Source organism: Halichoerus grypus, chromosome 3 (assembly GCF_964656455.1).
Source record: "Halichoerus grypus chromosome 3, mHalGry1.hap1.1, whole genome shotgun sequence".
NCBI lineage: Eukaryota > Metazoa > Chordata > Mammalia > Carnivora > Phocidae > Halichoerus > Halichoerus grypus.
This window is the reverse complement of record NC_135714.1, coordinates 58167274-58221469: the sequence shown is the minus strand read 5'-3', so window position 1 is coordinate 58221469 and position 54196 is coordinate 58167274. Positions and strand designations below refer to the sequence as shown.

Here is a 54196-nt window from a genome sequence, read left to right as displayed (position 1 = left end):
ATTTAACCTACAAAAGCAGCAATTTCAGATTACTCACACTAATAGCACTTGCCACTTGCCAAGAAGTGTTTTAAGCTTTACATATATCAGCTGATTTAGTGTTTATTATAGTCCCACGAAGAAATGACCCTTTCAACCCAATTTTATAGATGAAGAAGAAAACAAGCCATGGAGAAGATAAGAGATTTGCTAAGGTCTTTAGTAGAAGAGCTAGGTAGGATTTGAATCACGCTCCAGAATCCACCATTTTAACCGCTATCATCTATGACCTCACTCTCAACTACACTCTCTCAGTCGCAGTGGACAGGTGACAATCTACTTCAGTGGACAGTTGTGGGAGTTGCAGGAGTAACACGTGCCAAAGGTGGCACTTTACATGTAACACGTGTGATAAATTTTAGCTCTTGTTGTAATTAAACTACAGTATGCCCCCAGCCACCATTGTATCCCTATCTTCCACTAGGTCTTACTGCCCACAACTACTTACCTCTTGTCTTAAAACCAGCCAAACTGAATCACTCACCATTCCTCGAAATACCTCACACCCCACCACATCTCTATCTGTTTAAACCCTGCCCAGTTTCTAGTCCTTGGCCATGGTCACTCCCTCCGTGACTTTTCCTGGTCTCTGTGACAATGTGTGATCTTAGACTCCTGGGCATCACATTATCAGTCAGCTCTGCTCTTGTGACACTGGGAGTTTGAAATCTGCCTTTTGTTATAATTCCTTATGTGATTGTGTCTTGTATAAATTCATTAGTTATCTGATTTTAGTATATTCATGTTATGCTCTATAGCACCTAGCAGTGTATGGAATACATAGGAACTTAAACGTTTCTTTGGATCTAATTTGCTAATGTATATGAACATGTTGAAATCACTGGAGTGAGGAAAAACTCTTTAAAATCAAGTGAAGTGGGGGCACCTGGGTGGCTCTGTCAGGTAAGCATCTCACTTTGGCTCAGGTCATGATCTCAGTGTCCTGGGATTGAACCCTGTGTCAGGATTCACCCTTAGCGGGGAGTCAGCTTGTCCCTTTCCCTCTCTCCCCCATCCCTCCTCCCACTTGTGTGTGTGTATGCTTTCTCTCTCAAATAAAATAAAATAAATAAATAAATAAATAAATAAAGTGTACTATAATGAGGATTAAATTTTTTTTATAATCAAAATAACTCACTTATTTAGTAAGCACTAAAATATTACTGCTTAGTTTTTGTTATACACAAAAACAATCTGGAAAAATAAAAGTCCAAATGATTAAGTTCATTATGTCATTTATGCCAAGATTTCTGGGGAGAAGACTACTGTTACAAATCATCACTGAAAGCTCAAATTAATAAATATCAGGGTCCCTGGGTTCCATTGTCAGCATCATATATATAGGGTAAAAATAAAAGGTGAAGAGATGGGAAAAATGGGTTAAGGAGGTCAGAGGTCAATTTAAAAATTTAGAGAAGAGAGCACACATACCAAAAATATATAATATATATATAACATATATATTATATATATACATACGTATATATTTTATATACATATATATTAGAGAAAAGAGATATGAGAGAGAGAATGAGATGGACAGGAAAGAAGGAGAAACTGCATGAACATGTGAGGAATTCTTCCAAGGCTGAGGCTTTAATTGCAGAGTCAATGGTTAAGGGAGACAACTGTTCACGGAAAGAATCAGCTATTGTCGCCTCAACACTGTGAAGAGAAAACCGCGAACAATTTGCAACGAGTGCTTCAGGGAGATTTCTCTGGCATTGAGTCTCCAGACAATGATGTTCCCTGACATGACAAAGGAGCACTAATGCCCTAGTGAAGAGCCCAGTTTCTGGAGCTGAATGGTCTAGATTGGAATCCTGGTTCCAAACCACCAGTGAATACCTGGGCAAGTTACTTAACCTCTCTGCACTCAGTGTCTTGGTCTGTAGAATGGGAAGGTTAATAATAGTACATGCCTCATTAGCTTGTGATGAGGACCAAATGAGTTTTTCCCAGGTAAAAACTTACAACACTAGCACCATGCTAGTTAGCACGGCAGCCGGCGACACAAACGAGCCGGAAGTTAAGTCTAACTATGTGTCTTTGGGACACAGGCTGTTGCAAAAGGAGACTTATCTAGCACGTAGGAGACTATGTACGGCCCACAGGACCTATTCCTCACCTCAGTCCTGACCTTGTGGAGCTTTGCTAGTAACTCAAAGACTCTTGGCAAACAGAATGTTAAATATTTTCTTGATTTCATAATGCGCTCAATGCCATAGGCACAAGGCAAAGTCCTGATTAGTTCGAGTCTAACTGATGGCGAAAGAAAGAGGCAAAAAGAAGGAAAGACATGTTTTCACCAAGCTCCACCCGAAGGTAAACTTTATGAAGATAGGGATTTTGTTCTGTTCTGTTTGGTCACCGATATGTCACGAGCTCCTAGAACCGTGCCTCGTACACAGCAGATACCCACTAAAAATCTGCTCAATGAATGAATGTTATGAGTGGTTCCAAGTACCTTCCCAGTTCCACACCTTCAGAAAAAAAAAAAAAAAGTCAAGGCAATTATAAAGGTAACTTATTATAGAGCACATTCCATTTAGTTCAATGATCATTTCCAGCAGTGGTATAGACAGAAACTTCAAAGCTGCACTTGGGTCTTTTTCATTTTGGAAACCCAGCAGCCAGTTCCCAGCGAGATGTGACAGCCCATTGCATCTACCTGAGGTTTTGAAAGATCCCCTTGATTTCATATTTCTGGTGCTGCTCCTGAGAAGCTGAAAGCTTCTGGGAGAAAGGAAGAATGGAAGCTGGTTGTATAAGGGTTACGAGAAGTAGATTTCTCTGCTAAGTAGGAAAGGAGAGATTTGGTGTAGCCTGGCGAGGATCCTTGAGTAACATTGTGAGTGGCTGAAAAATGATGTTGTTGATTTGTATTTTGGATATTAGACATGAGTTTCATTACCCATGAAAAATAAAAGGCAGATCTCAGCAAAGACTCTATTTTCTGGAATCATTTGCCTCCCAAGAGAGACTGGCACTTTTCAATCAGTTTGGACCCCTAGAAAGAAAAAGCAAATAAGTACATCTGTAAGAAAAAGAGAAACAAAACAAAACAAAGCATCTGAACATCTATGGTCCCCAAATAGAAAATCTTTAAGACTTACCTGTTACATGCCTGAGAGGGGCTCTAATGTGCCCACAGCTCAAGGTCTTAGACTTTCTCATGGCCTAGTCTCTGAGCTTAAGGACTTAACTAACTGCAATGCCTCTCCCACTCTCAGGACCCCAGATTTGGAATAAATAAAAATTTGCTGTTTCCTCACAAAAATATGAGACTCTTTAGCTGCAGGGTAAAAACATAATCAACATCAGCCTCTCATTGCATTTTAAAACTTCCCTAGGTGAATCCCATGCTAAAGCATTATATAACCAGGTATAAGAACTCAAGAGGAACAAAATCACCAACATTGATCAGAGTATCTCTACTGCCTTCATACATACTGGTATTGACCTCTATGCTAAGTCCAGAAGTTTTCCCCAATTTTTACCCGTATAGTCTTTATTCAAATAAAAGTCATTTGTGGAAGCCCAGAGAAATCAATAAAAGTTAACTCGCCTTTAGTGAAGTGGGAATGGGACCCCTAGAACTCCACTGCTAAGATTAGTGCATGCGTGCGCGTGCGCGCACACACACACACACAATCGTAGGTGATAGATGATTTGCACGTCTAAGAGTTCCTAGCACCCTGTGGGACATGGTTAGAAGTCGGTTAATTTAGTCCTTCTTCGTACCCTCAGACCACACCTAAATCATCTAGAGACTGGAATCTATTTGTTTTTAAAAAGAGCACCCCAGTTTAAGGTATCTTTGTTGTTGTTGTTTTTTAGATTTTATTTATTCATTTGAGAGAGAGAGAGAGACAGAGAGAGCATGAGCAGGGGAGAGAGGCAGAGGCAGGGGGAGAAGCAGACTTCCCTCTGAGCTGGGAGCCCAATGTGGGGGTCGATCCTAGGACCCCGGGATCACGACCTGAGCTCAAGGCAGACGCCTAACCATCTGAGCCACCCAGGTGCCTGGTATCCTTGTTTCTATGGCAACCCATGACTTTTTAAATCCTTCTTCGTGGGAAATTTTCCCATAAACTTAACCTCAAGACCCTCATATTTAATCTTGTTCATTGGCTCTGAACCTAACAATAGTGGGGTAAGTCTTATTTCTCCGTATCTGTCCTTCCAGACTTTATTTATTTCATAGCTCCTCAGTAAATTTCTAATTTGTAATGAAACTAAATGTTGGGGTGGGGGGGCGTTTCTGGTAAAGGTAAGGTAGAAGAAAGGCATCTGAGAAACTACTATAATAATGAGAAATGTCCTGCATGAAATAAGGGATGATAACGTTACATCTTGAGGCAAAGTCCAAGGAAGATTTTGAAATATAAAACATGGACTCATGATGTAATGCAGGGAAAAGACAGAGGAAATATTTTCCTTACACTGACATCAAATTAGTCACTCTGATTTCCTATCATCCTGGACATGTTGGTAGACTGCTATCATGTCACCTAAGACTTTGGAAAAAACATCACCAATTTCTCCATATCCCTGTGACATGCTTTTCAATCCTGTTACCGTTCTAGATACTCTCGGACATAACAATTTGCCAGTGTCCTTTTAAAATGTATTGTCTCTCATCTCTTCCAATATCCCAGTGCAATCATGATAAAAATATTATTTAAAAAAGAAGAAAGCCTTATTGATGCTAAAAAGAAAAAAATCAACATAAGAGATATTGATGAACTGTTGAGGAAAAAAAAAAAGAAAGTCATCAGTATGATATTGACCAATATTTCAAAGTACAAAAATAGGAGCTCAGAATAATAAAATGATGATATGTCACAGCAGTAAAAGACCAGAAAGTCACTGATTTCTGGGTTGCTTTTGGTTCTTGTCTGCTGCCCAGCCTGTTTTTCTAACTTCCTAAAGATTCCTGTAGCCACCACCATGCTTTCAATAAACTAATCTTTACTTAGCCAGAATTTGATCCTATTATTTACACCTAAAGAACTCCCATTGACATATCAGTAAAAATACTGTTCAAATAATAGACAAAATAATATTTTAAAATGCAAGCACCCAGAAAGTTTATCTGCCAGGTGCCCATTCTGACATAACACAGACCGACATACATATGCACCTATATGTTAAGAATGTAGCCCAGCAAACCATAATATAATCCAAGAAAAAACCATAAAATAGTATTTTAGAAATAGTCCAAGTTACCCAGGACAGCCATGAATCAATCCTAGAAATAACTAGATCCAATTGAAAGATTAAGTCAGAAGACTTTTTGAAATATACTTTTAAGAACGACAGAATATTCTCTTACAAAAACTATATTATTGAGAACCTGAAGCATTGTAGTGGTGTGATGAAAGTAGGTGCTTTTTATTTGCCAACATAGAAAAAGAAAGACAATTAGTAACTCTCAAAAACAGAAGGATATAGTAGGGAATCATAGTCCAAATGTGCAAAACTAATAAAAGTGGCATGATTTTCTGCAGCTTAGGTAAGAAAATAGATTTCGTTTAATCTCTACACCTTTTAACAGGGTAAGTCATTCCATTGGTCAATCCATTCATGGTACTCATGTAAATTATATTCCAAGTAAACACACAATTAAATATACTATTTAATGGTTTCCAGTTTTTAGCATCCACTTATGAACAAAGCATATGAACCTTATATTTAATATGCAGATAAATAAACCCAGACAATGTAGAAGTAATAGTATATACAGCTTTAAAAAGAAAAGCTGGCAAGGAAGTCAAAGGAAGTTTAGACACGTTAACTATTTTTGGAGAATCATTAGATGCTGACTGGTATTAAAGGGCCAAGAAATAAAATATAACCAATAAAAGAACTAGAAATACTTTTAAATAAATTGAGAAAGCATCTATGGATAAGGTTCTTGAAGTTAGCATAAGTACACTAAATTCATTATATGATGTTAATATTTTAAGAAACTATTACAGTGATGATGGTAATCACTGGAACTAAAAGTGCAAACTTAAAATTGGTTACCTTTTGGGAATGGGAAAAGCACCCTGCTCTTCTGCTTGAACTTTTACTGTGTTCATGTATTACCTACATAATTTTTCAAAGTGTGCATAATGTAGTATAAGAAACTGAACATGGTAACCGGGAATGATCTGATCCACATAGGTTGGGATTATCATGTTGCTTCATCTGATCCTTGTTTTTCTTTGGAAACACATCCAAGATTGCGGTAGCTCTGATAGTAGACCCATCAAATTGTTAAGCACAGACGCCTTAACTGGCAGATCTTTCCACATGAACCTATGTCAAGTCACATCTAACAGTAGAACCTTGCTTTTTTTCCATTGTTAAATTTCATGTATTATTTTCAAAGCATTATTTCAACCTGCCCACATTTCTGCTAATTCATGTTTACTTTCTTCTATATTATATTCTGTTGGTTGATAGAGAAATATCTCAGGCTATCATTATCATTCCCCACTGACCTGGCAGAAAGAATTTCTGTGAGTCGAATTTTCTTGTTGAACCTGCTGCTGTCTACAATTCGTGTTATTATTTCATGGAATGTGAGATGCCTTTTCTTTGAATGATCCAAATTCACCCTGTGTAGCTGAATTTCTTATTTTTTTCTTATATATATATTTCAGTTGTACTCTTGCCAACATTCCAACATTGACTTTGGTCCACCCTTTTTCTCCAAAGAATTTGGCTTGCTTCTTAAAATATGTCTTCCATCTTGTCTAAAAATGCTTTATCTTCCCAATAGCCATAGCTAGTAAGACAGTCTTCAAACCTGTCCACTTTCTCTTTTAACAGGCAGAACAGGTTCACATAATCGACTATTATAATCTCAGAAAAGAAAACAAAGAAAATGCCTGTAGGTCCTTGGAGCGGTTAGTCTTTCCTAGCTAACTTGGAACATACATAGACTGCCAGCTGGCTGAGTCTCTTCACTTCTGGGGTCTTGGTTCCATGGGGGTTCCTGGAGTATCTAGGTATTATTCCTTTGCACTATAGTCAAATCTAGAACCCTTTATTAAACATAGAAGTACAAAGACACGAATTCTTGACAATAAAATTCTAAAACAGTTTGATAATCTATTCCCACATTTTTTGCTAAGCCTGTTCATACACCATAAAGTTATTTTTTAAATATTCCAGTCTTATCTTTATATTTAATATCCCCAAATTCTTTCCCTTTCTTTCATAAATATGTTATTTTCCAATCGTTTCGTTATTTCTGCTACTGTCTTGGTGCCAGCTTCTTACTGAGAGTTGGGCATATGAAATATGGGGAGGGAAGGGGGAACAGTGTCTGATTAGCCGCTTGCACCTTAGCAGAGTGATTCTGAAAGTGGTCCCCAAACCAGCAGCATCAGCAGCACCTGGGAACTTGTTAGAAATGCAGATTAGCAGACCCCTCCCCAGAACTACTGAATCAGACACCCTGTGGGTGGAAAATGCTGATTTTGTTTTAGTAAGCTGTGGAATTGATTCTGATGCACACTAACATTTCAGAATCACTGCCTTAGGATAATCAGCCAAGGGTAAACTTGACCAAACTTTAGAGATAGTGCATAATTACAGATAATAAGCATTTTTATCTGAAGAAGTAATTCTGGCAAATTTTAATGAACATGATATATTCTTCAGATAGCTTCTATTTTCTCCTTTAATTTGGAGGAGAAATCCTAAAAGAAAGTAGAGAGGGGAGGGGAGAGAAGGGGAAAATAGTTGGGCTTTCCAACCATTAAGTTAAAGATTGCTGTTAGGCAAAAAGTGTGGAGAAAAACACACAGAAATCTTCCTATCATGCTATTCACCAATAATAGTTTGAGCAAATAATATTCTGATGCAGGAGCAAGAATACTTCAAGAAAACTCGCTTGGGAAATCGCAGGCACAGGCCCTTCTTCAAAGTGTTGATCTGTGTGGCTATGGGGTTGTTACTCAGGGGGAAACATGTTTTCTGAATGCTTTACAAAAAGCAAAAAGGCTTTAAAATAAATAAATAGACTCTAGCATAGGTGATTACTTTGATTTTGTGTATCAGCGAGTCTGGAAGTCAGTAAACTTTTTCTGTGAACAGCCTGCTAGTCAATAGCTGGGGCTTTGCAGTTCATAGTCTCTGTCACAGTTGTGTCTCAGTCTGCAATTTCTTAATTCAGCCGTTGTAGACAGAAAGCAGCCGTAGACAATACATAAATAGATGGGCACAACTGTGCGTCAATACAACCTTATTTATATAAACAGGAAGTGGAGTCGATTAGCCAAAGGGCTGTAGTTTGCCTGCCCTTGACTAGACCATAGACATATGATTTTTAACATAGACACATGTACAGTTTAGCTGAATAGGTAGAAAAGAGCCACTGAAGGTAATTAAGGATTCATGAAAATTGGTACCTGCGAAAACATCTCCCTGGGCCACTGCTAAACTTAACCCTGATCCAAACCATCCCTAGTCTGTTTGCACTATAAAGGCTGCTTTATTTTTTTTACCTACAGTCTTGCATTCCTCTACTCAGATACTATAATCTACTATTTCTGAGTTTCTGTTCCTCAATTCATGCCCCTGGCACAGCAGTTTGTCCTAGGTCCCCTCCATGAATTTTTTTTTTTTTGAAGATTTTATTTATTTATTTGACAGAGAGAGACACAGCGAGAGAGGGAACACAAGCAGGGGAAGTGGGAGAGGGAGAAGCAGGCCTCCCGCCTAGCAGGGAGCCCAATGTGGGGATCATGACCTGAGCTGAAGGCAGACGCTTAACGACTGAGCCACCCAGGCACCCCCCTCCGTGAATTTACATGAATTTTCTGTGCCACATCCTACCATGATATTCTTAGAAATTTAACTCCTACTTAAAATGAAAATCATTTACTTGTTAACTGTATGCAATTAGATGAATTCCAGAAAACAGTCTGCTGGGAGTCAGTTTGGTGGGTGTGCACAGATACTCTGTTCTGTCATTGTTCTCTCCTCTCTATTCTTCAACCCCTATTCTGATGATCTTCTGGCCACTGAGAAAATGAAACCCTTTCCACTGATTCCTTAGTTAAGCCCCAAACTACATTTGGTGACTATTCCTGACTGTGTCCCAGAAATTTCTAGAACAAAACTACAGTTTGCCCAGACAGATTTTTAAACTGCTATTTCTCTAAAATTTTATGACATTGCAAGGACACCATTTCTCTACAATTACCCAAGTCTTCAGTCCATCGTCCCTCCTCGCACCCCGAATCCTAAACATCTCCACTCCACCTGGTGTCATGACTCTGGTATTCATCTCTGTCTGTGTCCAACCCTGCTAGTTTCCTCAAGTAAACATAAATATTAACATATCCTAAAGCCGAATATAATCGATTACACCAATCCATCTAGACTGTGATTTTCTCCACATTCACTCACAATTGGAATGGAGAACATATTTTTTTTTTTTTTAACTTCAGTAAATCCTAAGCATGCTAAGAGAATAGACAAGGAGACAGAGATACCTCTTTTCGGAAACACATTTCACTCGTCTCTGCTTGGCAGCACTTCTCCACCAGGTGGGTGAAATCTGCAATCATTGATTGGAACTGCATCTCTGTTGCATATGGTTTCTGCTTCACAAGGTTGCTGAGGAGCCTGAATCAGAAAGGAGTGGCAAAAATACAAGTACACCCTGAGTTCTAGAAGATCAGCTTGCACACCTGCCTTACTGATTTAAAGCTAGACGCCACCCACTCCTCTTCGTCGCCCCCACTCTGATGCTTAGAAGCCCTGAAAATGCCATGCTGTGTTCACAGATTTCACACTGCCCATCTCCATCTTCGTGTTTTACCCAACATACTCTCCTTCCAGGACATCTCTTTTACATAATTCATACATTAAATTTAATTATTTTTATATAATTATTACTAGGGTAAAGATTTTTGTTTTCTATTTTCATTGCATTGGATGGTAAATAGATGATATAGTAAATTAAATCGTTTTTCCTAGAATATTTTGTTATGAACATTTATTCTGAACAACTAACTTCCAAATAAATATTACAAGTGTAACACACCTGAAGTTGAGGGTCTTTCATATGTAATTAATGATAAGCCAATAAACCAATTTCAAACTATAATGGTTTGATAATCATCTCCCATTTTCTTCACCAAAGAGTTTCCCCCACAACTGCAGTTTCAACCACTTTGAATATTCAGAAGTGTAACCTGGTTTCTGTCTCTCTAGTTAATAAAATAGTATTCCAAATCTTCCAGTGTTACCTTTTCCCTCTTTCTCTCTCTCCCTCTCTCTCTTTTTTTTTTACTGTTTTAGACCAAGACAGATTTAACCACAGAGAAAATATGGCATGAGGGGTAGGAAAAATGCACTTTAATCAGTATTTTACTGTTTAACCAAAAACCCTTGCTTATTCTTCGTTTTCAAATTCAAATTGATAATACCCTGTGGCCTTATTTGTGCCTTGAATGGGTATAAAAGAAAATATCTCAAAGCTCTAAGTAGCTATTTCTCTGATAATTTAAGCCAGGGGTCCAGTAAACAATTGCAGATAGTAATTATTTTAGGCTTAGAAGTATAATGTTATAAATATATCACATCACAAGACAGAAAACTCCAAAGCCCCAGTTGCCTGGGGTGGGCTGCTCACTCGGCAGGGGGCCGGCACAGTCTGTGTCCCGCTGTCCTCAGTGGGGGAAGACGGAGGGGAGGGACCAGCCGGTGAGGGGGGAGGTGCCCGCTGTGGTCAGTTTCACCCTCTGCCCCACACACGCCCTCCTCTTCTCCCAGCTGTCTCAGTGTGGGCAGCTGACCCAAGCGACTCGCTGAGCCATTTGACTCCTGGACTAAGAGGCCGCCACCTTTCGCTGCCCAGCAGTGACCAACAGCAACGTCCCCAGCATACAGGTGGCACCAGCTCAGGCACTGTGCAGCAGTGAGCATGGTCACCCGCAGGGAAGGCAGGCACCGGGAGCAAAGTGGAGGACATGGCTAAAGCAAACTTGGCCCTCTGCAGCTCTCAAGACCAGTGCAGTCGAGCAGTGCCCTCGGGACCTACAAAAACAGCCGCACCCAGAGCCCATAGCATGCCGATCCCATTAAACAACAGAACAAGACATCCAGCTTAACATGGTAGCCCACTGGACATGCCTCTTTGAACTTGCCATTTCGACTCCACCCTCTCCCACCGCCCCCAACCCTCACACCCCCACCCTGCCTTGAGAATAGACAAGCTAAAACAACAGCAGGACTAAAAATATTAGGAAAGCACAAGCTAATGATTTTTTTTTTTTAAGATTTTATTTATTTATTTGTCAGAGAGAGAGCACAAACAGGGGAAGTGGCAGGCAGAGGGAGAAGCAGGTTTCCTGCCAGGAGCCTGCCAAGCAAGGAGCCCAATGTGGGACTTGATCCCAGGACACTGGGATCATGACCTGATCCGAAGGCAGATGCTTAACCAAATGAACCACCCAGGCACCCCGATAATGATTTCTTTTCAGCAACTACCTCAAAAGGAGGCTGGTTTGAGGAACACATAATCATTGCCCCTCAGCTGGCAGACAGAGCTGAAAGAAGCTAAAAGATTTTAACTACTCCCACATTTGCCTCTAATTCTAAGTCCTAGGAATCTAGGGGGGAAATCAGATATGGGAACAAAGACTTAATGTACAAAAATGCTCATTGTCACAATGTATACTGGTTAGAAATTGAAAACAATTTTCATGGCCAGCAGTAAAGAATGGTTAAATTCATTATAGTACCCAGATGGTGGAATAGTACCGTGCCATTAAAATGTGGTTTTGAAGATTAATTAGTGACCAAAATGCATACATTATAATTTTTTAAAACTTTATCAAAAATAGTGGCAACAGCCAACATATTTACTATGATCCAGGCAATGTGCTGAGAATTTATATTATCCCATGTAATACTGTCAGTTACCTCTTTTTTTTTTTTTAAAGATTTTATTTATTTATTTGACAGAGACAGAGGTAGCGAGAGCAGGAACACAAGCAGCGGGAGTGGGAGAGGGAGAGGCAGGCTTCCCCCCGAGGAGGGAGCCCGATGTGGGACTCGATCCCAGGACCCAGGGATCATGACCTGAGCCGAAGGCAGATGCTTAACGACTGAGCCACCCAGGCGCCCCAGTTACCTTTTTTTTTTTTAAAGATTTTATTTATTTATTTGAGAGAGAGTGAGTACATGAGAGGGGGGAGGGTCAGAGGGAGAAGCAGACTCCCTGCCGAGCAGGGAGCCCGATGCGGGACTCGATCCAGGGACTCCAGGATCATGACCTGAGCCGAAGGCAGTCGCTTAACCAACTGAGCCACCCAGGCGCCCACGCCCCAGTTACCTTTTTAATAAGGCTCTATGTCATCTCCATTTTGCATTTGTAACCGTGATTTCAGACCCCCTGGGAATATTACAGTTTTGGGCATATACAGCAAACCAGTGAGGTCAGCCTCCCTCCCAGAAGGCAGGAGGATTGGGAACCACTTGGGAGAACTCCTCCTGAGACCAGAAGTCGGCCTCACAGACTGCCACCCAGTAAGAAAGGCTTGGTCAGTGGAAGACGGGAATGATTTCGTGGTTCCCCAACTGAGCCTTCATTAGACTCATTTCTGAGTTACATGGGATCAGGATTCCTATTTGAAAAAGTGCTGCAGGAGAACTTTCATTGAAGTCCTGCCGGCCATGGGGACATACGCAGCACTGCCCTGGGGCCCGCGGCAAGTGGATAATGATCCTGGGGGTCAGGGGAAAGGGGTGATTTTCTTTTCACGACAAAACAGAACACAGCTTTGTCATTTCAAGGGACCCCATCTGCAGCTGAGCAGGAGACAGCAGTACCTGGAGGGCTGGACGGTCCCCAGGGGCTCAGGAGTGGTGCCAGGGAGAGCACGTTTGGAGAATTCCTGAGGGTCAAGGGAGTTTCCTCAGCTCTCCCCCAAGCACGGACTCTAGGGATAATTGCTGGAACCGAAATTTTGTATAAGCAGCTAGTCGCAAGATTGTGCAAAACTTATGAAGTATTAGAACCATAGACTGATGGACAAAGGGCAATTGTGGGAGCGTGCGCTTGTATGCATATGTGACATTATATATTCTTATACTACACATATGTTTATAATGGGCACTTCTGCAGTGTTGGAATAAAAGTGTTATGATTTTCTTCTCTCTGTATTTTCTAAATTTTCTGCCAATGATTATGCATGACTTTAATAACAACAGAAATCAATATTTTAAAAAGAAATAGAATAGTATAAACATTATTTTTTTCTCTCCAACTCTTCTGTACATAGTTAATCTTCTAATCAGACCTAAACTTGATCTCACTTGAAAGAAAATGCTGTACTTGTTTTTAAGTATCTCTGTATAATTCAAGTCTGTATGGTTACGTATATCATCAAACTAGTTTCCACTACCTTTGAATAATCATTATCAGTGTTTAAGAAACTAATTAGTAAAAGTGAGAAATACAGGCTATTTTCCATTGGCGTTAGGTGCAATTTGTCTTAGAATGTATTTTCCTACAAAATGATGTGGAGATTCACTGACCAATCCTTGAAAGCATAGGCTTGCTGAAGTCCCAGGTAATAGAAACTACCTGTCACGGGTGCCTACACTGTGGAAATACCCCATCTCCAAACTTGCAATTGGGGCTTCTATGATCTGGCTTAGGGGGTTCAGCACCCAAAGGGCAGGAGCTAGTATAGGAAGGAGACAGAGTTTACTACTAGTTCATGCAAAATCTGGACTTCTCTTTCCTTCTTTTGTCATGAAAAGGGCACAAACTTTGAAGTCAAACTTACTTTGGTTCAACTAAGTAGTGTGATGGTGAGTGAAGTACTTAACCTCTCTGACCTTTATCTATAAAAAGAAAATGTGAACACCTACATTCCAAGGCATTTGTAAGGACCCAAAGTAACATATTAAAGGGCTGAGTACAGTAACTGGCATAGTCCAGGCAATAAATAATGGCAAAGGTAATAGTAATGATGAATAATTATAATAATAACAGCACATCTTGCTTCCATTTCAAATTATCGGTTGTTTCCAACCATGGTCTCCTTCTTCCTTGATTCTCACAATAAATGGTACATTGTCACAGCTCTTCTCCTATGTATTCATTTATTCATTCAGCAAATGATTGATGAGCATCTTTACAATTTCCCTGAGGATCTGAGCTGTAGATTCAACAGTAACAGAGAAACCTAATGGGAGAGGCAGGAAAGCTCCCTTGTCTTTACCCTCTTCTTCTCTCACTTACAAGCTGTGGGATCCAAGTGCCTTCATGGCTCGGCCCCTCCCAAGCCCTCTAGTCTCACCGCAAAAGTTTCTCTCCCTTCCCTTATTTATGCCTCAGTCACACTGAACCACTCCACTATGCTTTCCTCTTTCCCCTGCTGGGTGGGCTGATTTCCAAATACACTTCCCCAGAGGAACCAGTAGGAGGAAGACGAGCAAGACTGCTGGGTTTCCAGAACATCAGCCAACAGCTGCTTATTTAAACCAGGAGAAACATCCAAATTGTACTGGAATAGGCAAGGCGGAAGAAGTCTCCCATTATGAGAAGATAGAAGGTCTGGGAATGAAATTCAGAGCAGGGATATCAGGAGGTCATGTTATCCCTCCTTGGAACTCCAGACATAAAGGCGGTCATTTCTACAACTGGGGACTCTGTGACACTTAGAAGCTTGACTCCCTCCTCACAAAAACTGTCAAACACTTGTAATCTGCTTGCAGTTGAATTACCTCTCCTGCCCACTTCCTCCCTCTCCCACCCTGATCTCCCTGCCTACCAACCTGACCACTGTTATTTAAAAATAGTTCCCTTAATTCTATTTTTTAGCTTAAAATTTTTAATTTACCTTTTTACGTCTTAAATCCTATTTCTAATTCAGTACCATCAACTTGTTTTCAGTTTTTCACTTCTATGATATTAATCTTTCATTTTCATTAAATTTACCCACCATTTCATTTAAAGCACATTCTAGTCTTTATATACTCTCTTAAATCTTCGCATTTCAACTCAATATTTTTAATTGGACTTTAAATTTTTTTTACTTTGAACTTCTGTTTCCCTTTGACTATCTCTATCTTATTACATGATCTCAATTTCTACCTTCTCTTCTACCTTGCTCAATTATTCTTTCCCCTCCCAAAGCCGCTTCACCGGTTTTTTTGTTTGCTTGTTTTTGCATTTATGCTGTGATGGTCAGCCTGAATTATAAATGTATGAAAGCCATAGAGAGCCCTTGCCACTATCCCAGAAAGTAAGAGGTTTTTTTTTTTTTTCCAATTTGACCCTTGACTCCTAACATGGATTCTCATAGAATATTCCAGAAATCTCTACGTTAACTGTTTCTATGCTACTGTTTTCTCCATACAGAGAACACAGTGAATTCACTAGAACAAGGATGATTCCTAATATTTCATACTTTTTATTATCTAGCCCTTGTCTAAGAGCTCAGTGTTTTATTTTATTTTATTTTATTTACTTACTTTATTTTATTTTAAGAGGGAGAGAGAGAAAGCGCAGGTGTGAGTAGGAGGGGAGGGGCAGAGGAAGAGGGAGAGAGAGGATCTTAAGCAGGCTCCATGCCCAGTGCAGAGCCCGACTGGGTGCTCAAACTCAAAACCCTGAAATCTCGACCTGAGCTGAAATCAGGAGTTGGACACTTAACCAACTGAGCCACCCAGGCGCCCCAAGAGTTCAGTGTTTTAAAATTATAACCAGTATTATAATTCCTTGATTAGGGCACACTAAAAGCTATATGTTGGTAGTTAAAGCATATGTGCTTTGAGCCAGATAGCTTGGGTGAATTTTCCAGCTCAACGTCCTGTTTACCTGTTGCATGATCTCATACCAAGTCTTCTTGCCTTCTGAGCCTCAGTTACCTTATAATTAAAATGGCATATAATATTATCTACCTTATAAATTTATGGTAAGGATTTGGTGAGATGCCATACATAAAGCGGTGCCTATCTATGCCCAGAGAACTTCCTCAAGAGAAGGCAAATGTGCACACTAGAAGAGACCTCATTCTCCTACATTCCCACACCCAGCCTGAGCGAACAAAAGAATGGCTGACTAAATGTTAACAATGGTCTTCGGGGGTTTACTGGGAAGTGTTAAAGTCTAGTTTAGGACTGGCTCACCTTGACAACTGCAGAAAGGATTCCAAGGGTCAGCTGGCTTAAGAATTGCAAGTGCTGTGATAAAACAGAGCAAGCAACAGCCTGTGCTTGCTGCCCGGGAGTATGTGTCATTCCGGAAGCAACAAAAACTTTGCCTCACTTGGCAAGATATATTATTGGACTCGGAATATTTAGACCCTGCAAGTGCATGTCTGAGAGTAAATAAATGAATTAGAAATACAGGAAGCTACCACTTCTAATGATCTTGGGGGAGAAGGAATAATGAGGACTAGGGCTCACCTGCTTTCTCCTGAGGACAGGAGCAGGGGCACTAGAAGGGAACTGCCCCACCGTTGGGGGGTTGGAGTGCTATCAATGCATGCTGCTGATTCAGGGAAACCAGAATTTCACCCTTTGGCTTTTCCTAGAACGGTCACCTTTGGTCATCTCCAAATGGGGCTTCTAACAGCACACTCACCAGAAGCCGAATTCATTCTAGGGGAAAATGCCTGGACCATGGGAGTATCTTGGCTCCAGGCTCAGGAGTGGAATGGGAGTGAAGAGATGGATGATTGATGCTGCTAAGAAAGGAAATTCTTTGTCTGCAGCAGCAAACAAGAAGTCTCTTTTCTAAGAGCTGACAATAACTGTTCCATTCAATCCATCTACGCAGGAGTGGGGAGAATTGGGGAAAATGCCAACCACCTGTGAGATCTTAATCACCTTATGCTCTCAGTGGCAAAGGGCAAATCGGCTGCTCTAAAGTTATGTGTGCTGATGCACTACTTCCAAAGCCACGCCGGTGACGCCTCAGTCACCTCAGCCTCAGTCACACTCAGAAATCTGAGTCTCCCAGGTCACTTGTCACCATGCTGAGGTTTCTACACCCCTAATCTGACCCATCTCCTGCTCTCCTGGTCCTCTGTCTCCTTTGTAACTTGAGGCTTTCTCAAGAAAACATCCCTCTATCCACAGCTTCTCTTCTGAACTTCTCTGTCTTGCTCTATAAGAAAACATGAGGCTCCCCAGAGGATACAGCTTCCCCCAGGACCTTTCAAGGGGAGGCTGTTTTGCTTGAACTCCTACCTTAGTATCTAGGTCTCTTTTACTTCCAGGATATCTCTTCTTCATCCTCTTTGAAAAGCCATAGCTCCTTTGAAGTTCACATTATCAAATTCTAACATCCCTCATCAATACTTATTCCTGCCCCATATAGAAAGTCTGGTCATTTTCCCTCATTTTTGATGACTTCAGACCCAGTGTATCACCTCTCTTTCCACTATTATCTTGACATTTATCATTTTCTGTAGTTTCAACAACTGTATTAATGATCCACAGGCAGCAGATTGATTACAAAAATGGACCAATTATCCATCTTTATCTGTATCCGTGTCCTTTACAATGTGATGTTCCAACTCTTTCTATCAAGAAATGAAGTCTATTTCCATACCCTACTTTAATCTGGGCTGGCCCTATGACCTACCTTACAGCATCGGTGGCATTGCATGGTTCCAAACCTGGGCCTCACAAGACCTCCACACATCCACCTTCTTCCAGCTACCATGTGAAGAAGCCTAGGTTAACCTGCCAGAGGACAGAAGACCACGTGCAGCAGAGACAAGCCGTCCTAGCCAAGGCCAGCCTTGGCCAGCCAGCTCCCAGCTGACTTAGCAGCTGACCATACACTCTTGAGCAAGCTGAGAATGGCTGAGGCTGGCCCCAGGTCAACAGACTCATCCAGTCAACCCGCAGACTCTATTGCTGGCTTCATCCAGAAGCCCTTTTTACATAGAACACATGTTGGGAACCTTTGCTCGAATGTATAGACATTGTATTCTATTGGCAACATTTCTCACCAATAGGCTTCAGTATTGGAAAGAGCAACCAAATCCAAATTGCACTTTGCAAAGTAATAACTTATACTCATAAAATTTTCTAATTTATAAATGTTTTCATATGCATTACATATGTATATATCATACACACACATGTACAAATGTTCCAAATTTCCCATTTTAGGAAAAATAAATTAATGTACTTCTCTGTCAATATTTTCTGATCAATAGACTTCAATCTCATTAGCTGATCTAATTGGGGTAGCAACCATGATAGCCATATTGCAAAACTGCAGGAATATCCTCCATTCTACTTGACCTCTAACATAACATTTAGCTGATCCATTCATTATGCAATATTTATATCTGAGCCCAGTTTACAGTTCTCTATACCTGCTCCCTTGTGGGCAGAACAAATTAAAGAACAAATTAAACAAGTATTCTTACTTTTGCTTTTCAGTTTGGATTTCCTCCTCCTGAGCTTTGCACAAGTTCTCTTTAAGGTTGATGACTTGGTCACAGGATAAAGGCGGAGAAATGTAAGTTCCATTGACTTGCAGATCATCAAAGCATGGCTTCCTGAAGGCGTAGGAGGCATCACAGCAGTGGCCCACACCAGCATTGATAGGCTCTGCCTCATGTCTTCTGCATAAACCTCCAAGAATTAGTTTTGCCTTTCCCAGAAGAGAATTAAAATAAGAGCCATAAGGTTTAGGTCATTTTTTTGTGTTTTTTTTGTTTTGTTTTGTTTTACTCCATAGAAAATAAGACTCATAAAGATTCTCAAATTCTGGTTTCTTCTAGTTCGGCCTGGATTTCACTGTTTGGGAAAAAGCAGGAGTGTCAGATGCAGCCTGGTTGCCAGACTTGTCCTCCCTCTTCCCCTCATCCTCAAGTTGAGTTCACTTGGACTCCACCTCCAGGTTCCTTCCCAGTCCAATTTGTAGACCAGTGTTGACTTAAGATAGGAGTTTCTTATGCTCTTTTAAATTAAAATCAAGCCTCAAGTCAACAGCACTGCTAATTTGACTCAGAAGTATAATTGATAAGTGGAGTTCTTACTTAAGAAGCTCAAATCCCATTTGTTTCTATTTTCTAAAACTGGACATCTGTAAACACCACAGAACTTGGCGTATGGTAAATGCTCTATGAATATTTATTGAATGAATGAATGAATGATGAAAGAAATCTTTGGATCCTAGTTCAGTTATCACCTTCATTTCTTTGTCCTCTTCTAGAAATGTCACCTTGCCTTGCTCCTTGTGTGTCTGATTCTTATCCTGATGTTGTCTACAAGCCCGCCTGTATGCCTTTCCAAGTATGACTCCCCAAATTCCCAGTCGTTTACATATTTGGGAATGAAATAATTGAAGCCAGTAAGCATCAACATTTCATGTATGAGTTTATCCATTTCAAATGTAACCAAAGAGATCACCTAAAAATAAGGCTTTAGAAACATATAAGTCTAATTGAATGAGTTCTCCAAGGAAGGCATGACTAGATAACAAAAATTTATAATAAAATAAAAGTTAGACAGGGCTAGATAATAAAATTTTTTATATCTTCAGTCAAAAAAATTATGTTTTATCAGAAGAAAGACCAATTTAGCATAAAGGAGATGTTTTATCAAGAACATTTAGGGCAGAGAAAACTGTCACCAAATAAGAATTCAGTAGTGTTAAAATAATACCACTTGAGAGAGACCTGGAGACTATATCTTGGAGACATGAGCATACAGGTCCCTGGAGGGATGTTCTCCATTGTGAGGGAGACATAATTTCTCATTTCTCAAGATAGCCTGGAAGAATATCCCTTAAGACCATGCCTTCCCTTCTTCTGATTCCATTTGCACAACTACCCATATTCTCATTCAACTTCCTAAGTATTTTGATTCAGGAAAAAGTGTACTCTAGTTCTTAGGCCCAATTATTGATACCATTGGAAACACATTTCTCATTGTAAATGAACACAGTGGTGGTATTCTGTCTAATAAATTTAACACTTGTGAGTTTGACGTGAGATAATAGACAATATAAATGTTTGATCTTTGACCCCAGTTCCTGACAAAGGTCTTCTGAAGCCCTTGTAAATTCCTAAGTGATAAGGGAATTAGGAGCATCTTTTGTTCTAATGAGGTGACTCTGGGTGGGCTCCTGGATGGGGGCTGGGTCCCAGAAAGCCCAAGCCATGATTAGAAGCTTGGAATTTTCAGCCCCACCCCACCCCCCATTCTCCAGAGAGGGGAGATGGGCTGGAAATGAGTTAATAATTGATCATGTATACATAAGGAAGCTTTTTAAAATCCCAACAGTTTGGGCATTGGAAAGTTCCCAAGTGGGTGAACCCATCCATATATTAAGAAGGTGACACATCCCAATTCCACAGGAACAGAAGCTTCTGCAGTCAGGATGCTCCCAGACCTCACCCTAAGTATCTCTTCATTTGGAAGTTCTCATTTTCCTTTATCAAATATTTTACCCATCTGGTGAACTTAAGTAAGTGTTCCTCTTAGTTCTATGAGGTGCTCTAACAAATTAATCAAACCTGAGAAGGAGATCCTGGGAACCTTAGATTTATAGCTGGTTAGTCAAAATCACAGGGGACAACCTGGACTTGCAAATGTTATCTGAAGTGGGATGGGAGCAGTCTTGTAGGACTGAGCCCTTAACCTGTGGAATCTGACATCATCTCCAGATAGAGTTGTCAGAATGAGTTAAATTGTAGGACACCCAGCTGGTGTCACAGAAAATTGCTTCTTGTGTGGAAAAACATCCAGTGCAGAGGTGTGGTGACTGTTTTTTGGTTTTGTTTTGTTTTTTCCTATACATTTGATTAGGATGACTTAGTCTAAAATCAGCATTTTCTTTGAAGTTGTTGACAAAGTCAATTTTGTTGGCTTGAAAATCCAAGAGTTAGACCGTGGAGTATGATCTAGGTAAAGACTTGTTGAATCTGACATCACCACCATTAGAGAAATAACAGTCTTACCTCTGCTGCTAATCAAGACAATTGGCATGAGCTGGCCTAAAAGAAGGTCTCCTGGGGATAGAAATATTAAGCTCCATTGACAATTCATGATGTGTCCACAAACATGAGATTGATTGCTGGAGGCTAGAGATTAGGACTTCAAGAACAGGCAAACATGAGGTCAAGACGGACTTACCGAGTCCTCCATGCAGGCAAATTGTTGCTCATCTCTCAGTGGGCAACATTTGGTGGCAGCGGCTGCCATGTTCTTTGTGAATGTAACCAACTCTTGAGCAGATAGTTCTGGGGTTTTCTTAGTATAAAGGATTATGAGCCTGAAAGAATAATTTCCTCTTACTCCTGGCAATGACCATGTGCCTAAAATGAAGAATTCTAGAGTTTCCTCAGTATTTGACAATCTCTACCTTAGGTTGAACGAAACATTAAACAGGGTTTAATTCTTTTTAGTCCTTGTTCCAATGACCCAAGAACTTATTCAATATACCTAGAATTCTCTTCACACCTCACACATTACTCTACCTTGATCCTTTGCTGGGGGGGGGGGATACTTATCAAGGATACTGTGAGAGCTAATTTGGATGGCTGCAAAATCAGACTTAATAAACAGCTTCTGAAATAAATGTATACACAGGCTCTTACAGCCTGTATTGGTTGTCTATAGTGTGTAGGAATAGGGGGGCAGCAACAATCAGCAAACAGGCCTTAATTTCACAGGGCTCACATCCTAATGGGTGAGATAGCAGGAACACTCAATGTAGTGACAGGAATTTAGAGTGCTGTAGCTGCACAGAAAATGGCATCTAATCCCATCTCAGGAAGGTCAGGCATGCCTCCTGGAGGAAATGGCAGGTGGGCTGAGATCTAACAATAACAAAAAATGAGCCTGGTGAAGGGGAGTGAAAGTGGGAGGGGAGCCATTGAATGTGATTGTGGTTTTGTTTTGTGGAGTTTGGGGGTGGTAATTGGGGATTGGAGACAGAAAGAGGAAGAAAGCTTAGTTACAGAATCAGATTTGCTTCGTTTTTAGGATAATTATAGTTGCCATATAAAGAATGAATGAAGGTGGGCAAGAAGCAACATGAGGGAAATAGTAGTTGAAGGCCATTCCAGAAATCCAGGTGAGAGACAATGATAGACTCAACTAGGAAAGTGGTGGTGGGAATAGAGGGATATGAGGAAGATTTTAAGGAGAAAGACTCTACTGACCTGGATTTGAAGACAACAAAAAATCAGAATCAATCATTGCTTTTATATTATAATGGAGTTGGGGAAAGAATTTAGCTGTAACATCCAATGAGCAGGCAACCTAATCTGGTGGTTCTAGTGTGTGACTCATGGACCAGCAGTTATCAGCAACCCTGGGGACTTGTTAGGAATGCAAATTCTCAGGCCTCATCTCAGACTTACAGAATGAGAAACTCTGGGGATGGGGCTGCGTTTTAACGAGTCCTCCAGGTAATTTTGATACACTCTAAATTTTGAGAACCACAGATCTAATCCTTAAACTAGACATTAGCAAATGAACACAATATAGAAGTAATAAGCCAAATATTCTTTCTGAAAGAATAATTTTTTTCTGGGTCCATTATTCTGGATATTAATTTTATGTATGTATGTATGTATTTATTTATTTATTTATTTATTCCTTTAAGATATCACTTTAATTACTGCACAATTTTTGTATTAGTTTGGATAGACTAGGTTTTGTAACAATAACAAAAAATGCAACTTTGTTGCATGGTTTCAAACCACAAAGGTTTTTTTCTTGGGGCGCATGGGTGGCTCAGTCGTTAAGTGTCTGCCTTCGGCTCTGGTCATGATCCCAGGGTGCTGGGATTGAGCCCCGCATCGGGCTCTCTGCTCAGCGGGGAGCCTGCTTCTCCCTCTCCCACTCCCCCTGCTTGTGTTCCCTCTGTTGCTGTGTCTCTGTCAAATAAGTAAATAAAATCTTAAAAAAAAAAGAAACAAAGGTTTATTTCTTATTCAAGCCATATGTCCAGTGCAATTTGGCATGGTGGCTCTGCTTATCTGGAACCAAGGCAGATAGATCAGCTACCATCTCAAATGTATCTGGATATTGTATCAGAAGGAAAGGAGAAAATAGAAAAATATGCATTGGTTGTTAAAGCTTCTGCCCCCAAAGTTTTCACATTTTATTAGCCAAATCAAGTCACGTGGTGTGATATATATATATGTTTTTTAAATGGACACAATATTTTGCAGATCCTCCAATCAAGAGGTTGAGTCTATTTCTCTACCCCTTGACTCAGCTTGGCCATATGACTTACTTTGGCTAATGGGACAGTAGCAAATGTGATGTAAGTAGAGTCTTAAAACGACATCAATTTCAAGCTGAATTTATGGGACACTATATCAAACTGATTTTTTCCTCAACACTCTACTAAATAGACTATTACAGTAAGACCCTAAAGATTACTAAAAATTGGCTTTTGGTTTTTGACATAGTGATCTTTGAAATATCATCTCTCTGCACACAAGAGGCTTATGTATTCTCTCTGGCAAATAACTAAGGTATCTATTCATCTCTACCCTCCATGGTGAAAGTACTAAATTTACTATATGACCAGACTTGAAACTGACAAAAGGATCCTACCACTGCAGGCAAAGCCCTAACTAAATGTCTAGGTGTGAGGGAGAAGACCCAAAGAGACAGCAGGAAAGCAGCCAGGGCCTGCTTGGTTCCCTAACTTCTGGATATTGGCCAGAATCTGGAAACTGGCCTGGAAAGCCATGTAGAAACACCTAAGGCTATGTGGACATCTGTATTATCAAGACAAAGATAGCTAGGTTAATTTTGAACTCATTTTTCCCTTGGCCTCTGAGATTTCAAGGTTGGTTGTAGAATCTTAGCAGCTCTCAGCATCAGGAGTTAACCCAAACTCACTAACAAGCATAAATCTGGACAATATCTTGGAAGCCTACCAGTCATGGAAGTTAGCATCTCCTAATTTCTCGTGTAAATCACAATGATGTTTTACACGCTCACGGCTTTCACGAACCACTCTTTGGAACATCTCTTGCTGGAAAATAAAGATAATCAGTGTTATCCCTGTAACAATATATCTTGAGGTAAGATTGCAAAACCCTGATAGTTTAATGTAACTGTTTTCCTAAGCCCAGGGCTTTATTTACTTAGTGAGCTTGCAAATCTTGAAAAACACGTTCTGGTAAAACGGGAATGGCCATGTACTTTGTGGAGAAAAGAAGTGGTACAACAAGATTGATATTTAGTTTCTGATGATATAAATTCATTTGTGGGTTGATACGGTGTATTTTACAAGCACAAGGCAAATCATTCATCAAGCCAAAGAGATCTTTAAAGGTAGTTTACAGATCTAAGTTTGATTGGTCAGAGAGTGTTGGTTATATTTAATAATACAGCCTTTTTACATAAACAGCACAGATACAGAGATACAGATATAGGCATAGAAATACAGATACGTGTTAAGAAGTCACGGTTTAATAAAAACATGCAGCAGCCTTTAATATGGTAAAGCACTCCACAAATACACAGTGAAGTGAATCAAATGGAAATCTCGGAACTAACTGCTAGTTCAAAGAGTTCTTCAACTGTGCACATAAAATTCCAGTGGGAAAATACAAGTGACCTTTCAGGCTTAGTTCTTCAGTAGGAGGACAGGTTATCATCCTAACTAATCTGACCCAGTGTACCTGATCTTACTGAGCAGTGTTTGTTACAGTGAAAATTTTACCAGATTTGCAAACTGTTTGCCTGGATTTAACCCTTAGCCTTGTCCTTACTGCCTGTGTGAAGTTGGGCAAGACTTTTAAACCTTCTACAACTCAATACTTTCATCTACAAAATGCAGTTAATAATTCTGGCATTACCTATGTTACTGGGCTGGTGTGAGGATCAAATAGGACACTGGTTGTAAAGTTGCTTTGTGAACTCTAAACATCCATGCTCCTGTAAGGTGCTATTATCATAATGATTATTGTGGAGGTCTACTGGGGATGCTACAAAAGGGTGCTCACCCACAGGGGAATAAATTACCTTCACTGATCCTTCTCTCTGGGAACAGAAATGTGATAGATATACCTGCTTGAGCCCAGACAGGACAAGAGATGCCTTCAATACTCTACCACTACCCCACCCTCTGTAAATATGTAAGCCATTGCTTAGAATAACATAAGCCAGAACCAACCTGGTTCCTGGTAATCCACGGATAAGTGATCATCTAGTCACATATGTAAGGTCACCTGCTTTTTTCATGTCAGATGCACAAACAGAGCTGTTGCCTGTGAACAGTATGATTTCTGGCCTGAAACAGGGACAGTTTCCAGGACTACTTAATGGAAATAGTCAATCTTCTCATACCCTAATATGCTGTGCTTTCATGCCATCTGCTACGGTTCCCAGCAGACACTCATTAAAAGGGAAGATGGCACAGAGAACGTTTCATGAAGCACAGAATCTATAAGACAGTGACTCACCTAGGGACCTGCTATAGTATGATGATGGGGCCTTTGGTTTAGATGTTGTGCAGTGTTGGCAATTAGCAAGAAGGCGCACAATCCTTTTACAAAATATGGCGCTACCAACAGCACAGGAATTTTTTCTATGTTGGTAATCACTTATGAGTAACAAGTTAAAAAATAAAAAGGCATTTACCCCATGGCTATAGCATTCCAGAGGATTTTCTAATTTGCAGCATTTTGCCAATAAATTTTGATATACCGTATCCACTCTTAAAATCACAGGAAGTGCCAATTCTGAATGTCTTCTTGAATATTCATAAAGAAACCTGTATCCATATGAAACAGTAAAATTCAGAAGCCATGAGTTTTCTTTCAAAACCCAATTATGATTATGAAAAATATTCAATATTTTCACTGATTTTAGGCATTTGGAAACTTTGGGAGGATGGCAGGGAGGTTTAATTGACTACAGTTTGAGATAAAGAAACAGAATCAATAAAATTACGTGATTTTTCCAAAGTCACACAGGAGTGGTGTCAGATTCAGAACTTGAAACCAAAACAATCTGATAAGCTGATAGTTTCTGGCTCAGGGTCACTACTTACTTTTATGAGAAATTAATTTCCAGTATTTGGATGGGAGCACACTTTTCTCAATCATCTTTGAGGCTAGATTTTATAAGTATTAGAATTTTTTTTTTTTTGATAGAAAGTGCTAGCGAGGTATTAAATCATCATCTTCCCCTCTTTTCCAGCTAAGTTTTCAAGCTGGAGTGGTCCAAGCATAATCTATACATTCTTCTGGGTTACAAGAAAGAGAAATCTGGACTCTAGAATGTTTACAAAGGAATCACAAGCACCTTTGAAGTGATCTTATCCAACCCCTCAGTTAGCAGCTGGAACGCAAGAGCCTAAGGAAATTAAGTGGCTTGACCTACATTCCAAAGTTTATGCATGACAAAGCTAGTCTTTGGAAATCTGGTCTCCCAACTCATAGCTTAATGTGATTTCCCATAGGAAGTTGTGCCTATCGACTTTTCCAGTACCAAATGCAAGTTTAGGAATGAGTGGGTTCAGGCAGTGACATTTACTTTTATAAGCCATATCAAATGTAATTTCAGAAATATAGCTCAAGTCATTCTACAAAAAGCTTTGAAGAAAACTCAAATTCTTACGCATTGTTGGAGTTTAATTGCTCCAAATAATGCTTCACAAAGTGACTTTGGAAATACTTCAATCACACAGCAATATTGTTTTAATATTACATATTGAAATCAGTTTGTCTTGCACAAATTAATATGCATTTCAGAATGGACACCTGAGATGTTAATATTCCATCTCTCTAATCTTTAAATGCCACACCATGGCTTTGGTAGTAGGTATTACATTAATTAAAATAGAAGAGCTCACCAGGTATACCAATCTGAAGCCATTCCTTAGGGATGAGTACCTTAGAGCAAAGTTTGCAAATACTTGACCCTCACTGTGTTTTTAAAAATTCTGTATTAGTTGTCAACACTTAAAAATCAAGCAACTTCCAGCTTCTTTCAAAATACAGGGTTGCTGGAGGGGAAGGGGGTGGGAGGATGCAGTAACTGGGTGATGGACATTAAGGAGGGCATGTGATGTGATGAACACGGGGTGTTATATAAGACTGATGAATCATTGACCTCTACCTCTGAAACTAGTAATACGCTATAGGTTAATTAATTGAATTTAAATAAAAATAAAATAAATAAAATAAAATAAAATGCAGTAGACCCAACTACCCGAAGCCTACATTCCCATATGCTAACAAGTGGCTGGAGCTGTATAAGTAGCTGCCACTTTTGACTCCACCAAGCATCTCCTCTTGAACAATTTGAGTCACTCATTTACATCATGGGTTAGCCTCTGTCATCATTCAAGTCTACAACCCTTCCCAGAAAGTCCATAAATATATGTGTGTACTCCATTACAAAGATTTTACAAAAAGCTGTATTACTCTTGCAGGAAATCATCTGGCTTGTTGGAGAACTGTGCGCATACAAATCGGTCTTCTGTAAATCTGCTGAGTGGCAAAGATGGAAGATCAGGTTCATCGTCATTTTCTGAGTTGATAACGCATTCCCCTTGGAATGGCACCGGCAGCGCACAGCATGGGCTGATTTTACTGGAGAGGATCGACTGCTTGGAACAAGTATAGTTCATAAGCTGGCTCTATAAAACATCAAAAGGAGCAGTTGTTTTTGATGACTTCATTCTGAACTTATTTATTTTTATTGTTATTACTAGAAAACCAGAGAAGAACTTGGCATCTTCTATTGCTTTATCCTTGGCAAACTGAGAGACCCAAAAGGTCATGTATAGTGACTTGTTCTAATAAGGAAGTCTTCTCTATTTGACCTCACTCAAGTGTCACAAGCTCTTTTCACATCTCTTAAGGAACTTAAGGGGAGACCAACTAGAGTATTGTTTCCATGGTTAGCCCCACAAGATACAAAGGAGAGTTTTATTGTCTTGTTATCATTGTTATTGTTTTAGGATTCCAGTTTAGAAAACATTTTGTCTCTGTCATTTACCACATATATTGTTATAATATTACTATTATGCTTACATATTTAACATATTTACTTACACACACAAATAATTATGTACGTGTGGATATGAATAAATTAATCTCTGCACTTAAGAAACTCACAGTCTAATTAGAGAGTCAAATAATTAAACAACAATCGTAATGCAGTATAACAGAAGTTGTAGGAGAAGTGCATATGTGACCCTTTGGAAGAAAAAAGATTGGCAATCCAGACTGGGTGGAGGTCAGAGTGAAGATCTTAAACAACATGAGTCCTGAAGGACAAATAAAAGTTACTTGGAAACTAAGGAAGAGGAAGAACATTCCAAAATTATTCATCTTTATATATAAAAAATCCTGGAAGTGAGATTATATGACATATTTGGGGAAATGATATGTAGGATCTTTGGGGGTTATTGAGAAAATGTAGTTGAGAAATGATGGGGCTTACTCTGGAAAACAGGGCGGAAGTTCCTCAAAAAGTTCAAAATAGAACTACCCTACAATCCAGCAAGTGCACTACCAGGTATTTACCCAAAGAATACAAAATACTAATTCAAAGGGACATATGCACCCCCCAATGTTCACAGCAGCAGCATTCACTATAGCCAAACTGTGGAAGCAGCCCAGTGCCACTGATGAATAGATAAAGAAGAGGTGGTATATATATATAATGGAAGGTTACTCAGCCATCAAAAGAATGAAATCTTGACATTTGTAATGACATGGGTGGAGCTAGAGGGTATTATGCTAAGCAAAATAAGTCAGTCAGAGAAAGACAAATACCATATGATTTCACTCACATGTGGAATTTAAGAAATGAAACAGATGAACATAGGGGGGAAAAAACTCTTCATGATAGAGAACAAACTGACGGTTGCCGGAGGGGAGGTGGGCAGGGGATGGGCTAGAAGGGTGATGGGCATTAAGGCAGGCACTTGTGATGAGCACTGGGTGTTGTATGTAAGTGATGAACCACTGAATTCTACTCCTGAAACTGAAGGCCAGTCATCTCGGACTACATGTGTAAAATAAAAAAGGAAAAGACCAAGAACAGATCTACTGGGAATACCAATTTTTAAAGGGTAGCAGAAGAGGAGAAGAAAATTGATGAAAGAAATTGTGAGAACGTAGAGGTTCCAAGTCGATGAAAAACTTCTCCCACCACCTATCATCTTCTAGACACACCTTTGCAGTCATCACTGGAAAAATAAATCATTGCAGTGCTTGACAGCTTTGGCTCTGAAGTCAAACTTCCTGAGTTCTAATCTTGACTTTGCTACTTCCCAACTTTGTGACTTAAGCAAGCTACTTTGCTTCTCGATGCCTCAGTTTTTTTTTTTTAATTTTTTTATTGTTATGTTAATCCCCATACATTACATCATTAGTTTTAGATATAGTGTTCCATGATTCATTGTTTGTGCATAACACCCAGTGCTCCATGCAGAACATGCCCTCCTCAATACCCATCACCAGGCTAACCCATCCTCCCACCCCCCTCCCCTCTAGAACCTTCAGTTTGTTTTTCAGAGTCCATCGTCTCTCATGGTTCTTCTCCCCCTCCGATTTCCCCCCCTTCATTCTTCCCCTCCTGCTACATTCTTCTTCTTCTTTTTTTCTTTCTTAACATATATTGCATTATTTGTTTCAGAGGTACAGATCTGAGATTCAACAGTCTTGCACAATTCACAGCGCTTACCAGAACACATACCCTCCCCAGTGTCTATCACCCAGTCACCCCATCCCTCCCACCCCACCCCCCACTCCAGCAACCCTCAATTTGTTTCCTGAGATTAAGAATTCCTCATATCAGTGAGGTCATATGATACATGTCTTTCTCTGTTTGACTTATTTCGCTCAGCATAATACCCTCCAGTTCCATCCACGTCGTTGCAAATGGCAAGATCTCATTCCTTTTGATGGCTTCTCGATGCCTCAGTTATCCTCATCTATAACATGGGGGTTAAAGTAATACTTCCTAAGCTTGTGGGAACTAAACGGATTAATAATTATTAGGAACAAAGAAAGGAGCCTGGCCCAGGTTAAGTACTATAAAAGTGTTTGCTGAATAAAAGTGAAATGCTTAGAATTAGCGGCTGCATGCAGAAATTATTTTTTTAAAGTTTGTACTATAGCAATTATTATACAACCCCAGAATGTTGGTCAATAGTGCCTTGAAGTCAAAGAAAGAGAACCCTACAACGTAAAATTTAATTATGTTGACTGAGTGACATAATAGACTTATAAGCCCTATTAATTCATATCACCTAATATTAAAAATTAACATCTATTATAAAGGTTATGTGCTTTTTGAGTTGGGTGTGATATTGTGAAGCATCAGGGAATGATATAAGCACCGGTAAGTATAAAAAACTTTCTGGGACTTATAATTCAAAGGTATATAATCCATACACCATTCCAAAAAGCATTAGGAGAAATACTCTAATAATAAGATCATTAAATCAATATGAAAAATAAACAGTAGAAAGGGTGCATTTATCATGATGAGCACTGTCACACGGGTTTCTGTCTCAATCCCTGCTCCAGTTTCATGGACAAGTTCTTGCAAACCTTCACAAAACAGGTCATTCTCAATATTGTTACATTATTTCAGAGATTTTGAAAGGGAAAACAGTGCAATTTTTGGAAGGTAACATAACTGAATACCAAAACCTGAAAGTTCTAGATCAAGTTCATGTAAATGCAAATACAGAAATTTGAAAATTATGTATATATAAAATCCGAAATATAGCAAAATGAGATGGATGTAAGCAATCTAAAGATGGTTAAAAATTAAGAAATCTTTTAATATGATTCACCAATGAATAAGTTAAGTGGAAATCAAATGATGATCCTAAGAAAACAAAAGAACATTTACTAGTGTTAAGAATCCATCCTAATTAAAAACAGAACAACCTTGGGATGCCTGGGTGGCTCAATTTGTTAAGCATGGGACTCTTGATTTCGGCTTAGCTCATCATCTCAGAGTCGTGAGATCAAGCCCCTTGTTGGTCTCTGTGCTCAGCGCAGAGTCTGCTTGAGATTCTCCCCTCCCCCGAACCCTGCTTATGTGCACGCTCTCTCTCAAATAAATAAATAAAATCTTTGAAAAAAAAAGAAAAAACCAATCTCTAAAATAAAATGAAAAATCTCTTAACACATACACAATACCTTTCTCAAGTCAATAACTTTAAACCTGTTTCCATGAAAGTCTGGACCAAGACAGGAATGCTAGAACAATTTATAGTTATTATTTTATTTTATTTTATTTTATTTTATTTTATTTTTTAAAGAGTTTTTATTTATTTATTTGACAGAGAGAGAGAGACAGCAAGAGAGGGAATACAAGCCGGGGGAGTGGGAGAGGAACAAGAAGGCCTCCCGCTGAGCAGGGCGCCCTAAACGGGGCTCGATCCCAGGACCCTGGGATCATGACCTGAGCCGAAGGCAGACGCTTAACCGACTGAGCCACCCAGGCACCCCCATTTATAGTTATTTTATATTGCTTGCGAATATTAGCTAATACAATGAAATCATTAACAATTGTTCTGGCATTCCTGACAAGGTGTAGAATTATAAATGGAGTTGCTGGTTTAGCACAGGTATTGTTTATGTGCTAAAGGATATTAGAGATTTTGTTTTGTTTTGTTTTAATTATGATTGAGTCTGTCAGGCCCCCACTTTCTCTTTACTCTTCCCCCCAAGTTCACCTAATCTTCACATAAATAACATTCTAATAGCCTGTCCTGAAAAGCCAGGACTCCTTCTAAGTATGCAGGGGAGTGTTTTTTCCAGCACTAGTTGGGATTCCTGCCATACAGAGAGAAGTTCAAGAACGACATTATATTGTGTATCTCCAGGATGAAAGGGGCGGTGACCATGGCCACCCTTCCCAGTGGTCGGGCTGAATATGACATGGACTTAACAACCACAGTAGGTACCAAAGAAGAGCTGTGGTCTGACCCCAACTCTGTTCCAGCAACGTAAATGGTTGAGGACGTAGAATCCGAGCGATGCTACTGAGTGTCTATGCAATGCCTTTCTATTTTAATTCCTGTAGTTACTCATATCCCTTAATCTTTCATGGAATGGGACTAAAATAGTTGAAGGTGGGGGCTCCTGTCCATAAGAGTCATGGACATCCCCATGAAATTATGATATTAGTCCTTCTTTGTTGCTGCATTTTATTTATCATGATGAAACATTATTCAATTTTCTAACTTGCAGAATGAATAGGAACATGACTTGTAACCTCTGATTTACCAAAGCCTCATCGGGTTTTTGACAGTTACAATTTTTCCTTCTCTGGGATTTAGAGACTTTACACTTGGATGAGGGGCAGATCGTGCCCCCAAACCTCAGGCCCACATCTTTTTCTTGACGTTTCTTTTTTCCTCCAGGCTGGTGTGGCCTGGGGCTCTGGGTTGCAATTCTGGAACTTGCTTGGGATTCAAAGGTGAACAAAATATAAACTCAGTTTGGAAGGAAATTAGAGGTCAGCTCTAAAAATTAAAGAATAACAGAATAAAGTGAAGAAAGACAGGATAAATAAGGAAGAAAGGAAGGGAAGGAGGAGTGGAGGGAGAAAAGAAGTGGGGGAGGGAGGAAGAAAAAATCATTGCCTGAGCTGGGACAAGACAAGAGGGGAGACACGACTGGTAATTCTACTGGTAAGATTGAGAAATGCTCATTATTTTATTTTAGATTCACGACGTACCATGGTCACCTTTGTTTAAGAATTGCAAGTTTTGGGGCACCTGGGTGGCTTAGTCGGTTAAACATCTGCCCCCAACTCAGGTCTTGACCTCAGGGTCCCGGGATTGAGCCCCATCTTGAGCTCTCTGCTCAGCGGGGAGTCTGCTTCTCCCTCTGCCCCTCCCCCTGCTTGTGCTTCTCTCTCTCTCTCTCTCAAATTAATAAAATCTTAAAAAAAAAAAAGAATTGCAAGATTTTCAAGACTGAGGTGAGTTTTAAGAAAGGAGAGGCTCTCACCCTGCCAAGTACACATGCTACTACGTCTCCTTCACAGCATGTCTGATGCAGATTTTTAATATCCACGGCCAGCCTGGCAATTTCAGAAAAGTCAGCTTTGGGTTGTTTTTTAGTCAGCAGAACCAATTCCCTGAAAGAAAAATAAGTACATCTGAAACCGTATTTTGAATTCAATCCTTTCTAAAATTAGTTCTAGTTCATTGAGTAACCAAAATAATAGAAACACATTTGCAAATGTAGGAGGAAGAGAGTATATTTTAAATGCCTTCCATTTCTTCCACGATTGCACTCAGAGCCACACAAAGATCTAAATCACAAAACAAACACCATTCAATTCATAATCATGCAAAATATAGTCATTTTCATCATTGAAATGATCACTTAAGAAGCTGAGTTGCTTAGATGGATAATTTGGAAATTTATCTGACCTGACTTTCCAAGTAAAATTCTTCATCATAAAGACAATAATTCTAAGAGTCTTGGGTCTCCCTTGCTTCTCCCATTGACAACTGAGCAACATCCCCAAAATGTCTCTGGCAATCGGGAAAATGGGCCTGCCTTATAAAGAGAACTAAGCTTCCATCCAGCCCAATGCTGTCCCAGATTAGGCAAGAAGGTGTTATAAGGAAGGATACAACCCTTCACAGGTAAACTTGGACAGAAATACAATCTGGGCCAGGAAAGAGGCACACTGAGTAACATCAAATTCTCCTCACCCCACACTCTTCCATCCCCACCCACAAAACACCACTAGATTTTTCTGTTCTGCATGACACTAGAGCGAAAATCTTTCCTATCTTCCCAGAGAAAAGAATACATTTTGTCTGCCAGGTTTTATCAGGTGGAACAATTAAGAGCCTGCATCTTCATGTACAAAATCTTTTGTGCACTAAGGCAGAGATAAGGGGTCTGAGCAGATGGAAGAAACTGAGGCAGGAGACAGTGGATAGAGATGAGGATTGTGTAGTTTCAAGCCCAGCTCTATGTGCCCTATTGAATAGGCAAGTAGCATAGCTGTAGAGAAAGGAACCAGGTTTGCATTGAGAGACATTATTAAATGAAAAAAAAAAATGATCTTTCAAATGAGTTTGATCAAATGGGGTGATCCAACAGCAACAGAGTTCACATATGTCAATCAGTAACTTACACTGCTTTGGCTACTTTGTGGTTGAATTTAATCCCAATTTCGCATAAATGGTGATGCCTCAAAGATATTTCTCTAACGTATTTTCTGATGGGTTCTAGCTGTAAGTAGAAAAACACTCATCAAAGAAATGTGTCTGTAACAGCAAAAGTCCCTCTTGTCGTTAGTAAACGAGAAAGAAAAGTAAAAGTTGTTTATCTCCTCAAAATTAGAAAGTCCTTATTGTCTTATTTAAAAGAGACCAAATGCAAAAGCACAATGTGGTTTGTTTGTTTTATAAAATAGCATCTTACTTCCCAGAAATCACTTGTTCTAGAACCTCGAACATTTGGAATAAAAAGAAGACATGAAATTGAGCAACCAAAAATCCAGAGAGCCACAAGAATAAATTTCAATAATGTCTTACAGTTGTATTTTGTTTTTATCAAGTTACTAGCTCTGTCATCTTGGACATGTCTCCTACTGCTTATCTAGAATATATGCTCCAGTTTGGCAATATACATTAATGAAGCCCCCCCCAAATATGTTCATAATTTTTAAACCAGGATTTTTACTTTGGAAACTATCGCAAATAAATTCTTCTACATAAAAAAAACCACAATTATTAAAAAAGAAGAACATGCATGTTTTGTTACAATGGCAACATTTTGGAGACAAATAAAATGTCTCAACAGCAGAGTGATGGTAAAATAAATAATGGCACATTAATTTTGACAAAATGTATACTTCTAATAAAAAGTAGATATATTTAAATCTCGAATCAAAACTAGATATTCAGTGTGATCACAACAATGTACAAAATAAAATCTGTGAATGGAAAAATGAATAAAAGGAAATATACTAAAATTGGTATCTCTGTGTGCTGGGAATATTAGTAATATTTTAAAATTTCAGAACAGCTCTATATTTTCACTTAAAACATTATAATGACCATAGATTATTTTTACTTTGGCTAACTATACCTTACAGTGCTATTTTTAAGAACAAGTTAAAAAATATATACAAAGGCAATATTCAAACCATAAAACTAGCACAATAATTATAATTTAATTTAGTAATTATTATTAAATTTAACTAATTATATTTTATAATTAATTATAAATGTAATTATTGCTTTAATCCTTATTTTGTTGTAGTATACTCATTTAAAATCTAGTACAAACAAGCTTGTCTACTTCTTCAAGAGTCTCTGAAGACTTAACTCATAAACCACATTCTCTAATCATAAACACAATTTTTATACACTTGGTTATGTCATTTTCTCTGAGGAATAAGCAAGAACCATTAGGAATGGACATCCTGGAAGCAGCAATACTGTAAAGATCATAAAGTGGGGTAGAAGAGGGAAGAACTCTTGGCTAACTTTATAGGGGCATGTTATACATTAAGGAAAATTCTCCACTGAGAAGAGTTAAGATTAAGAAAACTTAAAAGAGTAAGCACAAGTTACTTTAAAAAAAAAGCTTAACCTCCACAAAAAAGTTCATTCTTTAGAAATGTGAAGTAATGAGATATAAGTCTGCATGATCATTTGTTTTTCTGTTTTTCATTAATACAAACCTAAAAGGAAAAAAAAGACTGTCCTGCTTAGGAACTCAGAATTGACTTCTGAAAAAGTCACTAGGGGACAAATGGAGAGGGAGGTAATATATTAAAGCTGTCTATGATAATGATAATATCTTTAATGATAACAGCAATAATTATTGAGTACTGAGCATGTGCCAGAAACTCTCTAGATACATTATTTAATTTCTTATCTAAGGTAGATGATGAGGAGCTCGATAGGAAAAATAGGTTGAGAGGAATAGAGAAATAGGGGTTTTGAAGAATATGAGATAAATTTGCACTGAGAAGATCAAAGAAAACAGTAAGAATAAAGTGGCACTGCATTTAGTCTTGAATTCATCAAAATGACTATCAAACTACTACTCATTTCAGTACAACCTTTGGAAAATCCATCTGGTGCCCTCTCTAGCAAAGATGGTCATTTTATGTTGATATTTGAAACCTTTAAGGAGATGCGTGAAAAGTACTTTTATCTTAGAACTAATCACTGATTTACATCTTTTCAATGAAAGAGAAAAGGCCACATGGTTAAAATTAAGTGTGATAGATTGTATTTTCCAATGATGGCTGCAGCGATATCTTCTATCCCGGGCTCTTCTTACAGTGAGACTTTGACAATCTTCCCATCAAGAGGTACAGTATATATACTCTCCTGTTGTTTTTTTTAAGATTTTATTTATTTATTTGAGAGAGAGAGTATGAGAGAGAGCACATGAGAGGGGTTAGGGTCAGAGGGAGAAGCAGACTCCCTGCCGAGCAGGGAGCCCGATGCAGGACTCGATCCAGGGACTCCAGGATCATGACCTGAGCCGAAGGCAGTCGCTTAACCAACTGAGCTACCCAGGTGCCCTATATACTCTCTTTTTTAAACCGGTGAGGTTTTATGGTGTTTCAACCAATAGTGTATGACAGAAGTAACTTCTGAGGCTAGCTCATAAAAAGGCCATACAACTTCTGCTTTAGCCACTAGAATATGCATTCTTGAAGACTTTGGCTATATGTAAGCAATCCAGCTGCCCTGAGGCTACCATGCTGTGGGCAATCCCAAACTAGCCAAGGCAGAGAGACCACGTGGAGAGGCCCTGAGACTCTATGAGAAGAAAGCGATGTTGAGCTAGCCCCCAGGTGCTTCAGCTCCCCAGAGTTCTACCACAAGAAAGATCATGAGCCAGAACTGCCCAGATGAGCCCTTCCTGAACTCCTGACCCACAAAAATCATGAGAGATAATAATATAATTGTTGTTGGCTTGAGTCAATAAATTTTGGGGTGTTTTGATATGCAACAATAGTAACTTGAATATTAAATACTTATGATGAAGTAATGTCTATGCTAAATCATACTTTTCAAATTGTAATAACAATATGAATTGCCTCAGTATCTTGTTACAATGAAGTCTTATTTAGTAGATCTGGAGAAGAGCTTCAGATTCTGCATTTCCAATGAGCTGCCCGGTGATGCATACGCTGCTGGTCCACAGTCCACACTTTGCAGAGCAAGGCTCTAAATAACAGTTGACATATGAATATTTTACCTTTATCTGGAAGCATTCAGTTTTATTTTCTTCTTGGCAACATGACTGAATAGCTGTTTCATAGCAAGCAGACATGGTCAGAATAGTGGGTCCATACAAGAATGGATGCTTTTGAGACGTTTCATAAATGTACCTGTAATTTGGAAAATATGAAGTTGTGTTATTTAGAATTCAAGAACATGTGCCAACACTGTTTCTTCATCTAGTTTTGTTGACCTGAACTTCTAGAATTTCATGGTGAAAGAGATGAGGTAGCATGATACGTAAACACATCACATGTTCACGTCACTCTGGACAGATCACTGTGAAGGTAGTCAGACATTCACTGAATGCTCATGAAATGACCAACTGTAACTTCCAGGCTGGTGGGGAAAGAAAAAGTAACTAAAACTTGTCATTTTTATATAAGAAGTATAAGATAGAAAGTTCAGTAGTGCAAACTGAATTGTAAATGCCGGATTGTATAGCTGGTGCGGGAGGATTAAGTTTAGAATCTATTAGTGATGGGGGAGGAGTCTCTCAAGATCATCCAGAAGTTCTCTCTAGACTAGGAAAGTTAAGGCCATTGTCCTCCAAGATATGCCCCTCAATATTTTGGTTTGTTACTAAGTCCCCTGTCTTTATTTCCCTCTCTAGTTCATTCATTCCTCACACTCGAAGAGCCGGGGCATCATCTCTGCCTTTCAGTTGTAATACATATCTCCTCCTATTTTTGCAAAGCTTGCTCAAAAGACCCCACAGACACACATGCAAAAATATTCAACAAGATGACATTACAGGCAAAAACTGGCTCAATGCTCACACAAATCCATTTTCTTTTCCTGTGCGCACAGGGAGACTCCTTTTCCAGGCTCCCTTGCAGTTACGTTGAGAACATGTAACTGAGTTCTGGATGATGAAATATGAATGAATATGCTCCACACCACTTTGAGGTGTGGCTGTTAATGTCTCAGCACAGTTCCCTGCTCTCTCTTTTTCTGTTTCACAGTGACCTGGGAAACACATGCTTCAGATAATAAAGAGATGGAAACATCTTGCATTCCCGAGTTACCCCTTGGAGAATTCTCAGGAGCTGAGGCAAGTTAGAGAGAGATGAGCTGCCAAGTGTCAGAGTAGCCAACTAAAACAAAATAAAAGTAACACTCAAGACTTTAATCATTTATTGGGATAGTTTGAGCAAGAGGTTGAACTGGAGAAAGGGCTGACTCCCCAGCCTCTCCCCCTGTCCACTTTCCCTCCATGATCCCATACCAGTACCAGCCGAGGATCAGGTAGAGCACCACAGACTTGGGGATGGCTTTCTCCTGCGGGATTCGCAAACAAAAGGCTCCTGTGGTTTTAAGGACCCTGGGGCAGGGGGGAAGGGGAGGGAAAAGGACTGGGAGTGGGAAAGCCCTGAGTGCTGAGCCAAAGTGCACCAAAGTCTGTCCAAGTTTCTCCCTCCATCCCCGCAGTGAGGAAGTCACAGCAGGGCTGGGCTAGGAATGAAGCTATGCACAAAAACATGGCTGGTATGGGGGGAGGAAGGAACCCAGCCCGTGACTACAGCTCCTTCAGAGACTGAAATGTGTTTTGTCCCAGTCCGGTGTGGGAAGGGCAGCTTGCCCCTCTGAGGCCTGTGATCCATAATTGCCTATTGTCAGGCCTGGAAAAAAAAAAAATCATGCCCAGGATTCAACTAGGAGCCAGAGAGGGCCAAAGAGAACCACCCAATTTAGACTGTGATATGAAAAAGAAATAAATCTTTACTGAATCCAGCCAATATTTAGGATTTTAGGATTTATTTATAAATTTAGGATTTCCTTGTGACCACAGCACAGCTTAGTCCATCCTGATTATTATAGTACTATCCTTAATGCAAGTTTATGATGTAATATCTATAAAGTAGGCCAATATCACCAGAAAAATGGTGACACCAGAAAACCAGGTTTTCAGCCTTGAAAGGAAAGGATAATGGAGGAAGTGATAGAAAGAATAGCGACTTGGTTCATGTTCTAACTTGCCCCCATCCCAAGTTCCTTGGATAATACATAAATCTGTATGCCTGCTCCTTTGGAATCTAACTCCAAGTCCTTTGGGGATCCCAGAGAAGAATACAGCTGCAGAAACCGCTGAAGTCAAATGAAAAATTTCTACTGTTGCCTTCCCTGGAATGATTGAAAAAGCAATTATATCTCATGACAAATAGCCAAGGAAATGCTTAACATATTTTAATAGAAATTCCTGAGTGCTACAGAGTCTAAAAGACAAAATCCCACCCAAGAAGGTGGCTAGAGTTTCTGGGGTCAGGGACTATATCCATATGTGACTTCATCAGAAGACTATTTCTTGCTGCTCTCTGACCAGATAGGGAAGAGTGGTGCCATAACAGAAGACAAGAGATTTGCAGGAGACCTGAAGCACTAACCAAACATCAACAGAGACCTTATCTAACAACTGGTGTGTAGCAATCCTGTGGTAACATTTCCTTTTGGTTAAAAGTACAAAATCTTTCTTGTGGGTGGATGACTGAGGTGGTAGCCATCAGAGTTGTTTACCAGAGATTTCCAGATCCCCTCCTTTCAGGCAAATGGTAGGATTGTGCATCCCCACCCCCTCTGAGGTGACGTATGACAATGGGACTTGCTGGTTAATGATGTGTGAGAAGAAATGATGAGTGTTGCTTCTAAACAAGCTTAAGAAGCAATGCATGATTTACTATCATCCCCTTCCCTTGCCATAGTAATCAAAGAAGCAAGTGTTGAGATGGTGTCTTTGTCAACCTAGGTCCCTAAGTGACTATGATAAGCAGACCTCCTACCAATCTACATTGGACAGATAGCATGAGTGGGAAAAAAAACAAAAACAAAACACCTTTTGTTATATTGAGCTGCTGAAAATTAGAGATTATTTGCTACCAAACTAAAGTTAACTTATCCTGGGATTATTACTTTTGCTTTTTAAAAACCTATAAAAGAAAAAAATCATCCACAAACCATGGAGGGAGAAAAATAGGCCAAATAATTAAACTGAACATTATTCATTAGCAAGACTTAGAAAAGTCTGTCTGCCCAAAAAACCCTCCTCATTCTCACCAAGGGGCCCCAAACCCCTGGAAGTTTAGTCAACAGGCTTCTATCAGCAGAGTTTCTCAAGCCCAACTTGTAGAAACAGAACAGACCAGCAGAACTGATATTATCAACATACACCTGCCTCCCAACATAAGGCAAAATTTTTGGTCAATATGAAATTTCACCAAAGCCATTCAATACCTCTGCTCTTTATTGTGTATGCTGAATTAAGGGTTTATTTTTGTGCTACAGTAACAGTTCCCTTAGAAGATATTCAATATGAGCCAATCTAATTTCAAATCTCCAAAGTTTAACTTAGTATAAGGAAAAGCTTTCTAATAATTAGAGCCATTTAAAAAATGGAATGTCCCTATTGTAAGGTAACATAGGGTCAAGCTTGATTGGAAGTCAGGTTCTATTGTCAGACTTACAATAGAAGCTTACAATAATTAAAACTGCTATTGAAAATTCCTTAGATAATCCAAAGGCACAATAACTATGGTTTTGTGTATTTGTAGACTATGCTATATTGTGAAAAATCTGAAAGAGCTGACTTTTCCAGCCAGCTCTGATGTGTGTTACTGTTTCCTTGGTTGAGAATTAAATGAAGTTGTTGCTTTATAAGTATGAGACAAATAATTAGAAAATTATTTTTCCTTGAATAATTATAGTTGTCTGCACATAAGTTAAGATTAGCATTTAAAATAATTCCTTAATATTGACTTCATTGTAAATATTCAAGAAGAGATTAGATTCACTGCATGAGTATTGGTTAGATTTTGTAATCTCTGAATATTCAACCCAAACCTGATTTTATAATTCTCTCTTAGAGTGGAAGCACTATAGTAAATAGGTAGCTGGGTCCTATTTTGGTTCCCATTTGGTTGCCCCTGATGTCAGACAAGTTGGAACCTGCCCAGTCCTCATCCCTTAGTCCTTTCTTTCCCCCCTTTTTTTTTTAAAGATTTATTTATTTATTTGAGACAGAGCGCGCGCATGCACACACACGCATGCAAGCAGTGGGGAGGGGCAGAGAGTCTTAAGCAGACTCCACCCTGACCTCAGAGCCCGAGGCAGGGCTCGATCTCGAGACCCTGAGATCATGACCTGAGCTGAAACCAAGAGTTGGACACTTAACCGACTAAGCCACCAGGCACCCCAGTCCTTTCTACCTAAGTGGCTAGGGCCAATTAATTTCTTCTTGAAGGCTCAATAATGTCTGGGGCAATTCTGCCCCCACATGGGTGAATTAAAGGAGTTTACATTATTCAACATCAAGTCACCCTGTCTGCTCATTCATCTCTGGTCTAAAGTTTCATGTCTAAAATCTGAAATCAAATCACTACCAATCCTCCTTGCCCTCTAGAACCAGCAATCAGATCATTGCCTTATTCCCGTTGTCTGAGCCTGTCTTGATAAGATGGCTAGAATTGCATTCCTTGAGAACTAAAGTTTTTTGTTTCTCTTATCATTTCTACCTCTCTAGGCATTGGTTTCCTGCCTCTAAACCCAAGCCACTTGCTCGCACCCCTTTACAAATAGACCTCTATGCTCACTAGGAAAACAAAATAGGAGCTTGCCTACCCATTTGCTATAATGCTGTCCACTCCGGGTGGGAATTATAGAATCAGATTTTATGAGTAGAAAACTGATCTCTGTCTAATCTGCAATTGTCACTTATTCTTAGGTTCCCAATGACAGGCTCTCTCCATGCCTATCAGATACCCTCTCTGCTATCCCTTGGAATCTCCCAAATGCCAGCCCCTTGTCAGACCTATTCCCTGCTCTCTGTCCCCAGTACTCCGTTTATTATGCTCTGCCTCCTTGCTGTGCCTTTCAACAGCATTTGCTACTGGTCTGACTAATCTAACTATTAAGGAAATGGGTCCTTTATATTGCCCTAGTAAAAATTATTTTTAAAATTTTTTTGTCCTAGTCATTTTTAATGTTTCTACAAACAGACATTTTCATGCCCTGTCAGGTTTACTGAGATTGTAATTGTCATTCTGAGGGAGAAAAATATATATTGTAGGTCAAATTTTTACCTTAATTCATGTAATAAAGGATTGTGTTCTTGGAGGCCCATATATATATAAAAGATCAATCTTCAAAATTGGAAAACACTCTTCTTCAGAGAGTATGGCAAGGAGAAATGACTTACCTCTCCTTCACTGACACTTGATTCACTTTGTCCATCTCACAGATCTGCTCAGGATTTGGAATTTGGAATATGTCACTGTAATCTGCATCATCTTTTTTGTATAATAGGAAGCACTTGAGTCTTGCTTTGTTATTTATATTGCAACAGTCAGAAAACTTCTGTTTGTCAGCCTTTCCTTGGTTATTACAAATGTGCTCTAGGAAGGTAGTCATCTGCAGGAGGAAATAATAATTTAAAGGGGAAGCATGTGTGATCTACATTCCTAGGAAAGTTAAAGAATTATTATCAAGAAAAGGCCACTGAGCATATGATCTTACACTCTGTATTTAATAATCCCTGGACATAGCTCTTTTGAGCAAAAGTTTTTTAGGTTTTTAAGTCTAAATTCCCACATGCTAGACATGGACCAAATGGAACTTATCACTCTCTCCTTTCCAAAATAATTGTGATTTCAAATTCATTTTCATACAGTTGTTAAGAGGTATTAAACATAAGCCAAAATTTCAGAGCCTAATGAAATCAGGGTAATTTTTGTAACTATCCACCAAGAAATAAATGTCATTTGCTTCCCCTGCTTCCTAATTGTTTTTAGTTTGGTTTCCATGGGAAGTTATTTTAAGAATTGAACTCCGAGGCAGTGTGTATTCAGTGTCAAATGTTCAAATGAAAATGTAATAATTCAGTTAGTTTTCAAATACCTTTGAGTGGCAGTAAATGTGTGGGATGCTGTAAACTGCAAACAACATACATGTCCAGATTTAGGGAATAAAGGTGGAAAAAAAAGGCCATCTTTTGAAGTAGAAATAAGAAGGAGTCACTATAAAATAAGTGAGACTAGTGACTGGCAGAAGCACTTCATTTCCAATGTCTTTGTAGGGATGCCTGGGTGGTGCAGTCAATTAAGCAGCTGACTCTGGATTTTGGCTCGGGTCATGATCTCAGAGTCCTGGGATCAAGCCCCACATAGGACTCCACGCTCAGCAGGGAATCTTCTAGAGGATTCTGTCTCCCTCTACCTCTTCCCCTTCCCCAACTCTCTCTCTAAAATAAATAAATAGATCCTCTAAAAAAATAAGATAAAATAAATAAAATGTGTTTCTAATTAGACTGATGGTTTTTCTTTTTTTTTTAAAGATTTTTTATTTATTTATTTGACAGAGAAAGACACAGCGAGAGAGGGAACACAAGCAGGGGGAGTGGGGGAGGGAGAAGCAGGCTTCCCGCGGAGCAGGGAGCCCGATGCGGGGCTCGATCCCAGGACCCTGGGATCATGACCTGAGCCAAAGGCAGACGCTTAACGACTGAGCCACCCAGGCGCCCAAGACTGATGGTTTTTCTATGTCTACTAAGAGTCTAGTAAGAAATAGGTTTTAGCCCCAAGAAGATGGAATAATAAAAAAAAAAAAAATTACCAATAGAGAAGAAAACTGTTGATTTGTAGTTTAAAATATTTGGCACGAGACAAGTGATCCAAAACATATGTAGATTGTACAAATATGTTAGTGTTCATCAAGAATTTGCTCATCATAAGATAGACACACTTTATGAGACAATAGTAATCCCCAAGATTTTCTACTAACAAGGAAAAGGAGCCCACAATAATATTCACTTCTTTCTTCCTTTTCATATACTCTTAGAAACTTTTTAAAATTAGTACTTTGATTTCCCAGGAACCTTTATATGATGATGTCAGAGAATAGTATTCCAGTGGGAGAGGCGGAGCAACCAACCAAAATGAACAAATTGGCCTCTACGTTATAATTCATTCTCTTGAGCATTTGGTTCTCTGAGTCTGATCTCCCAGAGATGAAATGAAGAACTGTAGGCTTATAAACCTACAAAGGTTGTATTTTGAGTGTGATTGATATACATATTGTTGCCTTAAAATCCCCTACTTAATTCTTCAACATCCCACTTCATAACAACACCTTTTGGTTGGAATTTTAGTTTAAATAAGAGAGAGAAAGGCAAAACATGATTCACCTACCAATTGGTGAGAGCATTCTGACGGTGACTCATGTGCCTTGAGGATCTTGCACTTCTCTGCAAGATCTACCAACTCTTCAACTATGGTTTGTACTTCTTCATAAGTTAATTTCTGAAGAAACTGAGCAACCATAATCCTGGTGCTGAAACATAACACTTGTGAGAGTGTTAAAGATAAAATCAAACTTTTCCTCCATCATTGTTAGATCACTGCCCCCTCCCCATTCCAAAATGATTGTGATTTCAAATTTCAGAGAAGAGAATGTTGATAACAAAACTCACATGTCTCTTAAGTTCTCCTGCAGATAATTTGGGCTATTAATGTGGCGCAAGGCTGAAAAAAATGAGATTTTGTTTGCATAATAGGATATTTTCAAAATTGAAATCTCCCTTTATAATTCTGAAATCCATATTTATTCACTTATAAATTTTCAAATCTTCTTTATTTGCCACCAAAAATTAAAACAAATTTTACCAGACTATATCTTCACTTGTGTTTAAACTACATTCTGTGAATGACTTATTTCTATTCAAATATATTGTGTACTTGATATCTGTCATTAGCCCACAGATAAGTTGCATGTACTTGTGTTGACACACCTGAATTAATTAACATGATTTGGTTATTTAACTCTTTATATTAGAAGTTACTAGCATATCCAAGGAATACTAAGAAAATTAAAGTTTAACATTGGGAGCAGATGTATAAACATTAGCACTTTGCCAGGCTTCATTTGGCAAAGACAATATCTCACCCATTTTGGATTTACTCATCAACTTTATCTTTCTTAACACCTCCACTCACCACACACACACACACACACACACACATATGTTATCTATTGAAAACAATATCTTCTTATACTAACAGCTTCCAAAGAGCTGAGCCTCTTTCTGTTAAATAAAGAAACTATTATCATCTCTAATACAGGGAAAGGCTTTGGAGTCAGTTACTCTGAGTTCAATTTCTAGCTCTGATACTGAATGTGGCCTTGGGAAAATAGCTTAAGCTCTCAAAGTTTCTGTTTCTCTACCTAGAAAAAATAAATAAACTCTACCACATTCGATAGTTGTTAGGATTAAATGGAAACATACGTGTGTAGCACCAAGCACAGCACCTAGCACAGAATAGGTACTGAAGAATGTAGCTCATAATATTATTCCTGCTACTATAAACACAGTTGCTTTATCCAAAATCATTTACCCAATTTCAAACACAAGTTTGAAATGTATCTTTCCCTCACCTAGAGTGGAAGTAAGGCTAAAACGAGATCTTCCTGTGTGTGTTGCCTCAATATATTAGCTCTCTTTCTGCATCCCTTCCACAAATTAATTTCTAGCAATTTCCAATGACTCTGTTGACAATGATGAGCCCTGAGGAAGATATGCCTTTCCTTATATTTTAGTAGATATTTTAGTAGTCATCATGCCTTATGTCCTGGCACATGGGATGTATAGATTGTAAATAGGATCCCTACCTGCAGCTAGTAAACTTCTCTGAAGAGTTTGACATTGAACGTAGCTGAAGAAAACAAGAAAACATATGGGTCTAAGAGTCTTCATTGTTCCAGATGAACCTTTAAAGAAGGTGCTCTATCATCTGAAAGAAATGAAGAATCCTTTTTATACTCTTTTCAAGGAATTACTATTAATAATTAACCTTTTCCTGGTGAATATTTTTTCTAGGCCAGTACGACCCTGATAAAATTGAAGAAATTCATGACAACGGAGAAATATTGCTAATGGATGGCATTCATTAATGAATACTGGATTTTAAAATGAGTCATGTCAATCTACTTGTTTTTTTTCAAGATTATACCATGTAGGCCTTGTAGTAATCAATAAGCACCTTTGGTACAGATCTCATTTCCTGGGAATGCCTGTTGACACGGACAAAGTTCTGATGTGGCAGGAGGGAAGGTAAACATGTACTACCACAAATTCAAATAAATGGCTAAAGCCCTGGTTCCAGTGCTGGGCACATTTTCAAGTCCCTGGGGCGGGGCGGGTGCATAGGCCTTGGGAGCAAACCCAAGGAAATGGGACCTAACTTACTGAGTGTTTATTGTGAGGCTGGTGCTTTATATGACTATTTTTAGACAACAATATTCTTATTTCTTGAATAAGAAATTAAGATTCAGGATCATATAGGCCTGCCCGCCATACTAGGTAGCCACCTAAAAGTGGCACCTGGAAGACTTGAGTTCTGGAAAAGACCAGGAACACATTGTGCAGTCTGTCGAAAGGCCATAAAGCTGCTGAGAGCACTGGCGAGGGTGAACCGAGACAAGTGCATGGGCAGCCTCTTGGCCCAGTAGCTGTATGAGATTGAGAGCATCACGAAACTCAAAGGCAGACATGAGGACGACGTGGAGCTGCCGGACCAGCGAAGACATCAGGATGCAAATGTGCAGATGAAGCACACCCTGGTGCTGAAGGTGCTCTATGAGAAATGGGAGTTGATAATGAAATTGGGCCTTTTCATCTCTCAATTCAAGGAATGAACTTTTTCAATGACCCAGGACAGGCAACCAGGAATCACTTCCAAGTGCATGCAGCTCTTGAGGCTTATATCTGAGGCAGACCCAGAGGACCTGGATTTGCCTTGCCAGGTCAGGGCCTGCCCACAGGACTGAGAAGCCAGCCAAAAGCAGCACTTGGGAGCCTCAAGTTCTGGGGAGGCTTGGGAACACACCACGCAGCCTGTCTATAGGGTACAGGTGGAGGAGTCTGGACACCTTGCAAGGGCTGATTCCAGCATGCTGACCATGGTATCCTCAAAGAGAGACACTTGGGAGTCGTGTTTGTTACAGTAGCCTGGGACTTCAGAAAATAGGCAGACCTGAAGCACTTGGATCACCCTACCATGTTGGAAACAGGAAGAAACAGAAATTTTAAGCAGACCAATTACCAGCGATGAAATTGAATCAGTAACCAAAACCTCCCGACAAACAGAAGTCTAGGGCCAGATGGCTTCACAGGCAAATTCTACCAAACGTTTAGAGAAGAGTTAATACCTTTTTGAAGCAGGAGAGCTAGGTTCTTGTCTCACAGAGTACAAGAATTAATCTCATGGACAAAGGAGAGTGAGCAAAGCAATAGAGTTTTAAGTAAGGATACAGAAAAAACTCTCAGGAGTGGGAGGGGTCCTGACAGGGTTGCCAATGTGGGCCTCCACCGACAGTCTTTTATCTAAACATTACCTTAACATTCTTGTGACGTCTTCGTTTGAGTAAGGACTGGTGATAACATCTTTAATAGCTTACTTCTACTTTGGGGTCTGGTTATTCTTTGTTGGTCACAATGTGACTGCCATAAAAAGACCCCACCTCTAACGCCCAGGGCAGGGTGGTCTGGTTTGTTCCCTTATCTCTGATTTCACTGTGCCTCAGCATTTCTGGGATTTTTGGTGAGCCTATTTCTTCCTACCTAGCCGCAACTGCTCCTTAGTCATATTCTCCTCAAACTACTCCAAAAAATAGAAGAGGAAGGAGAACTTCCAAAATCATTTTATGAGGCCAGCACTACCCTGATACTGTTACGGAACCTGGACTGGATCACCCGACAGAAGAACCTAGGGGCACTCAGAGATCTTGGAGGATAGGAGGTTTATTTAATGCCGGCGGGCTCAGAGAAGAGCCGTCTCCAAAGGTCTGAGCCCCGAGCACAAACAAAGGGGACAAATTTATACTCTTCTACTTCCACATACTTGGCACTTTTGGAGCGTGTGCGAAGCAGGGCAGGGAGAAGAACCCAGATTGGTGTGTGCAGGAAGCAGAGCAGGGAGAAGAACCTGGAAAAGCCCTGGGGCAAGGACTGGGACTCTCTCGCTGGCTCGGTCAGCCATCTTAGGACACAGATTTTCCTTATCATTCCTCCTTTTGATGCCCCTTTAAGCACCTAGTTTAGAGGGCATCATTCTGTTTGACTCTGAGGGTTGACTGCAAGTCTTGGAACAAACATGGACTTAATCATAAACTTAACAGCACACCAGGTAGTAGAAGACCAGGACTGACTAGGGCCAGGAAAACCATGGTGAAATGTGCTCAGGAGTAGACAGCAGAGGGCCAGTAAAAGTGGGATCTATGACCTTAGGTAGAAGCCTTTGGGGGAAAGTCCAGTCAGGAGGGGCAACAGTGTAGAGTCCAACTCCCAAGATGAGGGAAATCACGCCGATGAGAGCCAGGGACCGTGGTGAGCAGGTGTCCATCAGTCGGTGGGGTCTCATCGAAGGTGAAACCAGAGTGGGTTCGTGAAGTCTGGCCGGACCCTCCACTAGCACAGCTCCTCGTCTGAATGATAAGCTTTCTTCTTTCTTCCAGTCTTTGACCCAAACTGAGTCCCCTGTCTGGAAGTATACCTGAGACCCTAAGGAGATTGGGGCCCTCTCAAAGGTGTACTTTTGTCATTTATTTAGGGTGGCCCCCAGGGCCTGAAGCTGCTCCTTTATCCCTTTATCTCCAACCTGATACACGTTTCCTGGAAGGCTTCCCAAGCACAGGGGAGGCCATCCATATATTAATTCAAATGGGGAGAAACCTGATGTCCTGGGCATGCAGCGAGCACGCAGGAGAGCTAGGGGTAGCAGATTAGGCCATGGGAGGTTAGTCTCCTCACAAAACTTTGCTAAGGTTCCCTTGAGGGTGAGATTTGTTCACTCTACTTTCCCTGAACTTTGGGGCCGGTAAGCAGTGTGGAGTCTCCAGGTGATGTTGAGAGATTTGGTCAAGACCTGTACAATGTCTGCCACAAATGCGGGTCCATTGTCACTATGGATTGTTAATGGCAGGCCGAACCGGGGCATGATCTCCCGCAAGAGGACTTTAGCTACTTCCCGGCTTTGCTCTGTCCTAGTCAGGAAGGCTTTGACCCACCCAGAGTATGTGCATATTATTACTAGGAGATATCTGAACCCCTGCTTGACTGCACATCTGTGAAGTCTACCTCTAGATCTTCAAAGGGGGTTGCTCCCATCCTCTGGACACCTGGTGGGGGCCGTGGTGCAGACCGAGCATTATTTTTAGCATGTTACATATCATTCACTCGTTGCTCGGCATAGTGCTGGCAGCTGACTGATGTAGTAGTGCTTCTTGAGAAGGGCCTCTAATGCGGTTTTTCCCAGATGAGTGAGTCGATGGTGTTCCTTGACTAGATGCCCTCCAGTTGCTGTTGGAACAAAGATGAGCCCATCTGGCATCATCCACCATCCCTTTTCAGTAAGGGTGGCCCACTCAGCCATGGCGCATTCCTTTTCCTTTTTAGTGTAACTGGGCAGAGAGACTTCTTCCAGGGGTGTTAGGGCCATGGGGAGGGAAGGGGCTCTGTCCATGTCCTCACTGGCTGTGGTCTTGGCTGCCTTATCTGCCAGATGATTTCCCCACGCTATGGGATCGTCTCCTTTCAGGTGTCCCTTACAGTGCAGGATTGCTACTTCCTTTGGAAGCCAGATGGCTTCGAGGAGTCTCAGTATCTCCTCCTTGTTCTTGATAGCTTTCCCTGCTGCGGTTAGGAGGTCCCTTTCCTTGTAGATGGCTCCATGTGTATGTACAGTAGCAAAGGCGTACAGAGAATCAGTATAGATGTTGACTCGCTTGCCTTCACTGAGGGTGAGGGCTCGGACTAAGGTATATAATTCAGCCCTTAGAGCTGACCATCCAGGTAGTAATGCCTTAGCTTCTAGGACTTCAGTGGTTGTGGTTATGGCATAACCCGCTTTCCAGACACCCTCTTGTAGGTAACTGCTGCCATCACTGAACAGCATGAGCTCTGGATTCTTTATGGCTTGATCCCGCAGATCTGGACGACTCACGTAGACTTCATCAGTCACCTCGGAGCAGTCATGTCTTGTTCCCCCTCTTCCGTGGGGAGAAAGGTTGCTGGATTTAATGTCTTTACTGTTTCAAGGGTGACCCGCGGGTTTTCACAGAAGAGCCCTGGGTATTGTGCTAGCCAAGAGTTGGAAAGGAAGTGGTGTCCCTGTGCATTCATGAGGGACACAAATGCATGAGGGACCTTGAAGTTAAGTTCTTGCCCCAGGGTAAGTTTGTCTGCCTCCTTGATGAGTAGGACTGTGGCTGCCAGCGCCCTGAGGCATGGTGGCCATCCTGCTGCTACGGGATCTAGCTTCTTTGACAGGTAAGCAACTGGCCGTTGCCAGGGTCCAACAGTCTGGGTGAGTACCCTGAGAGCTATTTTTTCCTTTTCAGTCCAGGCAGGGGGTTCTCGATCTGGTCCCCCTAAGAGATGATAAAGGGGTCTTGCTATTGCCGAGAACCCAGGGATCCAGATGCTGCAGAATCCTGCAGCCCCCAGGAATTCTCGTAGGCCCCTTTTTGTCTGGGGCTGTGGCAGGGAGATGATGACCCTTTTCCTCTGTGGCCCTAGTTCTCTTTTCCCTTGGGGGAGGAGGGAACCAAGGTATCAGACCTGTTGCTGGCAGATTTGTGCCTTCTTCCATGAGGCTCGGTATCCCAAGTCTGACAGGAGCTGTAGGAGGGCCTTGGTGCCTTTGGTGCAGTCTTCTTGGTTGTCACTGGCGAGGAGGAGGTCATTCACACTTTTTTTTTCCTGAGCCACTTAGGTGCCCCTGGGGGTTGCTTTTTAAACACACAGCTTCTGGGATATTCCCCTCATCCCACCCATTTTGATTCAGTGGGTTTGCATAGGCCGGATAGTATTACACCCAGTGCTCATCACAACACGTGCCCTCTGTAATACCCATCACCTGGCTACCCCATCCCCCAAATAGTTGCCTTTTTAACAAGGTCCTCCCAGGTGACTCTTATAAAGGAGGTTTGGAAACAATGTCTAAGCCTTGCTGTTCAGAGTGCGGCCAGTGGACCAGCAGGATCTCTATCGCCTGGGGTATCTTGTTTAAATCGCCAATGACAACCCTACCGCAGACAGACAACCGGAATCTGCCTTTGTACAGTGTAGTAGCTTGGTTTTTGATCTGACCTCTTCTCTGTTTTCATTTTAGTAGGGTTCCTCCCCCGACTTCCTTGCCCCAGTCCTCTCCAGAAGAGCCAGTGTCCCCTGCCTCTCCCTACCTGAGACCTGTCCCATCCCTGGGGGATGCTCGCCCCAACCTCCCACCACCCAGAGATGACAGGGAAAGGTGCTCTGTAAAGCTTAAGAACCTAAACAGCAGGAGATCTTGCCTTGTTGGAGAAGGCCGACTTGACCCCCAGGTCCTATGACCTCCACAAATTCCAGACCCTCAGGCCTGTCTCATGATCTCAATTTTGGTTGCTCCGCTTTGTCTCCATCAAGTGTTCTGAAGCATTTCACACATGACTGGGCTTAGGCAATTTGGCCAGACCTGTTCAGAGACCCCATCTCCTCTTGCCTTGGGTTCAATCGGAGGCTAGTGTGTCCAGTGGGCTCAAAGGTTATCTGAGCCCTAAGCTTGGAGAGTATGTCTCGGCCCAGCTCTCGAGAGGGATGGGGCAATCAGACAGATAAAGGAATTCATGTCAGACCTTGTGGCCCCCGAGTTCACACTGGCGAGCCTGGCAAAAGGGCTGTTGTATTGCTCGCGTCCCGGTGGCCCTAAGGATGGTCACAGTCCTTTTGCTGAAAGGGGCCACTGGGGAGGTGACGACAGAGTGCTCAACCATAAAAGTCACTGGTTGACCCCCACCTTCATTCTGACCGTGGGCTCATGGGGGCCAAGGAGGAAAGAGCCCAGGCCCCCTCAGTCTGAGTCCATTCCCGCAAGGCCTATGAGGTCCGCCTCTCGGGGTTCTTCCTTGTAGCGGCTGGACATTTGTTTTTCCAATGCCCTTTCTCTTTACAGTAGGCACATTGATCCCTTGCCAAGGGGCTCTGGGCTTCCCCCCCTTTTGGTGGTTGGGGTCTCCCCATCTTTGTGTTGTCCTTTTCTTTCAGGGCAGCGGCAAGGAGGCTGACTTGCTTTTTCATCTTTTTGTCAGCTTCCTGTTCGGCTGCAACCTCCCTGTTCATGTAGACCTTATTGGCCATCTCTATTAGTTGGATGATGTTCATCCTGGCAAAACCCTCTAGTTTCTGAAGTTTTTTCTGATGTCTGGAGCAGCCTGAGCCACGAAGGAGGTGTTTACCATCTGTTGGCTTTCCTGTGCCTCAGGGTCAAATGGAGTGTATATCCTGTCTACCATGGCCTGTGGTTTCTCAGAGTAGGATGGGGTGTTATGTTTATGGTTGAGGAGTTCAGTGGTGGAGAAGGGTTGATAATATATTATGGAAACGGCCGGGTTGGACCGACCCATCTTCATCGTGCCCCTCGGGTTCCCGCGTATCTCCTACCAGCATTTGGAGGGCACTTGCCCCTGGCCTGGGGTGCAGCCTGGCTGCTGGTCCTGGAGAAAGTGGATCCTTTGAGCCTGGGAGTGCCAGTGAAACCTAGGGCAGTGGAGGGTCTGGAGCTAAAGGGCCTGGTATAGACAATCTTGAGGGTATGTATGGTGGGGGCAAGTTCGGTTTGTCCTCAGGATCTCCGGCTAGAATTTGTGGAGACTGGGGCTTTTGTTGATTTTCTTTAGGTCACTTGGATGAGGTGATTAAGACCCTGGCCTGTCCCTGCCTATTGCAAGCGAATCGCACCCTGGGGGAAGGGTCTGAGCAATTCCTAGCCAGAAGTCAATGTATGGAAACTGGTCAGGGTGTCCTGGTTCTCCTGTTAACAACTCGCCATACTCGATCCATCCAATGTCCCTTCTGAAGGCCACCCGACATCAAAGGTGGGCCATTCCAATTCACATAGGGTTCTCAACTTGCCAGGGTTCATCCTGACTCAATAGTCTCCCAAAAACCCCTTCTTGAAATTTTTGATCATGGTCTCTAGAACTGTAGGTTTACTCTGCCCTGACCCCATGGTGATGTCCCTGTGTGCGGTGGCGCAGAGACAGACTGGGGGGGGTGTGCCTCCTGATATGAGGGGACCAATCAGATACCCATCTGGCCATGTCCCGAAGGAGCTTAGGTGAGGCTTAGCCGTAGCAGTCTCAGCGTTGTGACTTACAATCGGAAATTATTCTGATGCTGCCATATACCGTATGCCGTTCACCATGGAATCGCAGACGGGCCCACTCAGACTCTGTAGGCTTCTGGGGACCTTAAGGGTGCCCGCCCGTGGAGTCACAGAATCAGTCAGTTTGAGCAAGCCAGGTCGGACTGCACATCCATGCACACATTCACACTCCAGAAGTTATTATGTTCCCTCCCTGGGAATCCCTACCTGTGAGACCTCTAAGAGGTCTCTGGGAGGTGATCAGGCTCCCCTTCCACCCCAGTGGGGGTGGGCCTGTCTGGGTCCTGGGGCCCCAGGCCTTACTGGAATCCGACATCAGGACCAGGTCCTCACCTGCCAAGTTTCCTCCAGTCTGGTGGGAACAGCGGAATGGGGCCAGCCCTAGGCGACCAGGGTGGGAGACTGCTGAAAATTACGCAGGGCGCGCCTTCTCTGTTATGATCCCTCCTTCTGTCACCACCCCTCCGTTGCCCCCAAACTGGTGGCAACAATGGGCCAGTGCGGTTGGGTTTCCCGGTCAGGGAACCAAATGTTATGGGACCTGGACTGGATCGCCTGACAGAAGAAACAAGCGGCACTCGGAGATCTTGGAGGATAGGAAGTTTATTTAACACCTGTGGGCTCAGAGAAGAGTGATCTCCAAAGGTCTGAGCCCTGAGCACAAACAAAGGGGGCAATTTATACACTTCTCCTTCTGCCCACTGGCACTTTTGGCGCGTTGGTGTGTGCGCGAAGTGGG

At 40.9% G+C, this 54196-nt stretch overlaps 1 protein-coding gene across 2 annotated transcripts; it reads right to left on the bottom strand.

Moving 5' to 3' along the window:
- Positions 1-2920: 2920 nt before the first annotated feature.
- On the bottom strand, positions 2921-46029 carry LOC118526654 (alpha-fetoprotein-like). Of its 2 annotated transcripts, none has more exons than XM_036078028.2 (14): positions 45926-46029; positions 44730-44781; positions 44449-44590; positions 42462-42673; positions 37251-37383; positions 34156-34253; positions 33009-33138; positions 27444-27658; positions 25654-25786; positions 23943-24040; positions 21175-21313; positions 18459-18685; positions 9540-9672; positions 2921-3049 (listed from the first exon to the last, which is right to left on the bottom strand). In XM_036078028.2, exons 1-14 carry the CDS (start codon positions 46008-46010, stop codon positions 3002-3004), a joined length of 1845 nt encoding a protein of 614 aa, XP_035933921.1. In that variant the 5' UTR covers positions 46011-46029; the 3' UTR covers positions 2921-3001. The 2 variants fall into 2 exon arrangements, with proteins under 2 accessions (XP_035933921.1, XP_035933924.1); XM_036078031.2 differs by having other exon boundaries at positions 44449-44603; positions 45926-45987.
- Between the last annotated feature and the right edge of the window lie 8167 nt (positions 46030-54196).

What these genes read in the sequence shown, in the direction of transcription:
- LOC118526654 (XM_036078028.2), bottom strand. Translation starts at nt 46,010, where the DNA reads ATGAAGACTCTTAGACCCATATGTTTTCTTGTTTTCTTCAGCTACGTT. An exon ending in CAGAATGCTCTCACCAATTG is followed by an intron (nt 42,674 to 44,448) that starts GTAGGTGAATCA and finishes TTCCTCCTGCAG; the next exon opens with ATGACTACCTTCCTAGAGCA. An exon ending in TGGAATGCTATAGCCATGGG is followed by an intron (nt 24,041 to 25,653) that starts GTAAATGCCTTT and finishes TTTATTTTCCAG; the next exon opens with CAAGAGATGTTCCAAAGAGT.